This window comes from Ruditapes philippinarum, unplaced genomic scaffold (assembly GCF_026571515.1).
Source record: "Ruditapes philippinarum isolate M1 unplaced genomic scaffold, ASM2657151v2 ctg565_1_1_1_1, whole genome shotgun sequence".
Classification (NCBI taxonomy): Eukaryota; Metazoa; Mollusca; class Bivalvia; order Venerida; family Veneridae; genus Ruditapes; species Ruditapes philippinarum.
This window is the reverse complement of record NW_026854120.1, coordinates 2,033-74,121: the sequence shown is the minus strand read 5'-3', so window position 1 is coordinate 74,121 and position 72,089 is coordinate 2,033. Positions and strand designations below refer to the sequence as shown.

The 72,089-nt window shown below is 31.1% G+C and overlaps 4 protein-coding genes and 1 long non-coding RNA gene across 5 annotated transcripts in view; all 5 read right to left on the bottom strand.

The window, feature by feature from the left end:
• LOC132738997 (homeobox protein Hox-A1a-like) overlaps positions 1–3,946 on the bottom strand; it is a 12,259-nt gene extending 8,313 nt beyond the window's left edge. Inside the window, exon 1 of the mRNA XM_060726635.1 lies at positions 2,990–3,946. Coding sequence (XP_060582618.1) covers positions 2,990–3,713 — 724 coding nt within the window. The 5' untranslated portion in view covers positions 3,714–3,946. The remainder of the gene's footprint in view (positions 1–2,989) is intronic.
• Positions 3,947–14,485: 10,539 nt separating this feature from the next.
• Positions 14,486–18,723, bottom strand: LOC132739005 (uncharacterized). Its single transcript, XM_060726644.1, has 8 exons — positions 18,627–18,723; positions 18,269–18,406; positions 17,902–18,120; positions 17,503–17,550; positions 17,053–17,248; positions 16,117–16,292; positions 15,741–15,830; positions 14,486–15,494 (listed from the first exon to the last, which is right to left on the bottom strand). The coding sequence occupies exons 1-8, from the start codon at positions 18,721–18,723 to the stop codon at positions 15,391–15,393; spliced, it is 1,068 nt and encodes a 355-aa protein (XP_060582627.1). The 3' UTR covers positions 14,486–15,390.
• A 604-nt stretch (positions 18,724–19,327) lies between these two features.
• Positions 19,328–32,610, bottom strand: LOC132738998 (uncharacterized). Its single transcript, XM_060726636.1, has 15 exons — positions 32,206–32,610; positions 31,107–31,181; positions 30,352–30,450; positions 29,902–29,997; positions 28,163–28,185; positions 27,307–27,580; positions 26,779–27,024; positions 25,639–26,001; positions 24,458–24,766; positions 23,813–24,121; positions 23,034–23,300; positions 22,759–22,852; positions 22,062–22,251; positions 21,099–21,213; positions 19,328–19,659 (listed from the first exon to the last, which is right to left on the bottom strand). Exons 1-15 carry the CDS (start codon positions 32,387–32,389, stop codon positions 19,328–19,330), a joined length of 2,976 nt encoding a protein of 991 aa, XP_060582619.1. The 5' UTR covers positions 32,390–32,610.
• A 771-nt stretch (positions 32,611–33,381) lies between these two features.
• On the bottom strand, positions 33,382–66,565 carry LOC132739000 (uncharacterized). The gene is made up of 11 exons (XM_060726639.1): positions 66,526–66,565; positions 45,174–45,518; positions 44,860–44,985; positions 42,873–43,088; positions 42,635–42,697; positions 40,652–40,838; positions 40,091–40,281; positions 39,668–39,754; positions 35,655–35,720; positions 35,311–35,340; positions 33,382–35,063 (listed from the first exon to the last, which is right to left on the bottom strand). Exons 2-11 carry the CDS (start codon positions 45,478–45,480, stop codon positions 34,984–34,986), a joined length of 1,353 nt encoding a protein of 450 aa, XP_060582622.1. The 5' UTR covers positions 45,481–45,518; positions 66,526–66,565; the 3' UTR covers positions 33,382–34,983.
• LOC132738999 (uncharacterized) lies at positions 52,833–60,796 on the bottom strand. The gene is made up of 3 exons (XR_009626942.1): positions 60,410–60,796; positions 57,068–57,164; positions 52,833–54,352 (listed from the first exon to the last, which is right to left on the bottom strand). It is a non-coding gene; the product is annotated as an uncharacterized LOC132738999 (long non-coding RNA).
• Positions 66,566–72,089: the final 5,524 nt, after the last annotated feature.

Below are 72,089 nucleotides of genomic sequence, written 5' to 3'. Positions count from 1 at the left end.
TCTAAAAACAACATCAAAACAGTTACACATTGAGATTGATAATAAAACATGAGCTATATTTTTTGATATTATAACATGATTTTAATAAATGTAGGTTGAGTTTTGCTTGATAACTTCAATATATATATATATATATATATATATATATATATATATATATATATATATATATATATATATATATATATATATATATATATATATATATTATAAAATATGTATATAAATAAATAAATTTAGCGACTTCTTAAAGTTGTTAGACGCATATAACATTTTAATATTTTCCTGGTCTTGTAATTTATTTTGTCTCTATAGTTCGCCAGATTGATACATTTAATTCATGTAAATTCAGCATTGATTGATGTACTTCGTAAACATTTTCCTATTTACGTTGTTGAAAATTTCATTTTTACCTCTATTGCTTATTATCCAAATGAACATGTTCAATCAAAATTGCCTTTTTGTTACCCAACAAACCGATTGCTTGAAAAAATCGGTAACAATTTATGAAAAAAAATTGGTTTAAAGAGTTTGATATGCACATTATTTTCCTGTTACTTAAAAAAATCCAACAGAATCAAGTATGCAGGAAATGGTAAAAAATACTCCATATATTATAGTAAAATACCGAGTTATGTCGATCCTATAATTTAAAAGCCAACCAAAAGAACACCAGCAACAACAAGCAAAAAAATAACGAGAGAAATAAATATTTTAGAAAAGGAGTCCTTCTTAACTATACAAGACACAATATACACATTTCTCTGAAAACGTTTTTTTGTTAGACTAAATGAGACTGGTAAGGTTTATTGCCTAGGCTGACAAATTTATGAAGAGTCTGACTCAATTTCTTTGCTATTTTATTGACCATAATTGTTGACACATTGTCTAATCTGTAAACATATGTTAATATCATGCACTATTTGCTTATGATGGGCAAACATCATCAATAGAAATGATAACAATAACAAACAATTTTCAGTTGGTTATAACATCTTAATATTAATTTATAAATTTCAAATAAAATTTTTTCGAAGACCTTTAAGATATACCAACATGCAAATTTATTATAACTATTTTTATTCTTTTAGGAATTGTTTGTTATTTTATTTTGAAATGTGAAGACTTAATATAAAATTATTTTGATTTTTAGAAAAAATGTTGTCAAGAAAAGAAGTTCTATTGTTTGAAAATCCAGAAATTAAAAAAAATACCTATTATTAAATAATAACAATAATAATAAAAAAAAAAAAAAAATGAATGCTATTTTTATTTCCATTGCATATTTTTCAAAAACCATGGTTCACGAAACTGATCAAAATTTTGCAAAAAATGTTATTTGGGAACATTTAATTGTTTACCACTAATGATACAGTTAAGAAAACAGACAATATAATCCTTTGTAAAGTTTAGTTTAACAACATGTTTTATTATATGTGTTTTTAATCATCCATTTAGATGCAAACAATAAAAGAAACTTTTTCAAATGAATTTCGCCATTAGTTCTAAAAACATCAACAAAAGGCCTGTTCCATATGAAGTCACAGAAATGTAAATAAATGACAACATATATACATGTATGTCTAAAACTTTATAGATAGATAGATTATTAAAAAAAAGGTTAAACTCAGGAGTTTATAGGTACAATCTTCTTATACAATATGTAAATCAATAAGCTAATGGTGGCTGTTCAAACATCAAATAATCTTACAATTTAATAATAAATACAACCATATAGAAAATAAACAACCAGAGGAAAAATACGTGTATATTTATTTAATTATAAAACAAAAAAGTATTTATAGTTTATAATACAGAATGCAAAATATTTGAAGAAGTAAGAGAAGTACTTGTTTGATAGGCATGCACTTTGGGAATACAGTAAAAACTGAAAGAGAAAAAATGATAATGTTTAAACTGTACATTAAATGGCTACCCATACTAGTACCGATTAATTTGGAACGGACTTATCTTCCAATGTGAGTTTTATTTATGGAAATATTTTGACAATCATTGTTTGGTGGTAAATTCATGTATTTTATAGCGTTCCCTTTGATTTTTCTTTGTTTTACACTTTATCTTAAACTCAAAAATTCAGTTGTCCTTTCAGATTTTATAGAATTATGTACTATATTTCTCAAGAAAGTTTTGCATCATTTTTTTTTAATTTTATTGAAAGAGAGGATACTTAGGATAAAGTGCAGTTTTAAGGATAATATAGTCAACCAGTTTGTCATATATTCAATATTTTTTCTTGTTTTGAACACACAGTTCTTCTACAATATGTTCATTTTTTTAGAAACGTAAATGATAATAATTAATATTTTGATGGTTATAATACTGTAATAATTGTTATGAATTATCTGACAATGGTTAATTTAACAGTATTTCAGTACTTCAAATTAGGATTAATTAACCATACATATATAATCAAAGTTTCACAATTTTCCACCTTATTTGGAACACGATAGCCCATTAGCGTCACTAGCACGCAAACCCCTTCCTACTACCACGATTTATGACCTTTTCTGTAAACAATACTGAATTATATTTTATAGCAAAAATACGTATCTGATTAAATAAATCCAAATAAAGCACTCTCTATTTTGTTAAAAGCTGATATGTTTCTAGTGTTTTGTTTTTTAAATGTTAACGTTTTAGTTTATAAATGTATAGTTTGAAATTAAATTAAATAGGGCACAAAATGATTACTCGCCTATAATATTTTGCTGAAGTTGTTAAATTACGTTTCCTACAAATAAAAGAGTTTGTTAAGAAAGTAAATTTTAAAATTTTAATACTTTTGAAAAAAATGCAAATGGTTGTGTGTTGTTTGTTTTCTTTTCTGAAACCCTGTTTGTAAAAAAAAGGAAATTGATAAATTCATTATCATAATAAAGCTTGCATTAATATAAAGTTTATACACATGATGATACAGTCTTAACTTATTAAAAAGTCATGTACATTTACTCTGCAAATATTTACTTACCCGAACAACGAGGGGTTAGAAACCCTGCCCCTCGGGTCGATGGCCACGTGAAGGCGGATCCAGCGACCCCGTGATCCAATCTGGTGGGAACCACTTGAGATGCAAGCTGGTTTTGACCCATCGGCGAATAAAGGTTTGTAAAAGGGGAATAGTTATTAGCAATACTGGCCATGTTTTGAATGTTTGAAAGATTAGATATGTTGTCCAATTGCATCAAACTGTTATGAAACTTTAAACCAAAGTTGCCAAGATTATGGTGAGAACGTAAATCATGTGTTTGTATGTTTGGCGTGGATGGTTCAATGAAAGACCACGGATGGGTCGAAAGACCCGCAGATCTTATTAGACTTCCACTGTTCACATTATTTATATTAGATATATTTTGTGTTGACATTTCATATGGTCTCATACTGTGTAACAAATTATCGTGAATTTGAGAAGGCGATGAGTCAAAACATTGCGCACAATAATCACTATCCCTATGACCATGATGTGCTGAGGTATTTGTGTTGCTTCCAGCGTTCACGTTATATCCATTCGCAGTATGTAGTGGTGGGTCATTACCATTTGAGTCTTTTGAGGCACTTTTTAAACTTTTAAAAGCTGACTCAGTGTTGTGTTGAAAATCAGTTCCCAAGACTGACATTTTTGATTTATTCTCAAGTAAATTATCTATATTAAAACCAGCATGTATTCCTCCGCTTTGAAAAAGAACTGACACCATTTTACTTCATAAAAAAGAATTTATCACTTGTTTATCCATGTTAATCAAATTTTGATTTATTAACTCTTTCTCAACATCAACCTTATTTAAATTCCATGTTCGTTGCAGCCTCTGTTACGTAAGAATTCACATTATCGTTCTTTAAATGTCATACAAAAGATCTATTTAACATTGAAACTTCGACAAGGCATGTCAATCAAACAGCTATTTTTAAAAAACTTCAATAGCTAACATAGACGCAACAGTTTGATTGGGTAATGAACAAAAACAAGAGATTGACGTTTAAATTTTATTCGCTGCCAATTTCAACTGCTTTTGAATCGGCCATATTGACTTACGCATGGATACCCGACGATCAAAACAGCTTTTGTTACTTACAAAACGCGTAGTTAATTTGTCTTTAACACGATATTGTTTATGGCAATTGGGACCAAAGCAAGCATTCATCTTCGCATACCCTTTTGTTCGTGATCTTGACAACTTTACTTTGTCTCAATTTCATTGAATGAAAACTAATCTACTACAGTCTACAAAATGTCACTTGCGCTAACAAGCGGTTTAATGAAAGACATTCCACTACTCCCAATTTTCCCGGACGTCTAGGATTTAAGCAACACGGTACAAATATATCAATTTCTCATTTAGGGTTTCGTTACTGAATTCCTTAAACCGTCATCTTAAAAGAAACATTGTACGTTAATGAATTAGCAGAGGTAAAAGTCATTAAGGCCAATTGGTAAGGAGAAATAGTCTTTAATGGGATATAATTTCCACAGGTGCTGGGTAGCATACATATCCTTGTTCATAACAATTCATGGTAAAGTAATAAGACATATGTATCATTTAGGCGTTACCAAGGTTTTCCTTTCCATTTTCAAGCGTATAACTATAGGATATAAAAGTTTCAGTTACAATGATGTAAAAGATTACATCAGTAAAATATGTGTACACAGTTTTTCTGTTAATTAGATTGTTTTGTTAAGTTCAGATGGTTTATAACATTTGATATTTTAATCAGAAAATCTGTGAAATTCATGGTAATCATTAGACGATAATTTTCTTTTGTTTCTATTTTTGTGACCTGATGTGAAAATATTTTGATATACATCTCGAAAGAAACCTTTTATGACGGTTGATGTAAAACACACTTTAAAATAAACACAGTGTTTACTTCTTGAATTGTGGCACTGGGTCATTGATTCAAATTTTGAAATAGGAAGGGTTTCAGGAAATTAAATATTATATCATTATATAATAAAAGTAGGGGGCGGGATTTGAAATCCTTTCAAAAATTCACTGGATACAAATTTGGTCAATGTCTGAATGAGAAGCAAAGCTTGTTTTATAATCGCTTTAATATAATCTAATTTATAAGTTCCAGTTTGTCATTTCATTTGAAACAAGAAATGTACTGTTTCTCTAGTAGGTTAAGTATGGACAATTTTAATAAGAAAGATGACGTTTATCTAATACCTTATAATTGAAATTTCTAAATGTTTTGAAACACTTTTTCAAATGCACAAATCATAAATTCCGTCTTATCATATGTTATAAAATGTGTAAAATAATAATAAATATTTTTAATTTTTCTAGAGTTGTTTCTATTATTCGACATTATTTTCAAATCATAAATACTTAATATTTAGTTCAATTAACAACAAAAACAACAACAACAACAACAACATCATCTTCAACATCATCATCATCATTCAACAACAACAACAACAACAACAACAACAATTATCATGATAATCATAGAAATCATAATATTAATATTGTTAATAAAAATAAAAAGCAATAACAGCCGCAGCAGCGACAACAAAGACATTTATGATAATAAAAAGCACTGTATATAATGATAGATAAGAATATAACAAACGGCTATACATACAGAATATGTGCGGTTGCACTAAAATTTGTGCTTACTCATGATATATCTTATTTCAGAATTTTTTCGTGTGCATTAAATGCTAATATATCTGATGTTATTATGCAATGATATTTGTTTTCAGCATACCAACCACATTATGTTCATAGCGTTGTTTCTTTATCTGTATTCTTTATGGCCAATATTGACACATTTTTAATGTTGTTTTGTCGATTTGACAGTTTCAATTGTCATTTACATGAACATTTGTATATGTATCATTCATATATATATAATATATATCATTCATATATATATATATATCATTAAATAATGAAATATATTAAGCATACTATATATTTTGTAAATGTTGCACGTGGTTCTTTGACCAGGGTTTTGTATATGCTGCGCATGCCGGTAAATTACAAATGTCTTAAAACAAATAAAAAGCGTTAAACGAAGCAAAGTGACAGTTCTGTTACAAATGAAATATGCTTAAATTTTGATGTGAAAGAATTCTTACCAGACCGGTGGGAAATCAGCGCAAATGAGCTGCCCTGATTTGTACAAAACACCCGGAGATCATTGAATCGACCCATATAATATTCATATGGCAGTCTAGCAGTGCACATGTACAGCATTTTATTTGCATCGTCAGTTTTCTCACGTATACAGGGTATTAGAATTCTGGCCACCAAAACAAATATGATATTATGCATTTTTCTCCTAAGCATCTCATAATGCTGTGTTTTAGTATGATTAACCCCATTTCCGTTTTTTAATGTCTGTATTTGGTACATTTGAAGCAATGCATTTCAATAATAACAAAACATAATGCATATATCTTAGATATGCTAAGAAAGCACCGAAAGCGCTACCAAATAGATTGAAAATATGGAGTTTGTTATTTCTTTAATATTACTATATTATCTATTTCAACACTGCACAAGGAACATTCATCACGTTTTGATACATATGTGTAGAATGTAAAAATAAAATAATAATAATTTTTAAATTATTGGTCTGTTTGGTGGTTGGCATCTCCATTAAAAACCTCTTGACTTCCTTTTTTCCGCACGACTTGATAAAACGGTCACGTATATTAAATTGGAGATACAATTTTCACCTCTTTTTTGGCTGTCACTTGCCTTTTAAAATTCAAACATAGATTAACAACATTTCATTTAAATCTAAAACCATATTACGATTTACAATATAAAATTCTCTTTTTGATAGAAAATATTAGTAACAAACGTTTAACAGCAATACTTACTTTAAAGCATGAAACAATAGAAATTATGGTTTTGTTTTTTACAAAAGTAATGTCTGTCTCAACATACATTAATTCAATGTCTAACAAGGTGAATATAGGTAAAATCAGCCTTTAGTTAAGCATTAAGTTTTGAAAACTGAATACTGCTATAACCGATGCCAGGGCAAGAGATAATTTATTTACTCTTACTAATTACTAACAGATTCCTGCAATTGTAACTTCTTAATTTTATTACCATTGCTTCTGAGGAATCCATCTTTTGCGAAAAACATTGTATTCACAAAAGCAGGTACAACATGCTGTTATTTATAAAAGAAATGTTGTATTCCTGGTGCTAATGGATTATTGGTAAAAGAATTTTCAGTGTTTAAGGGTTGAAATAATGCATGTGCTATGTGGCGTGAGAAATATTGCTCTTTCCAAAACCCGGGACAATATATAATCATAATAGACTAGCTAATGCGCAAAGCCTTATATACATAGAAATACACTAGCTGTAGTGCAACACTATACATACAATACTAACAATGTCAGTACTTCATTTGAATGATTATATAATTGTTTTAGATTTAACCGTCCTTGAGTGATTAATTTTTTACACATTAATAATAACAACAACAACAACAATAATAATAATAATAATAATAATAATAATAATAATAATAATAATTATAATAATGATGATGATAATAATAATAATAATAATGATAAATAAATAAATGTATAACAAAAATAATAATAACAATAATATTAATATAAAAATAATAATATGAAATTTTCACACACATGCAAAAATAAGGTTATAAAAGTTATATATCAAATTATCAATGATATTAGTTTTTGTCAATCATTTATAACGCCCATATTGGTAAGATATTTACTTTCCATTAAAAGTCGTTTATATAAGAATGATTATGTACATATAACTGTAAGTAAAGAATGCCATGAATTTAACTCGTGAACCCCGAATCAATTTAAGAAATCCTGCAATGGTCATATTTTCGCAAAATTGTTGTTGATTTTAAAGGATCAAAAAGCCCCCCCCCCCAAAAAAAAGAAGAAATTTTAACATATATCGAGTGAAGCACTTAAAATGGGAAATTCTGCAGAAAAACTTTTAAGAGATATTCAACGTATTCGGAATGAAATTTAAAATCAATTGGCGGTGTAATTCATAACCCGAACTAAAACGTTGTAACGTTTTTTATTTTTGGTTCATTTTGCACAATGCAAACGAGTCTTATTGACATACGTATGTGGGGGGAATGATCTGAAAAATCTGCGCACAAGTTATTGGTTCACACCTTCATCAAATGGTATACAAGTCCCGAAAAACAGAAAAAGAAATATTCCAGTTTCGTCACGTCAAATATCCTCATTTGAGTCCCTTTACAGTAAATGCTGAAAAAAAAACAACAAAAAAAAACAACAACAACATATATTAGAATAACAGGTTTTAGATAGTTAATTAATATTAGCCCTGTAAAGTTTAACTGTCTTTTTACGCTACATTTAAACGAAAATTAAATTAATCATTTGCAAAGGTGACCGTTTTAGCTATCTTTCGTTCTTTTACAATCATGAAATGTCACACGAAGACACAAAGATGTACCTAAGGTCTGCAAAAAATTGCAAATTTGACAAAAAGCCTAATCAGTAACATGTCGATAATATGAATATAAAGCGGTGTCGCCATGCAAAATATTATTTAATTAATGACGTTATGGTGTGCGAAGAAATCTCATCTGCCTTGATAAATCTATAGATAAAACAAAATGTCATGTTCTATCAGTGATATGAATGGAACATTTTGCTTGCTTTTGTTTCTTGCGGCTCATTAGGGCTTAATTAGGTTCGTTTATAATGCCAAGTCACCGAATAGGCGTTGATCAGGATAAAAACTGATTTACCGCGTTTCATGTTTGGGTGGTCTTGACTGAAGCTTTTGTTTTGGTTTTGAAAGATTAAATCTTAACTTTGTTGTGCTCTATTTACCCATAAAACCTTTTCAAACTACACGTCTTATATGTTACAAAAATTGTAATAGTTTATAAAATTTCAGCTTTAAAAAACAACAACATATTTCACACATTTTATGGACTCTTTGTAACGTATTTTTCCTTACAGTACAATTTCAAAAGGATTACACTGGCAATAATTTGACCCGATGGGACTGGAAATAAATTTTCGAGATTAATTTTCAATTTGATGTAGATCTAGACAAATAGCTTGTGTGCAAAATTTCAGATCATAAGATTAATTCGTTTTTCTCGAATAATTAATTATTCTATTTGAGACAAATGACCCAAAATTGAAAAGCGTTGCAATGCGTCTAACTCAAAGACAGGCACATTAATACGATTTTCGATATATTTTTATGTATATTTTCATTATCTTTGCACATCTGACACAGGTGATCTATGTAATAAATTCATATTTATGTTTTTATGTTTTTGAACCACAATATTGAGTTCCTTTAAAGAACATTATTCAATTATCGGTAAAAATGAATGTACAGCATGTATAGTGCAATTTAAGAGATAGACTATATAGACTTTTTTACTGCTTAAAATATGATAATAAGATGTTACAGAGTACTACGTAGATTGCCTTTTTGTATTTATTAAAATGACATTATGCTTATTTCACTTTTTTTGCTGTCATGTTTAGTTGAATAAGTAATATATATATATCAAAAGATTGTATATTTTAATGGTGATTGTCCATAAATTAATAATGAAATATATGTATGATTCATTATAAAAACGAAATAAATTATGAAAAAAATTGCCCACACTTATCTTTAAAAATGTTATTATTACGTAAATCTTACGGTAGAAACAACTTTAGGTTTCTCACAGACATTGAGGAAAAGAAAGAAACGCCATTTTGTTTAAACACATTATTAATTTATTTATACAACATATATATTATTGTTAATCGAAATCGTTGTTTTCTTCTCCTTGCTAGAAATTATTCTAGGCATGCATTTTAACATGTAAGTAAATGAATTAATGCCATACTAACTTACGATCAGATTAAAAAATGTTAAAAAATGTTGCGACAGCTTTAAACCTTTTAACAAAGTTGAAACAATTAATGTGCATTTCCATTTTCCTTAAATCTTAATCGAAATGTATTAAAAAATAACGCAAACAATTTTAATACGATACTGAAAATTTATTAAGCATGATAAACGGTTATAAAAACCTTTCAGGCAGGGTAAATGTTACTATCATAGTATGTCGATCATGCAAGAGTAATGTCCCTGTTGTTCGTATAAATAAACTCCATATTTGTTTTAAGTAAATCTTCAAAAATGTGTGTAATTATCGGAGTTAAATAGTGGGGCGGGAAATTGAGAAAATAGTGCAAATTGTGATACAAGCATGAAACTTTCAGGAAATCATCTTTAGACCATGTAGATTTCAAAAGTGAAGTGGGCCCAAAAATATCTCTGCACATTCAAGATGGCCGCCATTTTCAAAATGGCCGCCATATACAGTTGACGTACTAACTAACTCATTCATTCCAATTTTTGGTAGAGACCTTTAACTAACTTCAAAAGCATGCATATAGTTTGTCCTTTTCAAAAATTTAAATCTTACAAAATTTCTCTTTCATGCCTCTTCCAAATCCAAGATGGCGTCCAATATGGCCGTCGATTTTGTGCAAAACTGTTATATCATTTTTATAGAATAATTTGTTGCACAAATTATGTTTATTATGATAAAAAGTGTTTAAACATATCAGAGATAATCAAATTATATGTTAATCTCAATAAAAGTAAACATTTTAAAAGTTTTTGTCTTAGAAATATCTTTTAGAAAGATCAAGAAAAAAATCCATTTTTTTCATATTTTTCAAATTTGATTTCCTTAATTAATGTACAAAGTTAAAAAAGTTACTTTATATCTTAAACTGTATTTGACATTCCATTAATATCATGTGTTTATTGTAAAAAATGTAAGAAAAACATTAAATCTGTAGGATTTATATTTTGTGAAAGTGGGTGGGGTAATTTTATACGGTAATTATTGTAAAAGAAAAAACAACAGAAAATAAACATAGCTAAGTTCATTCTATTTCTTTGCCTTTTTGCTTTTCTATGAATTCTAATGCAAATGTTCCAACTTAAAAAGTAGTTTTTATTGGATGAAAGTATTTTTGTCTTCCTTCGGGCCAAGTGGCTAAGCAAGAAATGCACATACAAACATGTGTATACATTCAGTTATTAAATTTGGTTGCATGATAATTTTTGTTTCAATATATTTGATATCATATATTAATTGTTAATTGTAAAGACATATAAGAAGACAATAAATCAACTAAACGTGCTTAAAATAGCAAGCATGTACATGAATGTAAGGTATAAAGGTAGTCCATAAACGCATATTTTTGACTCCTTCACAATTTTATATTTATAATATAAACATGGCTTAAAAGCCAACAAAATGTATATGATGTGAAACAGATATATCAATGATATGGCCTGGCCTGCATGCAGTTTTTTGAAAAGTTAAGATACAAAGTAAGTGTATTTCCTAAAGTAATCATATCTCATTTTTTTCTTTCAATAAGAGGGCAATGATGACCCTGGATCACTCACCTAAGATCATTGTTGGAAAAAAGGTAACAAGATCATTTTGGGAGTGTCAATTATGTCATAACACACATGATTTGTGTCATAATTGAATCCGGTTGCGTTTAAAGAAACATGCTCAATATCTAGTTTCAATTTTTTTCACACGAGAGGACTTTAATAACCATATTCATATATGAGTCCATATAAACTTAGTAAATTTTGACCATGTTGACCATGATATATCAAATATAGCCTAGTTATTGGGCATGTTTCTTTTCAAATAGTATATAAATTCATGACTGTATTTGGTGAAAAAAGATACTCCTTATATGATTTTAGCATTCTTCAGTATTAAAGAATTATAGACCTTAAAATTCCAGCCAACTATCAACTATTCTCTATTGTTTAATGGGGAAAATAAAGTATGAATACATTTAGTTTATATTCCAAATCATAAGCTATGTTATGTGGGTCAAGCGGTTTTATTGATACCCATTTTAGCACACATAGATAATATGATGTATCAGTCGCCTTAATTTTTGTTTCTTTTGAAAATATCATGTCTACATAAGTTATTAGAAATGGACAGTACTAACTCAATTATACTTGGTTACAAAGATGTGCAAGTAAATATAACTTTGAATCATTCTGTTACAAGCATTTAGCAAGACTAAATTGTCCAGGAAATAATTTTATTCATAAATAGACAACATTTCACTCAGGTCCAGGCATGATTTTATCTAACATATGGTTCGTTGATGAATATTCAGTCTTCTTTCTGTACAATTATCAAATTATATTAAGAATATTGAAACAACTTATATCATGCAAACACATTTAATAACTGAATGTATACATATAATTGTATCTGCATTTATTGATATTTTAGTACACCCTCTAGACCTGAAGGAAGACCAAAATACCTTAATACAATAAAATACTTTTACAGTGAATATTTGCATAAGAATTCATAAAAGACGTTATTTTGTACTACAATTGTCTGATAAATTTACCCCACCCACTTTGAATAAGTATAAAACCTTCACATTTTTTGTTTTTGTTACAATTATACAATAAAACATAGTGTTGATTCAATATCAAATACACTTTAAGAAACTATGTAACTTTTGGAATTTTGTACATAGACCTAGAAAACCATGTTAGAGAAAAATGCAAAAAGTGGCACTTTTTCTTTGATATTGTTAAAGATTTTTTTTTTGTACAAAAAACTAAAAACATGACTAACAATGTGGTTAACCTAAAATTTGATTTTGATTTTAATATGTTTAACAATTTTATATGGAAAATAAGCATACCGTGTGCAAAAAATTATACTACAAAAGAGATATATCAGTTTTCATTAAAATTGGCAGCCATATTGGACGCCATCTTGGATTCTGAAGAAATATGCAAGCTAAATTGCTGAAAGATTTAAATATTTGAAAAGGGGAAACTATATGCATGCTTTGGTGTAAGTTTCAAGTCTGTACAAAAAATTGGAATGAATGAGCTATTATGTACGTCAAATTTATATGGCGGCCATCTTGAAAATGGCGGCCATCTTGAATGAGCAGAGATATTTTTGGGCCCACTTCACTTTTGAAATCTACATGGTCTAAAGATAATTTCCTGAAAGTTTCATGCTTGTATCACAATTTGCACTATTTTGACAGCAGAGACCTTATTTTCCGCCCCACTAAAAGTACACAAAATAAAAGGAAAAGAAAACATTATTTGATCACATAAATCAAGTAACAACAATGATGTTAACAACATTAATAAACTACATGATATGCCTTGTTTCAATAATATTCTGTTATTTTGGATACTTAATACATGTATACATGATGAATTACAAATAATTTCAAGAGTAATCCTGACACATTTTAAACATTGTATGTTCAGAAATACATTATAACAACTCAATATTTGTTAATATGTAAATATAGAGATTAACAATATCTGTCATATTTTGCGGTTCATATCGGAATATCCGTCCCGAGGGGACCCGCCAATGGGCCGAACATCAAACATATGTCTGATATTTTTTCTGCATATTCTACCATATTCAACCATATTTTAAATTCTTTACCTTAATAAAAACAATTTGCCACTGACATTTATGCTATTACACGCGTAAGTGTAAACATATTTTCTTTTTATTTTATGCTCTTTTTCGATCTTTTAAAACAACTGAATGATTTTATTCAAATATCAAAATGTGGCTTCCACTCTTGAAGCTTTTATTTTTTACCGCCTGTCTGATGAAATATGAACCTTTACCCATAAAACATAAGTACAAAATAAACATGAAGATGTGGTGATGATAGTATTAAGATTATCAAAAAACAAAATTAAAAATGTTATGACTTAAAGTTTACTTTAAAAGATAAAATAAGCAATTCCGAAATATGAAACATTTAAATTATTTACGATGTACTGGTTTGGTATTAACCAGCTTGGTGACAGGTTGTCCAGAATTCAAATAATTGTTTATTGACAAGATTTGAGTTTCTAAATGCGTTTTTAACAGATATACAATTGGTTTTTATAATTTAAAACCATGATTAAAAAATTGTTGTCACATGTGTATACATTCCAGAAACGGCTAGGACTTCTGAAAACATATATTTTTGCAAAGCTGTATTACGAACACTGGGTTATTTTATTTAGCATTTTTGCTGTAACAAAAAGTGAAATTATATTTTTATATTTTTCACTGTGACGTTATAAAATATATTTTTATTGATATATCCTTATTTCACTTAAAACGTAAGATGAAAGCAATTGATAAGGCATAAATGTCAGAGTAATCACAAAGCAGTATAAAAGTGCAACGAGCATAATAACATATTAACGCAAGTTATTACAAAATTCAAGTTCATACAATAATTAAAAAAAATCAAATATATGAAGCATATCTAATACATACATGTAATAAAATTAATAAAAGGTGATATTGTGCTATTACACCGTTTTTTGAAGATATTTACATGCAAATATAAACTTAAAAATAAGCAAACAGATGTTAAAACCAAGAAAAAACGTAAAAGACCAAGCTTAGACGTTATCGAATATTAAATTCTAATTACCTCCCTTATTTACATGACATGTTTAATTTGGTAATATCTTTACAAATAATATTTTTGAAACTTACAATATTGACAGGTCTTCATTTGAGCGTCAGATTTATAATATAAAACCATGAATAGTTGCGTTACAGCGTCTTTAAGGGCTTTTTTGCATGAGAAGAAGATAATTAGACTTTGAAAAACTTTTACCGAGTCATATAAAAAAATCTAGTGCATAAAGATCTCGATGAATATCCAAGTCTTCGACCTCGGTGAAGATGACCAGGTCTATGGATCTTTTTTCAGTAAAACCTTAACTTTCTGAGCAATTTCACATTACTTTTTAAAATTATTATGTCAGGTAAGCTACCAAAGGACGCATGGACATGACTTTTACCCACTGACTTTTTCTCTCTTCTGTTTTTGTTTGTTGCCCTGCTGGGCTTCTTGCCGAAGGTCCCGTGTTGCTAGTTTTGGGGGGGATGCATTCATTGAATGCCGCCCATTCTTGTTGATTTTTGTTTTCATAGTTGATGTTACATCCAGTTTGTCATCATATGTCTGATGAAACGTTGGCAAAACGCGTAAATAAATACCAAAGTAGTGTATTTTCATTAGCGCCTTTATGTGGTTCCAAAAATATTACCAAAATTAATAATGACCTCGGCCACTGTCTTGGTAAACATTGATCTTTGCGGTACATATCATATTAAAACACTACAAAATCCGCATTCAAAGCATATCATGAAAGATACGTATAAGAATTATAAAAAAAGTAAATTTGGCCATGTTTGGCGTCTTCCAAGGAATCCACAATTTACTATCTGTAGGAATATTTAATGTTTTAAAACAACAGATAAATGATGTAATAACCTTCCCTTTCATTTATTTTCTTCGCTTGTTTTGGCTTTATCACCCTTAGATCTGTTATCTTCTGAAAGTTGCTTCGTACAAGTCTTGCCTCTAGTTTTGGCTTTTTCCTTCTCTGGACAAATGAAACATACATAAAGAAGTTCAACAAAAATGTTAAATATAGTGTTTTATATATAAATTTAAAGTACTTTTTAACAACTGCCATTTACTAAAGTTTGATATATTAATATTTCAGTATTTCACTCGATGCCAGAAGTTCACTGTAAACCTCATTTTTTTATTCTAAATTTATTAAAGTTTTGATCTGCATAATTTTATTACTGATCTTTATCTATCCAAAGGTTAAACCTGTACAAACCTATTATTGCAAAGTTGTAGACTGGGTTTTCAATAGTAGTACAAATAATATCAAACACCCGTTCTTCATCCTTTTTCTGTTCTTCTTTGTCTGAAAAAAATAAAATAAACAGCTTACATTGTTATAAGCTATTTCCTGGATAACGACACTCATAACATTAACATATCATTACCTTGATATGTTATCTCATACACAGTACCCTGATAAAGAACAGGTTGAAAAAAGCTTTTGAATACCTTAATCATACATCTGTTAATAATATTAAGCTTTTTTCATTTTCGTCCTTCGTAAATATATGTATCAAAATAAAAAATGTAACAGTTGTAGTTGAAAAAGATCATTTAACATTGTTACATACAAAACTATAAAAACGTACCTTTATCCTTTACTTCTAATACAAATACGCAAGAGAAAATAATGTCTTTCTCAGGATATTGTAAATTGCTTTTTGAGGGTAGATTGTCAGCTGGTGTCGTTATATCACTGTTGGTTTCCAAATACTTATAGATATACTCATTTTCCGTCTTTACATACTTTTTCAGTACCTTATACCTAAAACAAAATTGTACATACGTTAAAATTACAAAACATAACGTGCTCTCTACGCGTCAGCGTGATAAACAGTCTACAAGAGTCAATATCAAAAAGCCGATTTGAAATTGTGGACAAGATTCTATATAAATATAGTCGGTATGTAATTGCTTACGGACGAACTGAATAGTACGGAGAAGTGTACAAATGATTACAATTTGATTTTTTTCTCAAACACAGGTTAAAGTAACAAACGTTAGGAGTAATAAAAGATTCACCAATCATAAAATGACTAATGCATCGATCAATCAGTAACACCCCAGAGAGGGCCAGGGAATAGCAAGGGTTATGAGCCAAATATATAGCTTTCATCTTTCACTGCACTACCGGGTCAATGCATGCTGTTAGATAGGCGTTTCAAACGCAAAACCGTGATTTAAAGATATAATGTAAAATATCTAACTGTCCCTGGACGTTGGTATTTCAATAATGAGTTAGAAATTCAAAAGTAAAGGTACTTGGTCTTTCTTTGGGGTGACGTGTTGGCAATGGTAACAACACACTAAATAGATCATATGAGCCGCGTCACGACAAAACCAACATAGTGGGTTTGCGATCAGCTTGGATCCAGACCAGCCTGCGCATCCACGCAGTCTGATCAGGATCCATGCTGTTCGCTTACAAACCCTATAAAAAGTAGATGAACTGATAGCAAGAGCATGAATCCTGATCAGACTGTTGGTTGTTTTGTCATGACACGGCTCATATATAATATTTTTACCCTTTGTTTCCATGTGACAAAACTTTATTTAAGACAAAGGCTGTCTTTTGGCTCCGACATCTTAAATTTGACAAGTCTGCCATTATATTTTCGTCCACGATATTCTTCTTCTTCAATAGGTGTAGAAAGTCCTTTGTAATTTCAAGTTCTTCTGTTAGGAAGTCCAGAAGTTGCGATTTTCCCTTCATCTTCTTATCTATATTAATGTTTAGGATAACGTCTTATTTGTTTAATAACAGCTCCATGTGTATTAATTTGCTAATTGTTCTAATACAAATACTGTCAATAGAATTACAAGGTCAACTCGTAAAGAATTTGCATAATTGATGCATGAATATATAACTGACATTTTGCCATTCTTACGATTTACAGGCAAAGAATTCATTTTTTTTCAAGATTATCATAATACCATAACGATAAAGCAAAATAAAATCTTATTATTTAGCTTACCAATATGTTCCTGTTCATTTTCCAAGTGCATAACAAGCTTTTGGGTGTCTGTAATGTGAATATTTAGTTTTTACAGAAAGTATAAAATGTGTACACCTTTTCTTACAAAAAAATATCAATACCGCCAAAAAAAAAAAAAAAAAAAAAAAAACAAAAAAAACACTGCTGCTGCTGATACTACTGCTGCTGCTGCTGCTACTACTAATTCTACTACTACTACTACTACTACTACAATGATAATAATTATTATAATAAGAATAAAATTCATTTTACTCTTTTAATTTGTAATTTAATAATGTAAACCATGTTGTTTCATATCATTGAATGCTTGTAATGACTGAAATATAATTTCATTTAAATCAATTATTTGTTTAAATTCTATCCTACTAATTTTATTACCTTGTTTGTTTGCAGTAGGAATGGAATAGATTGTAAATGCCAATCTGTATTCACCAGCTTCTAAAACACGCCCGACTGCCTTGCCAACAAACAGTTGTGGAATGAAATTCTTAATTTTCCCTGACCGGCAATTCTGTTCGAGTTTTTGAAATGATGAAGGTCCAGTTGGACGCGCCATTATTACAATAGAACCATATTTTATCTTATCAATTTGTATTCCTACAAAAACATGAGAATATAATACTAAAGGAGTAGTAATTATATTGGAAAACAATAAAAAGTTTAATTATATATTTAATTATTTCATTATTTTATGGACAGTATTATCAGTATTTGAATAGCAAGTTTGTTAAGCAAATTAATATACCAATATCCATCAATGAATCTGTTTCGCTCATTGTCGACTCTTGACCGCTATAACTATCTGAGCCGCTGTCGTAAGCTTCATCAGAAAACCCCGATGCATGTCCATAGTCTTTGTAAGTTTCACGAGTGGGTATAGATGCTAAGAAAAAAAATGACTGTTTTCAAAATATATATGATATCACTATAAAAGACCTGAACAAACATCTCACAAAAAACTTTATACTTTGTTCATTACGTCGTATATATTTTATAACATGGAATTAATAAATTTAATGTCATGTTGGTTGAAATGCTTTTTTTATCTAACAAATCAGATTTTTAAGTTAGATGTCGAAATACAAGCATTAAGAAAAATGTACCTTTCTTGGAAAGTATCTCTTGATTTCTTTCCCTGACAACATACCGCTGCAACTTTGCGCTCAATGCTTTCCCTTTAGATTTTTGATCTAAAATCATCACTTAAATTTTAACAAATTGTTTCAAGCAAATGCGTATGGGAATAATTAGTAGTAAATCCAATGATAAAGCGATACAATCTTCGATATACTGTTTTGGTATAAAGTCAAACAAGAACACGCAGAATCAGCAAATTTAATTAACAAAGGAAAATTATTTGTTTGTAACACGTTTCACTTTTCTCAGTGCTGGATACTATGATAAAAGCAAAGTAGAAAAGGGGACACATGTTTGCTTCAGAGCATTGAAGAATTACCTGCCTTTAAAAGTAAACAAGTATTCTAGGTTTGAAGTGAACATCTTTCAATACGTTATGAGAAATAAACTTAAACAGAGCAAATAAATGTTAGTCAAAAAGGGGCATTACTATGAACACAATTATTTCAGGTTCATCTTCTTTTGTGATATTGCGTCAAACCATGATTATGAACAAGCAGAAAATGAACCTTAACTAAAGTGATAACAGACACCGATGCCAATTCCAACGAGTTATGGCAATAGCTCAACATTTTTATTTGAAAACAACAAAGCTTAATATATGCGTAAATATGATGATCCTGCCATATAGAAAGAGTAAGCTTAAATACTACTGATTTATCAGTTGTTATGATAAGGTATGAGGATTATTACCAGTACAATGCTGCATTCGTTGAAGTTTTTCAGTGACGTTATTCTTTTCTAATTCCTCAAGAATCTCCAAAAACGTAGGCAAGACACATTTGGAACAGGTTTCTAAGAATTTTATCAATTTCTGCAATCTTTGTGATCTTTTGAATGAACATCTGACAACATCTGTATGCATCTGAGAGCTAAATATTTGATTGGAGAGCAGTTTGTCGTTTATCTTGTCTATTAAATTTCTTTCATTAAGTTCTCCCATGAGAATGTCATATTCTAAATTTTTAAATTTCAGTTTTTCTTTGCCGGCATTCATACCTAAGTGCAATAAATAAAGTTGAATATGATTACAAAGATCAACAAGAGCACCGCTTGGCGGAGCATTATATGCCCGAAAGTGGTTTTTAGTAAGGATGAAGCATTTGTAAGACATGGGAATAAATACAGTATTACCTCTTTCAAAAAGCAACCCTCCTTTATAGCTGAAGAACCTTCATATATATATACAATTGCTGTTTTCAAAGCACCACCCTCAAGTTATTATCTTGTAAGTAAAAATGTTTCGACGGATGAACGGAAAGACTTCGGGGGTATAAAGCTGTTAATAATATAAAGTGTTACAGCTGTAGGTTGATTAATACTTAAGTTATTGAGTGGAAACTGATTTCAGTTTTAGGGTGAAAGTGACCTTGTCCTTTGACTTTGTGACCTCAAAATCTATCGGGGTCTTCTACCGAATATGAATAATCATCTTATGAAGTTTGAAGACTGTGGGCCAAATGAAACTTAAGTTATGCTCCGGAAATCATTTTCAGTTTTAGGGTGATAATGAACTTGACCTTTGACCTTGTGACCCCAAAATCAATATAGGTCTTCTACCAAATATAGCCCATCATCATATGATGTTTGAATACTGTTGGCCAAATGGAACTTAAGTTATGCTCCGGAAACCATTTTAAGTTTTATGGTAATAGTAACCTTGACCTTTGGTTCTGTGACTCCAAAATCCATAGGGGTATTCTACCCAATATGGACAATCATCCTATGCAGTTGGAATACTGTGGGCCAAATGGAACTTATGTTATGCTCCAGAAACCAAATTGCTAACGGACGGACGGACAGACGGACGCCAGGGGGTATAACATAACATGTCCGAAATTCTTTCGGGCATATAAAAAGGGATTGCGACGATCACGGAGCACAGTCCCTGACAATAACTTGTCCCCATCCCCTTGCTGCAGGTATTGACCGTATCACTTAGGCAACAATGTAATGAGATTTACTTATTGACATTAAAAGTTGATCAATTTGTTCAATGCATCTAGATTTCAATAACATATGATATTCCCTATAACGATTTTGTTTCCTTTTTCAGTTCAATAACAGGGTCTGAAATTATTGAATAATATGAGAAATGGTATAAGTCTAGGTAAAGAAGAATAACTAAACCAATCCTTTTTACAAAGATTACACATTTTGCACAATTTCTCGATAGGAAATCAGATTCATGAAAAGCATAAGTAAAGACGGCCTAGCTTACCTTGATCGAATACAAAATCGCTTAAAAAATATTGCATTTATATTGATTTTATAGTTCATCTATTATTCTGCCCATGTGACTATATGAAAACTGTAGAAAACGACATAAAGTGAAACGTAGTATAAATGTTTGCTGTGTTTAAATAATAGATATTTCACAACTTAACCATATTTTTTTTCTGCGAAATATTTATAAAATAATAATGCTTCTATCATACCTTCACTTACATCTTGAATTGTTTCTGACTGAAGTTTCTCGGACGCGCGTGACAAATTGAACATATTTAAGGCAGTTTTGAACTCCAGATACATTTCATATGTGCCATTCAAAACCTAAAACAAACCAACAACAAAACAATATTATATATAATAAATATAATTAGCCTACGAATTTCACAAATTTACTCCCTGGGTTTGAAAATATGAGCCTAGATATTTTTTGAAATTGTTATCATCAAAGTATACTGATATGGTATATGAAATACACGTTTTGTTGTTTCATTAAATTATTCAGCATGTTTACAGATTTATCAACTATTCTTTTGTTTGCCTATTTGAACAACAAGTAAGAAGTTAAAAACGGACTACCTAAATAACGCCCAAAATATTGCAAAATTCAAAATGTTGCCGGCTCAATTTGATTGAGCATGCTTTTATCCAACGTTCACTAAGATTTAAGGATAAGGATCATGTTTAAAAACACAAATATACAATCTTTATCCTCAAAGATTAAATATGAAATGCAAATTTGCTTACATTGAACTTTAAATTACATGTCCATGAAATTTATGAATTGATAAATTGTTTTTTTTTTAAGATATCAGCATTTGACAGTTGATCCAAACATTGATCTTGATCCTTAAATGATCCTCATTTGGATTTGATAATGTTTGTAGTTGTTGCGATATTCGTAGATTTTATCCCAAAACAGAAATCTTTCCTTGCAAAGCAGCAATATTTAATATTATGATTATGTGCCATTAAATTCTAGCAGAATGTAATCAATATAGTTTATAAAACAACTAACATAATATCAGGACCATTTGATAATGATCCTGATCTTTTCTTATTAACACGAGGTCTCGTAGAGGATATCCCATACTACAGTCCCCGCCCCCTACTGGCAATCAGATTATGCACTGTAACAGATGAAATAGGTGTAACAACAGTTTGGTCCTTACAAGTTTCAATAATTTTTCATCGGCTTTTCTCCGTCTAGAAGATTCTTTAATATCCTGTACATCACCCTCTGTTGCTAGGTTCTTACTATACAAATATTCTGCTATTTCAATTGCTTCAACTTTTGATATTTCATTTTTCATAAACGAGTATTGTTTAATCATACGAAATTGCCAGGTTTCTGCCTCTGCTCTGCAATTGATTCAACATAGCCATTTATATCCATTCAACGCATCCATTTATATCCATTATATCAACATTTCTAAAATCAACTACATCAAGTATTTATAAACTCACCCTATCTAAAACTTTCAAAAAATATTACTAATTAAAAATTACTTTCTTTAACAATATGAATAACTTATTATCTATATAAAAAGCCCAGACTTTACAAAGTCGTTGCCACTTGCACGAGTATCCTGTTGGCAAACACGTTATTGTGAGGAAAGTTATGTTGATAAATAAACGCTTCGGCTCATTACCTTTTTTAATTCTCAAATATGTTTGGTTTTGAAGAATTCAAAGAGCATTTAATTAACTTAATTTATATATACCACTTAATTCATTCATTTATTGTAAAACGTAGACAAAAGAAACATTTTACATGTCACTGAAAAGCTAGGTAAGACTCATTTGCTTAAGTATTTTCTAAATGTAAATGTTTATTCATATACTGAAGCATTGAAAATATGTACAAACCTTTTGCAAATACCATCAGTCAGATTTATAGTCGTACGCAAAATTGACTGTTGAGCATTTATTCTTGGACACTTGTAGTATGTTGATAAGGAACCTGAAAATGAAATATAAAAACAAATATCAACAAGGGAGAGAAGCGTTCACAAAACATAACAATATCGAGTCGTAAAGGGCAAGCAACCAGTGAGACAACATTAGACTTTAGATATTTCAAACAATTATGCAGATCTTTTGAATTATTAAAGAACTCGTTGGTGAATTTATTAATTGCTTACCATTCTGAACAACATCTCTCACTACATTGACCAAACCATTGTAATCATGTCGCATTGCTTCTATCACTTCCGGAATAATTGTACTGTTTTCATCTCTGAGTATAGTGGTCATAAACATCGATGACCTCTTTCTTCTATTTTGTTCTCTTTGCAATACATCAAAAGAAATCCGGTCAAGTAATGATTGAGTCAGATATTTTGCCAACAGCAATGGATCTAGGTCATCTTGGATTACATCGTTCAATCCAAATAATACACGTCTGAACTCTATAATAAGTACACATTATGATGTATGAACAAAAGAATAAACTGAATCAAACAGATATGGTAAGGTATTTCGATCATTTTATGAAACAATTTTATCAAGTTAAAGTAAATTATCTTTTATAATCGAAGTTGTTCCAACTTGACAATTGTTAACTCAATCAAATGTTAGTACTGGATAAAAAAACAAGGACCTCAAATTTGTTTATAAATATAAGAAAAATTAGAAGAAAAGATATTTATTTTTTCAGAAACAATTCTGTTATATTTAAATGGCATATAGCTATAAATCTACTGAAATATTTCGTTAAAATTCAAATGTGATAAAATCATGCTGCATTAATTTTGTTCTTGAGAGAGCTATAACATGGAATGTCTTTGTTATCAAATAAACATGAACACGGGGCGTAAACAGAATTATATGTTCCGGAACAGTTATAATTATTCTTTTCCAAAATAAAAACAAAACTTTATTGATGGCACACAGGGAGAGATTTAGCTTAATATGCCTTAACCTGTGACAACTTCTTTGTTAGTGTTTATTTGCGTCGTCAAAATGTCCGCCAGATAGCTGTAATACCGCTGCAACTCTTCTTGAAACCACGACATATCTTGTTCTGTGGACAAAAACTCAATCAATGCCGTATTCCGATTTTGTCTAGATTCTAATGACATGATTTCCTTTATTAAAAGCTTTGCTCGTTTGCCCACATGTGTTGAAAGTGCAGTTACAAAACATTTTGCTTCAATCTCCTCTTCTAGATATTTGGCGTTCCTTTTTACAACATCTGTTGTGATATCCCGTTTTAGTTCAACGACAAACCCTACATCAGAATAACATTTTCTTATTCTAATTCTTGTGTCATTTTGTCTTCCAATTTTTGGGTTTGTATTTAATTTTTCCTATCTCTATCATACATGCATGATAACTATGATAAACAACTTTTTTGTTAAGACTATATAGATAAATAGTTTTTATCACAGCCCCATGGTTATATTAACTGAACATAAAAACTAGGAAATAGCTACCAAATTAAAAAGAATACTTTAATTAGGTAATATACGTTTAGTGTACAGAACATGTTGATAATTGTATTTGAATTAATTTATTTAAGGCGACTATATCCATTGCACACTTATTAACTAAGTTGCATATTTACCCTCATGAATTTCTCCTTTAAAGAGTTGTTGTACGATGTCTTGTCCCTTCATATCGGTAAGAACTTTTTGAAGAAAACAAAAACAAATTTGAGGCACATCATCTTGCTTTAGAAATTCAATTATCTCCGAGGGAATGTCTGTGGTCTTGCTTGATCTTTTTATATAAACTATGGCATTTGTCATCTTTGAAGTAAGTGATTTACTTCCTATCAAAGTGTCAATAAATGGAATCTCGAATCCGCTGCATTTTTCCGTTATATAGCTCATATTCTCTTTGAAGGTCTCTTTGTTTAGGTAACAAAGGCATGCTGAATGACATATGATATGAAATGGTTTAATAATAAAATTATTCATTGACCGTGGAATAAGGGTTTTAAAATATTTGAAAAAAAAAACAAGTGACCTTTCATTAGAAATGAAATTACTTCTTAAAGATTTGCGATAAGCAAAAAATAATGATACTTAATTAAGCATTTTTATTTGATTTTAATTTCTCTTATTTTTTGCACAAATGGACAAATGGATGCTTATACACATTTTTGAAAAACAAGGTTTGAAAGTCAAAAGCATTAGATAAAAGAATTATTCAAACCAACATTTTCGATAAAACAATCCTTAACAATCCTGAAACGGCAATATTATTAATTTTATAAGCTCATTCTTTAAGCTTGTTTATATACGTAAGTGGTAAATACAGTTTTTCAACAAGCTCCCTTGCATTTTGCACCTGCTTAAATATTTAAAAAGGAAAACAGTGATATTTTGAATTAGGAAAATCCACATGTGTTCATACGGCGTTTTCATTAAACCTTAAATGTGCAATTTTATAAAAAAGGGAATGACCCTTTCTAAAAATTTATGTGACTTAAATGGGCAAACTGATGGGTGTGCTTAAATAAAATGGACTCTTTTTGAAAATGGATCAGAGGAAGTGTAGCCTGAATTTAAAACAAAAAAATGTAAAAAGTAGGTAGCATGTTCAAAGGGTGACATAACAGTATTCACATAGTCTTGACTATTTACTTTTGTTTGATTTTAAGTCACACTGTCAACGTAAAAGTTATACGGCGCTCGTTGAGTAAGACCCTACTTGCCCTTCATACATTTTTCTGGCATAAGCGGGCACCTTATGTCCTGATATTTGGACCTAAATCATCTAGTGAGGTATAGAAACAGTTACCTTGTATCTTGAAACCATTGTACAATGAAACATGAGCAACGATTTGCCCGAGATGGATCAATTTGTTGATAGCCCCCTTATCAATCATCGCAACTAAGAGGGATTCCAACTGACCATCCTCACAAAACTTTCTTATAGTTTTTACATCATTTGGACCGCACTCGACAAAATGAATGTTCAAAGAAGTTTTGGAGAATCCTTCAAATAATTTCCTTAATCTTCTAGTTTCTGCATCAATTTCTTCTAAACTCAAATTTGCCAAATTGTTCCAGATGTCTTCATTTAAAAATGTTTCGTGTCTTTGCGTTTCTTGTGGGACTCGAACTGTTACTACCGGTGTTGAAGTGGTCTCATTATCAGTCTCTGAAAAATTGTGGATTAATCTCACTCAATTTGGAGCAGTACCTCCCGACGCATGCAGAAATCATGATTGTAAAATAGCAAAAATATTCCCTTTTACGCCGATTTTTTCATTTTTGATTTATTATTGTATTTAAATCGATATGAAGAGATAAATCTTAAAGTACATTTAGGTGAACGAAAAGGCGAGATTTTAGCATTTTTAATTCATGCGCCTTTTCCTGTATATACTGGAATACGGCATTTAGTCTAACATTTTTTAGTCTAACTATAGATTATATGAGCCGCGTCACGACAAAACCAACGTAATGCGTTTGCGACCAGCATGGATCCAGGCCAGCCTGCGCATCTGCGCAGTCTGATCAGGATCCGTGCTGTTCGCTATCAGTTTCTCTATTTGTAATAGAGTTTGTAAGCAGGCTGGTCTGGATCCATGCTGGTCGTAAACGCATTACGATGGTTTTGTCGTGACGCGGCTCATATGGACAATGATAGCTAGAACATAAATCGATATTTTTGTCGCTTTCTATGATCCACGAATTAACGTAGGCAATGTCGTACACATATTTCATATAACACTTTCAAATAAGTTGGACACTAAAATTCTCATTAACATGTCTTCGAGTATATCGAATCCGACCAAACGTTTCATAAAATGAGGAAAACTTCATTGACTGCTTTTAAATTATTGAGTAGAACAATTTAAAATCAAATATTCATAAGCAAAACATATTAAGGTAGTGTACAATTAGTATATACAATGTTTATAATCAAATTTACCTTCAAGCAAGTGGTCGTATAAAGGTTTCAAGATTCTCCACTTGTCTCTAGTCTCTAATCTGTTTATCGCCTCGAACAATATATTTACACGCTCTTGTCTAGTTTCCGCTTTAGAAATATTGTAATTGTCCTTGAATTGAACTCCCTCGAACTCTACCGCTGTAGCTATTATATCTATTGGTTCTAAGCTTTGCTTGATATACCAAGTTTGTTGAGAAAATCTTTCCACTAGATTTTCACTAGAATCTGGAATATTCAAAAGATTTTTTTGTAAAAGGGTTTAATGATACATTGTATAAGAATCTAAATTGATTTATTATTATAATTATTTATATATTATATTATATTTATATTATATTTTATTTATTATTATGATTTTTAGTTGTTTACAAAACGATTTACAAAATCTATTAATACGCACGAAACAATTGACTATTGTATGAATGAATATGATACTTGTATGGTGATATCATCACTTTAAAAGGTTTGTTTTGTTTGCAGATGATTTATTAAATTAAACATATTTACCAAATGTTTCAGAAGACGGAGACGAACAAGGTTGTTTCAATTTATCAGCAAGTGGACGGTTTGTTTCGGATTTTCCAAGATTTTGAAAAAAAATTCCTATTAATTCACGGTCTGTCTCCAATTCAGACAACAGTTTATCAATCTTTAATCGTCTCCTTTTTTCAATAAAAAGTAATGATGAGATCTGGCTATTTTCAGTCATCAGATCCTCGATACAGAGTTCACGATGTATTATTTTGAAATTCTTGTGTAAAGCTGACAGGCCTAGTTCAAGCTGAATAAAATACAGCAATAATTTCATTATTTCTAGAAAATAACGGTGTAGTTATCACTTTTCTTCAATTCTGCTATTTTCAATACCATATCAGCAAATAACATCTTCAAAAGTTATGCTTACTTTACGAGTTCACATAAAGTAATGACGTACACGCCCCTGTTTGCCATTCTGATAATAGTTTACACGCATTTCGAAGCTTCGATACTGCCTTTATTTCAGTTGATATCATACAGTAGAAATAAAAAAACAATAGAAAACAAGAAACCTTCATGTACTCATTGCAAAACACTAAATATACTTATGTACACACAAGGAAGACATGATAGGTACAATAAAGGGTGGAAGAAACAAAAAACAAAAAATCAGGTGATCGGAAGAAAGCCTTTACAAATTCTTAAAGAAAAGGCAATCAAAGGTGGCTCTTGAAGAAGTATTCAAGATAGGAAAAGAACTAAATGTACCAAAAAAACCTGAAATATATTTTTAGTTTTAAAAAGTGCACAGCTAGAAACATTTCTATAACAACAAGTTTGAAGATATCAAACATTGGCAACACATGTGTAGGTGTTTTGTACTTACATTTATCTGTGTTTCTGTCTTTTCTGTCAGTCGATGAATGTTATGTTATACAAATAAAGATTAGTTCATATTGATTTTAAAATTGTGGTTGACCTTCATGGCGCCTTTGTAGTCCTATATGACTAGACTTTATTCTTCCATGACATTTACTTCAGCAATAAAGTTACATACACGATGCACGAAGTTTATTGGTATCACTCAACTTATAAACAACATAATTTGGAAAAAAAAATATTTGACTATCTTTCAAAGTTTTATGAATATCATTCAGACGTTGCCATAGATTATTTGAAGTTGTTTCCTTTTTGTATTTTCTGATCGAAGATCAGTAAATACAAAGCGGACATTCAATTTCTGACACAGAAGTTTCACGACAAACCTAACAACAAGTAGTTCTCAAAACAGCTTAAAACTAGCGATTTAAAATAAAGAAATATTTTTATTTTGTTACAAGTATCCAACAAATTACAACGCATTTAAAGTTTAAAAGTAGCGTTGGCTTATAGAATTCTCAATTAATGCACAATCACAAATTACGCGGATGAATATGATTTTAATCAATGAAAATGCTATTTTTAGCGATGTCGATTACCGGATACTACACAAATAAATCTGACTGCCGAGTAGTGGAATATATTGATTCTTGATGTCGGACTGTTTGGGCGAGAAGATTTTCGCTAAACTTTTTATTTCAATTGTAAACAACAGGTTTATCCTTAACAAAATATCTCGAAACTAATAAGATTTCAAACCCGAAATGCCATGGAAGGTCTAAATTTAGAATGACTTGATTTTATTCAGGCATTGTTTGTATAACTTCTCCGTGGTGCAGGGGTAACGCGCTCGTTTCGTGTGTGAGACATCTGGAGTTCAAATCCCAGTAGAGGCAACTTTTTTTTTTAAATTCTTTTTTAAGTGTCTTTGTTAAAGAAGTAGCCATGATATGCAAGGATAAAGTGTGGCTGTCATAAAAATGAACATAAATGATTTTTTGATGCAACTCTAGTTATGTAAAATTCCGTATGTATAAACTAATACAGGAAAATACATACAGATATACAGTACAATTTAGATTACAAAGGTCAGAAAATACCACAGAGCTTGCAGTCCTTTGATTATAAGTATAGCTGCGCATCGTCCTTTCCTTTCCACATACATGTATCGCAAGTACAACTATACATAAATATCAGTGAAACACATGCATTAAAGGCGAGCGGAGGCCTTGTGGTCTGCCTGTCAATGCAGGAATCATGGATTCGAGCTCTACTTGGGTCATGACTATGTTTTCTTATAATTCACTAGTACACAGTATAGTAAGTTAGAGGGAGTGGACTCGAAAGTGATTTAAATAAGTTTCCAGAACTTGTTATGCATTCGGGCTAAAATTAACTTGTTTAAACTATTGAAACTTTCTCGTTCAAAATGGGGACACAAATCTTACAAGAATATTATCTGAAGGAACAGTTTTTGCAAAGAAGAAAATGCCGAGTATTTGAAATTACAAGCTTGACTTCTAAATTCAAAATTTTACTAATTCATGTTTAAATGTTGAATTCTGCTTAAGCCGGTGCTAGGGGGCGTGGACGGTAACTTGCACTTTCCAGTACCGTCCATGAACAGGCTCAATCAAACCGAGCCTGCAACATTTTCAATTTTGCCGTGTTGGGCTTTCTTTAGGGATTCTGTATTTATCTATTTATTGAACAAAAAAAACAACAAATAATAAATAAATTCTTTACCTTTTCGGGACCTTTTGTTGTTTCCATGTACGTGCTCATTCTCAGGTGATAGTGACCGTCTTTTCCTTCTTGAACCTTGTGTCGAAGCCATTCCATCTGAAAAAAGAAGCCAAAACACAAACAACATAACGCCTTTTCCTTTTTTAATAAAAATGTTCATCTTCACATTCTAAAAATGTTCTTGGATTAGTATTTTTTGCATCAAAAAGATAAATCATGACATAATTATCTTTGATTTGTATTTGAAAGAAACATGCGAAAAATAAAACCTATTCGTCATAAACATACTGGGACGAAATATTCTGCATTTGCCTGAAGATAAGTAAAAACATATAGGGCACATTCAGTGAAAATACGTTTCAAATAAAAAGGCATACATTTGTGATACAATTAAAACCCTTTGAGTTTCTCGTCAATCATACCTAAAATTTGAAAAAGTGGCGACCTTACTTTTAAGTTGATCTTCAAAGGTTCTATTGCCCCTTGTTTGCAAGTTTGGTCGCAATTTCTTTTTACCGTTGCTTTCAGAATCTTCCATGGTATCGTTGTCTATAACATACACATATTTTTGTTTGCTTCGATTTTACACCGATACAAATCATCAAAAAAAATTTAGTCTCGCCTGAAGATAGAACTAGCAAACTTTGGAATTCTCCTTATTGAGCTAAACGTGTTGTAGTTTCTAGAAAATTATTTACATTATTTTCATTTTACATATACATGTGTATATTTAAAGTGCAACTCCTGTAAAGTATAGAAAGAAAACAATGGTATTATAACTGATTGGTACAAATATAAAGTTTACTTGGCTTGAGAGATATTTCAGAATTCAAATTGAATTTGTAAGGACTTATATGTAGAAATACATGTATATAGGCTTTTGTGGAGGCAATTGAATTAAGTATTGTAAATGCATACAAAGAATACAAATAGAAAAACATGACCCTGTCTCAATGCTTCTTCTTTAAAACATCAAAAAGCAAAATGTAATTACATAATGAAATTTTAAAGAATCACAAGAAAAAAAAGTCATTTTTAAGAAATAACCTTTTCATCACCATTGTTTTTTCATCATTGCTTATTAATGAAAATAAACAAAAACTAAAGAAAAACGTTAAAACATTTATTGTTAAGCCTTCTAATATTATATCTATGGAGATTTTACATGGATGAAAATTATAAATAATCAGAAAACCCAACGTTACAGTTTTTGACTTCAGTTTCACTAAATCTCCTCTTCCGTCTTGTCACATCTGGCTCGTTTGTTACACGATGTTTATCTGTTGTAAACATTTAGAGTTTCATTGTTTCCAATAAATCGTAATACACATTATTTTGCTAGACAATTACAGATGATCCCCCTACCGTCTCCCAAACCCCGAATAACAACAACAACATATTATCTTAAATACTTTATTTAAAGAATAGTATTCGGAGGAAAACAATCTTAATCGCTATAAATACCATTGTCATTTGGATTTGACATATTGTATATTTATCTGATCAACCTTATTTACTGTTCTGACAATTACTATATTTCACTTGTATATTTCTATCGCGATGATCTACATTTATTCTAATAATAAAATATATCGCAGTTGATGACATCTTATAACTTCCCTTGTAAGATTTTAGAAATAATAATGATATTATAGTTTTTATAGACCAGGACTAAGCGTTATTGATCCAAATGACCTTATTTTACTTTCAAAATAAAATGAAGCTACACTTTAGATAAAATAATATGACCGTGTCGAAAACTACAACATGTAACTTAAGCTACATTTGTCATATTTTGTCTGTTACAAAAAGATTAGAAATAATATTAATGTATAATTTCATAATATTTAACCTTTCTGTTAAACACGTGGTCATAGCGACTTCACAAATAGGTCTTTATATGTAATTCAGATGATTCTACTGTTCGTTAAACAAACTGTATAATGTTGGCATTACGGGTGAACATTCATGCCGAAAATTAAATGCTGCCTGCTTCCCGATTATCAGAAATATTTCAAGAAAGTTGATTTTTATACAAGTTCTCAGATTACAGAAAAGTAAAAATATTCAAAATTCAGAAATAAACTACATGTTATGTGAGGTTAATATTTTTATTGCGTGATATAGGCAGTAAAGGCAATTTTTACATATTTTTTTACATATTTTTGGTTATGTGGATTGTAAGTGCCGTTTTCAATGTGTAAATAACGCTTTTGCTCACTTTAAAATATTTTTTTTGCCTTACAGAAATATAAAATGAAAGAGCAATCCGCTTAATTCTACAAATATGTAATACATGCTTACATTTACTTGTTGTCGTCTTTCTTGTGCTACTGTTCTTTTTCACCCTTTTAGTACCAACAGTGGCATCGCAGTTTTGTTGACAATCTTGGTTTCCATTGTTACTTGAAGTTGACGCGGACTCCGTGTTACATGTAGCATCATTTAAATGTTGGGTCCCACTATCTTCAAAATCATCCTTAGACATTTTATGTCTAACTCCTATTTATCTAAATCTATTAAAGCTTTATACTTTGCTACGTAGGCTATTTTTGTGTGTGCTAATGTCTTTCGGATATTTAGTATTGAGAGCTGAATTCCTATCTCACTTACACTAATCAAAATTACACGATACAAGTATTGCATTGAATAGACTCTTTTCATGCCCAAATGGTGAATGAAAACTTCTTTTATATTCTTTAGATTTCATTTGAAAGTAAATACAATTAATGTTTCGCTTGAAGCAAAGATATCAAAGGCTTTGTTTTAAATCGCTTAGTATTTACCTTAACAATTCACATTTTAATCTGGTGTAAATGCCAGTTGAAATAGTTCATTTCCTAATTTCACCTTTATAATAGAACAAATATAAATGTACTTGATTGTATAAAATAATCATTGTTTAATATGATAATATAGGAATGATCATTTCAAGAAATATCTAGTATAAAATAGTGAAGGTTTTTGCGCTAAGCTTAAACATATGTTCAGGCATTCACTTGATTGAAATCTTTAGGCATTATGGCATTCAGACATTTTGAAGCTATTTATTAACATGTCTGTAAGGGTTAACGTCAATGCTCATTCATATAATACAAACTTTTTAAGTTGCAATGAAAACTAAACAAAGAAGCTTTCAGTGGTCACTTGCAGCACATTAATGTTTGTTGCATGCACATCATTACATGTGACGTTATATGGACGAAGTGATTTTAAACTTGGAGCAATTGATCTTCCACAAGACGTATACCCGGTTTAAAAAGCAGAAAGTATTAATCATTATATTGACCATCCTGCCACACCTATTATAGATTAATGATATTGTCAATTGACTTCCTTGAATCAAAGTTACAGCCAATAAGACATCGGTCCTATTCATTTTAGAGCCACAGTGTACTTGAAAGCAATCACGTTTATACTGATTTTGAAACTTTATTTTTGAAGAAAAATCTAAGACAAGTTTGAAGACGATTTTTTATTTCATTTTAAGACAGGACAATGATTATAAAACAGAAATTTGAAGGATTACCATATTACTTCATGCTCATTAACAAAAGTCATATACAACTACATATTTTATTGAAATGTTTTCAAACACTTTGCATACTTTCTAAAGCGTAATAAATAATAGTTTTCAATGAATTGAAATTGTGCTGACAAGCAAAAGGATTTAGAAAAATATACAATTAAGTTACGAATATGTGTAAATGATACCATAGTACAGTACATAATCAATTATAGATTTACCATGATAAGATTATTCTTTGATGTGTGTTTAGAAGGTCTAGTAAGCATGATTCCATTTATGAGCAAAAGCGTGAAAAATAATGGAAGGGGCATTTTAAATCAAAACAGTTGTTTTGCTGGTCATGAAACACTGTCTAATTTCTTCAATAGATTTATACTTGTGGTATTTTCTGTTTACAATGGAAGATCCTGCGAGGTTTGTTAACATACTTACCCATACCTTATCCGAGTGTTCTTATACTTGTAAGATCCATTTGGATCATTGATCTAAAAATTTAATCTTATGGAAGAATTTATACTGTTTAAGACGATGCTAGGGACATGTGAAACGATTCAACTTTCATTTTCCATATGAAAAGACTAAATGAAACGAAGTCAGCAATGTTCAACTTTTATTCTTATGTCTATTAATTTCGAGGTATTTCCCTTTTCCAGATTTTAACAACTGAAACAAATAAACTTAGGCTTGTTAGAGACACAACAAAAATTAAATGATTTATAGTTACAGTATGTCAACACGCACTTACACATTCCTCTACACTGTTAAAGTTAGTATTAAAATGTTTTAAATTGAAGTGCAATTTGAAAATACTATCGCAATGTTTTCATGAAAAATGTATTTCAATAATTTTAAGGGTTACATTTTATTCATAAGGAATAACTTAATAAACATGTTTTTTCTTGCATGAGTTTGCGCAGTGTGATAAGAGATAAAAGACAATAATTCAAAAATGCAAACAATCTTTTCTTAACATAAAATATATCTAAACGCTCAACAAATTGTACAATCTAAATAACTACCTATCCCAAACTTAACATGTTGAACCTGTAGAGAAATGTGGACTAACTTCATTTAGTGTTTATTAAATAAAAAAGAAAGAAAATGAGAGGGTATTACCTACTTAACTGTTTCAAGCAAGCATAGAAATATATGAAAACATACGGAAAGCAGACGAAATGATTGTAAAATGACGTTAAACACTCTTTAAAAACATTTGAGTACATATAATATTACATAATGATATAAAAGTAATTGTTATAACGATTTGTGTGCAAGCAATTAACAAAGACTGTTATATTCACTTGATGTTGGCTTTATGTCACACAGTTAATATAACCATTGTGATATATAAACATATATAAAGCTCACCAAAGTACCTGAATGTGTAAAATCAAATCAAAACTTAAGTTGAAATAACGTACTGAATAAAGTTCTTGAACAAAACAATCAAACAAACAAAAAATACACCATTTAGGGCTTTTATATTTTGCGTATCCCAATCCATTGTGGAAAAAAATGAACCAAACATAAAATCCAATATTTGATTTTTTTCTCTATGATTTTGATTCCTTCTTCCTTCGTCTTAACGACATCTTTCGTTCCTTTGATTCCCTTTTTCGTCTTTCTTTTTCTTCTGAAATAAAAAGACAATATAGTTACTGTATATTTCAGTACATTATAAATGTAAAAGAAAACGCAGTAAATAGTAAAATAAATGAACATATCCTTGTTAGAGACGCAACAAAAATGAAATGATTTATAGACATGGTTATAACAATATGTCAACATGCTCTTACACATTCCTCTACATAGTTATAGTTGACTTTTAACTTTTTTGAAGATTTTAAATTCGTTTTTTCATTATTTTAACAGATATTCACCTTTGTCCTCGTCTTGTTTTATTTTCTTAGCTGAAAATATAATTAATGTTTGAATGAAATGAAAGAAATTATCAGCAATGAATACACTTTCTGTAAGATAGACATTACTGTACTATATATTTAGACATCCGTTTCCTTGTCTACAAAAGTATTTAGGTACATGATATGAGATATTGATGTATGTTAATAGAATACAGTGATCTTCAAAGTGGTAATCTGTAAAACAACAGACACTATTTTAGTATCGAATATAGCTATATAAAATAACCGTTTAATAGATGTGTTAGTGTTTCATTGTCTGTATTTGATAATAAAGTTTTAATGAAGAATTAATAATAACTTACGCATTATTGGACTCCCTAAATTGATACTCTTTTCTTTTCTCTTGTCATGACCACCGTCTTTGTCACCTACATTATGACAGAATGGAAATAGGAATCTTTTTGCAAGCACTTTCCGACATACCAAATTAAAAAAAAAACACTCATTGTAAAATTTATGAAATTGGATTTCATCATTTCTACATTATATTAAAATAAATAGAGGATATTCAAGTTTTTTCTATAAATACATGATTTATTTTCATCGAGTGGTATGATAATAAATATTTCATGAGTGGCGGTAGCCACGAGTGAAATATGGTAATTTTCATGCCACAAGATGAAAATAAGTCATGTATTTATAGAAACAACTTGAATTTTCTGTTTATTATAAACATTTTTACTTTTTTGACATTAAAATTTGAAAGACTTTCACTTAAATTTTGTGTACTGGCAGAATTTAAAAGAAAGTAGTCCGGCAAGACACCAGTGAAAATACGGAAAATATGTTTCACTGCAGTGAAAAATAAATTTTTACAGTGAAAATACGGAAAATGTTAATACGCATTTTATTTCATCAATATTTCTCAACATTTCATTTACAAGTATATAATAAAATGAATTATAAAAGAAAAAAATAACCATTTACATTAAGATAGATCAATGCCAATAACAATATAATTGTTCGTTCATTTCGAAAAAACAAGTTCTTTCAGTGCTTCCTGAGACTAACCTGTGCTTGTGTCTTATGAAGAAACATGGTCTAGCATCTACAATACCTGGCCAAACAATTTAGCCGCTAGGCCAATGGTTCACTCTGATATATACCGATAAGTGAAATCGATAGATGAAATCGATAGATGAAATGACTTTCTTAAAATACTGAATTGCACTTAACGTGACTAATTTTTCAATATTAAATGGAAGTGTAAAAATAATAGAATATTTTTTTTTATATTTATAAAAAGTATTCAAGTCAAACAAACATAATTTTATGCATATTTGTCAGTTTTATTCAAAATATGTAACGTTGTGAATATTTTAACATTATAAAGTATGTCGGTGCTGTGGCGAATACGATACACTATGGTGGCTGATTTACGCCATGTCGTATTTTCGCTTCTTCGACTCAAAAATACGAAAATGCGAAAACACGAAGGGACGACGTCGTCTCTTCGTGTTTTCGCATTTTTGAGGCAACAAAGCGAAAATACGACAGAAGGAGGGCAAAAATACGACACATAAAATCTGTCGTAAATTCGCATTCCATATGTCGTATTTTCGCTTTTTCGCCTTCAAGATACAAGATTGCAAAAACACAAAGAGACGACAAAGTATAAATTTGTCGTCTCTTCGCATTTTCCCTTTTTCGCATTGTTACATTTTCGCATTGTAACATTTTCGCTTTTTCGCATTGTTACATTTTCGCATTTTGCGTTCCGGTTGTGCATGCCCATGGAGACATCAATTTATTATTATCAATATTATTATTATTATCAAGTTTTGATATATTATTTCATAGTCCTATATAAGATACTTTGTATTCACGTAGATGTATAATTTAAAAGCATTACCCCGCTCCTTACACATGTGAAATAATCATATAATATAACGGTAAGGCTTTCAGACTGTTTTGAATCAGTTAATGCAACAATTATTATAATAAATACAGTTATTTGTTCCTACCATCTTTAGATTATCAGTTTATTTTGCTGACAGGTGTGACATGAGATTTATGATAAAGGAACTGCCCGCGCTCATCTTAAAATAGATATGTCTGTGATTGAGGTGTATTTTCACAGGAAAACATTTTATAATGTCTGTTAATTCTAGTACTAGTTTTGTAAGACATACTTTATTTGATTACGTAGAGAGCATGTCGGATTAAGTTTGAAAAAAAAAAGTTTGATGGTTTAATTTAATAATAAAAAAATAACGAAAACCACATTTGAAAACATTTGGTCGTCATAGTTCCCGATTATTCAGCCTTCTTCAGTGGCTTTTTTAATTTAAAATATATATATATAGTAATATTTAAATCATTTTTATTCATTCTTACATTATACCATGTTGTCAGACGTTCCTTAAGTCTTAAAAACAAAGATCTCGTGATGGTCATTCTGTCTTCCTAATATTGCACGAATATCAATAAAAGGAGAACAATGAAAATTCATAAAAATCAATAAATATGTTGTATTTTGATCATATTGTATTATACTGTGCTTCTCTTAGTTTACGGTACTTAACGCAGGGAAACAATAAACTAATGGTACATGTCATTAGCTGTAACGTTTAGGTATTTTCAGATTGATGTCTCCATGCGCATATGTAACCGAAATGCAAAAATGCGAAAATGTAACAATGCGAAACAAGAGGGCCATGATGGCCCTGAGGTCGCTCACCTGTATATAGGCCCCCCAACCCCCACCCCCCCAAACATTGCAGGGCCAATTTAACCAAAGGGCTTTTATTTGCACAAACTTGGTAGACACCCATAAGAAGATGTTTCATGCTAAACATCTAAGCTCTAGCTCATTGGGCTATTTAAAAGAAGATTTTTTTAAAGTTTTTACTATACACATATAGTTAAAAACAATGACACCCCTGGGGCCGGGCCAGTTATGACCCCAGGGTTTTTATTTGAACAAACTTTGTAGACACTTACTAGAATATGTTTCATGCTTAATATCTAAACTCTAGCTATTTGGGTTTTTTCAAAGAAGATTTTAAGTTTTTGCTATACACATATAAGGAAAATCAATGACCCCGGGGCGGGGCCAATTTTGACCCCAGGTCTTTTATTTGAACAAACTTTGTAGACACTCACTAAAAGATGTTTCATGCTTAATATCTTAACTCTAGCTATTTGGGTTTTTTCAAAAAAGATTTTTTAAGTTTTTGCTATACACATATAAGGAAAATCAATGACCCCGGGGCGGTGCCAATTTTGACCCCAGGGCTTTTATTTGAACAAACTTGGTAGACACCTATTAGAACATGTTTGATGCTAAATATCTTAACCATAGCTCTTTGAGTTCTTTAAAAGAAGATTTTTAAAGTTTTTACTATATGCATATATAGGGAAAATCAATGACCCCCCGGGGCGGGGTCAATTTTGACCCCAGGACTTTTCTTTGAACAAACTTGGTAGACACTTATTAGAACATGTTTCATGCTAAATATCTTAGCACTAACTCTTTTGGTTCTTTAAAAGAAGATTTTTTAAGTTGTTACTATATGCATATAGGGAAAATCAATGAACCCCTGGGGCGGGGCCAATTTTGACCCTAGGGCTTTTCTTTGAACAAACTTGGTAGACACTTATTAGAACATGTTTGATGCTCAATATCTTAGCCATAGCTCTTTGAGTTCTTTAAAAGAAGATTTTTTAAGTTTTTACTATATGCATATCGGGAAAATCAATGACACCCCGGGGCGGGGCCAATTTTGACCCCAGGGCTTTTATTTGAACAAACTTGGTAGACACTCACTAGAAAACGTTTCATGCCAAATATCTAAGCTCTTGCTCTTATGGTTTTTAAAAAAAAGATATTTAAAGTTTTTTTCTTTCGGTTGCCATGGCAACCAGAGTTCTGCATGGAATTAAATTCTTTGCACAATTTTTAAACGTGACCACCAAAGGAACATTCCTGTGAAGTTTGGATGAAATTGGCCTTGTGGTTTATGAGGAGATGTCATTTAAAGTAAAAGTTTACGGACGACGGACGACGGACGACGGACGAAAAGCGATCACAAAAGCTCACCCTGTCACTTTGTGACAGGTGAGCTAAAAATGAAAATGTAACAATGCCAAAAAGCGAAAATACGGCAGATGGAATTCGAATATACGAAAGATTATATGTATCGTATTTTCGCCCTCCTTCCGTCGTATTTCGCTTTGTTGCCTCGAAAATGACAAAACACGAGGAGACGACAAAGTCCAACTTTGTCGTCTCTTCGTGTTTTAGCTTTTTCGCATTTTCGAGGCAACAACGCGAAAATACGACATGGCGTAAATCAGCCACCATAATACACACTTCTTCTGTCATCAAAGAAACATTGTGAATCAGTAGTTCCCAAGCAGGTGATGCTCCTGTTTCCAGGATCCATCTTCCTCGCTGAATCTGAAAATCCAATGCAATTAATTGTTTTAATGACTTATAAAAAACACACCAACATTTGTGAATTGGCCGAATCAAATCCTCAGTGACTATAATTGGCCTTCATACATTCGTAAATCTAAAATGTAATATCTAAAAAAGAAGTAAACTATTTTAATTTGTATGGCCATAATATTTTTCTTCATATATAAATGAGTAAGTGTATGACGAATTCATCTAAGTAATTTGATAATTTTCCGACAGAAACACAAATGAGGTGGATGAACAGGCTGATGTAACTTTATGATTAAAATACTTAAAAGGGGTTAATAAAATTAAACTTAACGATCTAAATCCAACCTTCTGTTTCTATTCCAAATGTAGCAGTACATCGATATAACAGCATCTCAAAGTCTTTTCTCGGATCTTTTGCCATCACCCTACTTTTTTCTAGCCCGGAATGTATTTGGTTTAAGTTATTTTTCTCCATCAAAACCTTGTGCAGATAATCATTATTGCTTTTGATGTATGATTCCGTCAGTATAGTATACCTAGATAAATGAAATTCCCAACAGACATTTATGTGATTTTGTTTAAAAAAATATTGTATTGTATGAAGCGGCAAACAAAAAATATTGATTATATGGACTTCTTTATATATGTCAACGAAAGTCCATATTCCTAGACTGTAACTTAGCTGAAAATTGTAGAAATGTTAGAGCGCATAGATGTTTTCTTTTATTTCACATAAAGTAAATTTAAGTTAAACATGGAGAACATTAGCATACAAAATATATATTCATATTGATATTTATCATAAACACTATCTTAAACTTTCTTTGTGTCTGTATTCGCTGAGGTTCATTTTAAGGAATAAGAGAAATAAATGTGTTTGTCGAATGTATTACATAAAGTATTTACCCATCTTTATCATGTTTTAGAATGTTTTGCAATAGACAATGGACTTTCTGTTTTCTTCCAAGTTCTTTCTTTATTTCATCTTCAATGTTGATGTCAACAAGACATTCCTTTTTCAAAAATTTCAAAAGATCATCTGTTATGTCAAGTTCTTCTAACAAAACTTCAGTTACTGGATCATTGGGTGTATCTAAATGAGTAAATAAGTAAATAAATCATTAAATATAATTATCAACAAAGTTCTATTCTTATGTCTTAAAACAAGTCATTTAAGAGCGTTCCAGATTATTTTTGCTTTCAAAAGCCCCCAGATTGAACCAACTAAATTTCCATATTCTGACATGTTAACTTATCCTTGCTGAATAGGCCATTACAAAAAATATATATTGACTTGTCCACGGTGCATATCCATATCGGTACCCTCTTTGCGAAATCTGCTGAAACGGTACCCTATTTGCACATGCACAGGTCATTCTCTGCTAAAAACAAACCAGCGATGGATAACAATCCAGTAAAATTTCATTGTAATAAGGAAAGGAGGGATGACACTTAGAAAACATGTATACCACGGAACACTAGAATGTTTTATTTATGTGCTGATTTGTCATGTGCCCGTTTTTCATGTACTGCAACTTCACAATAAGCTACAAAAAATCGACATGTCTTGCCTCGTCCATCACCTCGACATACTTTTCGGGCTGCAATGAACCTGTGGCTTGATTATATATGCATTATACATATTTAATATGTTCATTTACATATCATCTTCGGACAAATGGCAGTATATTGTCAAAAATAAATGTAAAATTCATAAAAACACCCTACTTTCGGTTTTGCAGCGGCACGGGCTACCTCTCTTCATTTGAATTTTTATATCACAGGTACCCTCTCATTTTTTAACACATAGGTACCCTCAAGGCATGACATATGCTTTTATTTGCGTTAATGGTTAAGTATGTTATATTTCTTACTTTTATGTAGATATAACATACTTAACGATTAACGCAAATAAAAGCATATGTCATGCCTTGAGGGTACCTATATGTTAAAAAATGAGAGGGTACCTGTGATATAAAAATTCAAATGAAGAGAGGTAGCCCGTGCCGCTGCAAAACCGAAAGTAGGGTGTTTTTATGAATTGTACATTTATTTTTGACAATATACTGTCATTTGTCCGAAGATAATATGTAAATGAACATATTAAATATGTATGATGCATATATAATCAAGCCACAGGTTCATTGCAGCCCGAAAAGTATGTCGAGGTGATGGACGAGGCAAGACTTGTCGATTTTTTGAAGCTTATTGTGAAGTTGCAGTGCATGAAAAACGGGCACATGACAAATCAACACATAAATAAAACATTCTAGTGTTCCGTGGTATACATGTTTTCTAAGTGTCATCCCTCCTTTCCTTATTACAATGAAATTTTACTGGATTGCTATCCATCGCTGATTTGTTTTTAGCAGAGAATGACCTGTGCATGTGCAAATAGGGTACCGTTTCAGCAGATTTCGCAAAGAGGGTACCGATATGGATATACACCGTGTTGTCACTAGAAATAAAAGAAAACCTACAGAACCTTATTGTATATCTTGTATCAAGTATGATAAGCTCAAATATATTTTACTTTAGATCGATTATGTAGGAAAGTAGAAGCATAAATAACACACTCATCAGGTCCCTTTATAAATCAGCACTATTAAAGGGTATGCAGTTTTCTGCTCAAGGAACAAACTGTTTGTTCCAGAAGTGATTTGAACTCACGTTACGGCAATCCTTAAGATTATTTGTCAACTTCACCACGCCGTCATTGATGTATTTGTTTATTTGTCCTTGTTCATTTACATTGACACTCAACAAACTTCATAAATAATTTGACTGTGTTTTACAACAACTTACTTACGTAATTGTTTAAAAAAATACCCGAAAAGCAAACAAACGAATGTGCTCACATGATTTTAAAAGAGCGAAATAAAGACATACCTATTTTACTTGTTTCGGATGTTTCGTCATATGTTTCCAAAACCAAAATTCCATTTTTCTGATCTGAAATACACTTTCCATGTATTTTCCAGCTTATATAATTGATAACATGACTTAAATGATTCAAGGTTTTTTAAGACATATATCCTTTCAGTATCATTGTTTATATTTATACAAATTTCACAAGTTATTTGTAAAAACGAATATTACAGTCACCATAAAAAGTTTTTAAATTTACCTGATGTACTTTCTTTGGATTCATATATCGACAATTTCATGTTGAACTTTCCATCTTCAAGTTTCTCTGGTATACCTTCATGATTAAATATATCCTTCACTAGACGATCTATATTACCTCGCTTACAATACTGTTTTAACCTCTCCCATGCCAATGTGTCTTTTGCACTAAAGGTGACGATTATTGATCCATTTTCAAAATTCTCAATGCTAAGGCCTGAAAATGCATTCAACGCAAAATAATGAAATACGATTCTGATTTATTATATAATTAGAATTAATATTAGTTATTTGACAATTCATACCAAAATATTTTAGCATTTATGTCAGATGCAAAACAGAAAAAACAGAATTCCTTAAGAAAAACCCAAAACGACAAAATTGAAAATGTTGCAGTCTCGATTGGATTGAGCATGTTCATGGACGGTACTGGGAAGTGCAAGTTATCCCCGAGCCCCTAGCACCATGCAATATGTACACATGAACATTGAGAAATTTTGTGAATTTAAAAACAACCGAAAATTTGTTCACACAGCATTTATTATGGAACCATCAACGCGGCAAATTATTGTCCATTAAATTAGTCGTATGGCCCCCAAATAAAAAACCGAGTTTGTCCAGTGGGCGGAACTAAATAAAATGAAATTTTGAAAGCGGACAAAAGGTAATGAAGCCTGCATATTCAGACAAATGTCATGAGATAACTTTGTAAACAGGTATCATATCATAAGAATGATTATGCAGTATTAAAGGAAGAAATACTTGGGCCACCCAAAATGAAAATAGAAGGATCTAAAATTCAAAAAAATGTACACACAACAATAATGTCGTGCTGGAAAATATTCTTTATGTTTTGTCATATGTAAAATTTGCTATAATATTGCATTTCTACGTCATATTATCAACAAAGTGGACGACAATTGGAATAAAAAAGTCCCTTTCGTGCCATGCTGATTGTTTACGTCCTAACCCGGGTGCGTCATGTCAGGTTTTTGGGAGATTTTACTGCGTAAAACTTTCCGCTCATGACTTTCTCCATTCATATATATGTTTCATTTATGTGCACTTATGGAACATATTTATAAAAAGAAAACCTAGACTGATTCAGTCAGCGACAGCGGTGAGTCGGCGACAGTAGCTATTCTAGAAAAAAATGACTGGGCAGACATCCCAGAGATCCGTTGTTCGAATCCAGACTGAGGTGTGCTAATTTGTTATGTGATGTGTGTAATATCCCGCTCATGACTTTCACATATGCTTATTTATGGCCGGTCATGGCAAAGTACCGGTGTTTATCTGTTGTTGAAGTGTAAAAGTCTGTCACTAAAATGCCATTCTGAATCATCGTAATGATTACCCATGACGCCATTTCAGCGATTCAGAATATTGTTTTAGCTACTGACCTTTACACTTAACCAACAGATAAAAATCTATATTTGCACAAAGACTATTCTCAGCTAGAAACGACAAAAATGAATATCTTATGGTCTTGTCCCCCCTGTGCTAAGCGAATATATACTAATCTGCATATAAGTTACATAAAAAAAAACAGTAACGGAAGCGAGTCTATGAAAACCGTCACAAAGCGGAAGAAGGCACAGTACACCACGGCGAGCGTTATTCAATGACGTTACGTCACTTCCCTTGTTTCGCCTTAATATATATGACTTGTCCGATTCTTTCTGCGTAAAGACTAAAGAGAAATATATATATTGATTATTACTTTCTGTGTTAAGAGTAATAAAAATTAGGACCCGTTAATTTTAAAGAACTACAAGAACGAAAATGTCAATTCTATATTCGAAATTGTACTTTCAAACTCAACTTAACGTCGTTCTTTACATACTTTACATAAGATTTAAATGACAATACACAGTATAAACAGACTGTCCCTTTATTATTTCATCAATCATGGATGAATGCTTACTGAATCATATATTAAACAAATTGTTTAAGGTCAGTTTCTGAAAATATATATTACAACTTACCTATTTGTTCAAATTCAGTTTTAACTTTCTCATCCTTTCTGTTGTAACTTACAACAGCATATTCAACATTTTTATCTAGTTTCTTCTTCTTCACTATATGTCTACAGTCAATGTCGGACTCACTTCCTATAAAAGTCCAGATTATCATATATAAAGAAATATATTACAGCGTTTCAAAATTCCAATGAATAGATTTTTTGTGAAATGATGTTTTCAGAAACTGTGAAAACTTTCTAGAAATTTGGTAGTTTACATTAGTTTTACTTATGCTACTTATGTTCAGTTAGAAAACTATAAATAATTGAAAAACTAACCTGACATGTGTTCACGTTTTCCAAGTGTCCTTTTCTGTTTCTCGTACTCAAGATTTTGTAAGACACCCTCGATATCTAAAGATACGAGTACTTTTTTGAAACATTTATAAACTTTCTCGCCACATTTTTGCATCTCATCAATAAGTGTTGAAACTTTCATGTGGCTCTGTAACTCCTCGTTTGTTATACATGAATGCTGGTCAACGGTAAATAAAAATTTAGACAGAAATTGGTCATTTATTCTGTCAATGTAATCTTCGTTGTTCAGCAAATCTTTCAACGCTTCAGAGTCATTACTTGAAAACATCTTTGTCTCGTAGTGAACATTATGTACCTGTCGATACTCTAAAATATACAAAAATACTTGATATGAACGACCTTGCAATATCATAGTGTAAACTATTATTATACGATTTACTGATTAAGATTATTCTTAAAACATACTTACCAGTCAAAATGTTTTCCGTTGAATTAAAAGCTATGGAACATTGATAAATCAAGGATAATCATTTGTATTGAAGCACGAACTGTGTAATACATAGAGGATATAAAATGAGTGTAGGTTTAATACTATATTTATTGAACGAGTTGAATAAAATCATATTATGCGACTCTCTATATTGAATATACACGAATGTAATATTCTATTTATCACATATTTAATAAAAATGATAAACTGTTAAAAAGAGTCATTTTTCATTGACGCGCCTATTGTGCAACGCTTATATTAGCGCGCTTTTACGCTCTGTATGTATATAACGCAAATGACGTCACGTCAAAGTGTTATTTCAATTGCTTTATCTTGGTTTATCTGATTATATTTATTTTCATTTAAGCATTTAAATCACAGCGTTAATTTTATTTTTGCCTACAGTTAAGGGTTGTTCTTCAAAGGATTCTTTTATCTCTATTTTACAAATGCCATTATGAAAAATATAGCGTGTTACAGCAAAACATTTACAGTGAGGAAAATGTTTCTCAAATAATACTTATAATCAGTGGTTTAGCTTAATAACAATACACTCCAAATCAGTTATACTACAAATTCAACTTTTATAAATAATGATAAAATATATCCCGAAACAACCATTTTTCAATCACAACCTGACTTCAAACATAACCTTTATTTCGCGAGCTTTGGTGTCATCCATTACTAATTTGCATAATGTCACGCGCTGTTTTGACTTCAACTCCCGCTGAAACGTCAAATTTGACACATTTTCAAAAATGATCAGAAATATGGTAAGTAAAAGTTAATATTAACTTTATGAATGCCAAATTGACAATTTTTACTAATACTAAATATAAACTTGTTTGAAATAACTTTTTTCCAAGTAATTAAAACAACTTTTTATGTATTGGCTGTCGAGCTTTATCATTAACCAAGTCCTAGGTATACGGAAATTATTAGTTTATGTTGAACGCCATTAAATATTTATCAACCACAATATAGGGGTCTTATGATCGAAATCTGGTTTTTGTGCAAAATTTATTTTTATTTTTATCAGACTTAATATAGGGGTCCTTAATAATAAAATTGATGCTTTCTTTTATTTTCTATGAATTAAAAGTGACATTATGCTCATATTTTCACAGTGAAGTTGAGCTGAATTGAATTATATTACAAAAGATTGACTGTCAATATGGTTTTTGGCCAACAGTTGATATTGGAAAATGTTCAGGATAAAATTATGAATCTGCCTAAAATTAAAAAGACTGCCCAACTCTTTTTTATAAACTCAGCGTTATAGGTAAATTCTAATGGATATTTACAAAAATTTCGTTTGGATCTGTGCGTTATTTACTATTTATGCGAACCTTAATTATTAAATTAAAAGGATTTATGGCAAAATGAAAACTTATTTTGATCTTAACCCGTTCACTCACTATATACCCTTGGATGGGCATAATGTCACTTGAAATTTTATTTCAGGTGCAGTCCAAAACAGTGGGTCCATACATTCATATAGTGCTAACAGTGTGACTGAAGCATATAATGCTATCAGAGATTGTAAGATATCAATTAGAGGTGCATCAAGGCATTATGGAGTGCCCGTTACTACCATACAAGATCTAGACAGTGGAAAAAAATGATATTGATACTGTTAAGTCTAGCAAATTACCTCTCTTTTCTTTGGAACAAGAGTCCTTACTTGCACAGCACCTTAAAGTACTGGCAGAGGTAGTATATGGTTATAGCAGAACTGAAACCATCAATCTTGCAACTGACTGCTATTCATCTTGGCATTCGTGACAAAGATCAGCTGGCTCTATAACTTCCTTGGGCGCTGGTCAGAACTAAATGTGAAAGTTCCCAGGAGTCTTGAGATATCCAGAGCAAAATGAGCAACCCGTCAAGCAATTGACAAATATTTTATTGCGCTTGGTAATAAAGTGACCAAATACAACCTTCATGACTAACCCCATCTGATTTACAACATAGATAAGAAAGTTTTGAAAAGTAGTTGCAGGTACTTTTAATAAAACTCAACAAAGCCTGCAACATTTTCAATTTTGCCGTGTTGGGCTTTCTTGGAGGATTCTTATTTCTCTCTATTTTATCGCCAAATCAGCGTTGTTTGTGCCGTGTGGAGGCTGTAAAATGTCGCCCCACACAATCAATCAGGGATGTTATATTGCCGATCCTTAAAGATCGTTCAGCGCGACATTATTGTTGTGCTTGTGGTATTTTAGTTCTTTCCATTAGGCTATTTTCTTGTTGGCTGGTTCCAGTATTCCTCACTTGAGTACTATTATATCACCCTTGGGATATGTGGCCTGCTTTTGAATTTGTCTTTTGACGTCAAATTTGTGATATGCAGGCGTTCATTTAACGCCGCCTTATCTTGTGTATCATATATTTCATAACCTCAGAGCCCCTTTCAAAATTCCATTTTATTTAGTTCCGCTCATTATTTTCTCGTTTACGACACACGAATTTTATTACTTTGGAGCCATATGCCGCTAATAATGAAATGGCACTCACGTGTCACATTGAAGGTTCCATAATCACTGCGGATGATCCCGTGATCAAAATCGTACAATGGGCTCATAAAATGGCGGCCTACCCGCTCGGTTAAAGCAGTGAAATTGAGGTAAGCATACCGTTAACGTTAAATTTATATATAAAACTAGGCCGCACGGAATCCCTGTATAAAAACCACGTACTGTTCTGTTATTGGTTACTTTGTAGCTCTCTCTGCTTAGGCCTGAAAGTCTTGCTTAGGCCTGAAAGTCGAAAAAGTTGTTTTGGGTGATGAGTACAATGGCCGAACAGATACTAAAATACGTTGTTTTCAGTAAAAGAAACACATTTTGAGCAAAATTAGCAATGACATCTTGTGCACTATCGGAAGTTTGTCCGTCCAGAACAATTTCCATCCTTTATAAAATTGCATAACGAAGTTGTGCATCTTTTTATAAACGAGTACAATTGCAGAACCAAATTTAATGAGTACAATGGCCGAACGATTTTATTGCCTATCCTATTTTGACAAATTTTTCATTGAATTATGCTTGTTTCTCGCTTCCTGTCTTTGAAATCATACAAATATGATATTTGAAAGTGAAAAGTAGGAGGAAGTATTAAATTAAATAAATTCAGTTTGCTTGATATAAATTCTCATCTTAATAGTCTTTTGCTTTGATAACACACGTGTACATCAGCGTAAAAGTATTTAAAATACAAAAAAATACAAACATGTACATCAAATAGAATTTATTTCACCAGCAAAATATATGTTTCAATGACATATATCTTGGAAATAAAGTCAGGTTTTTTTTTTTTTTTTTTTATTTCAGACTCAGAAAAAGTGGTTCCTTTAAATGAAAAGCATGTTTACGTATATCTATGGAATATACACATGTAATGTATATATTAGATTTTAAAATTGTGCTTATATTATCGGTAAATATTTCATCACACCATATTAAGTACTTCAATATCTTAAGAGGAATTGGAAATTTCTTATGTGTTTATTTACCGGCATTATGACAAATCGTATAGAAGACGATCAGCTTCATGTCGTCACGAGCAGGTTCACAAGGGGAAGGCACATTGTGGGACATTGTTTCTAAGTTTCGGCAAATTGCAAAAACATAAGTCTGTAAATTGCATATCATACCAGAAGTACATAGCTGTCTGATATCTCTACATCTTTGTGTGGCAAAGATGAAAGAATACAAAGAAATGGTTACATAAAAAGTATTAAGAAAACGAAATAATGTAATCCTGGAGCAATATATTACCCTATTATTTGCAGTGGCATACAATGTACCTTGTGTGTTGAGAAATGAACGCATTACATATGTTCCTAAAAAGATTCAGCTGAAGTATAAAATTTCTTTTGAGATCAAATATTATGAAAGCCGGTTATAATAGCTCCAACATCGTTAAACATAACATGGAAGCCATATTTACATCAGTAATCTGATAGTGTTTCTAAAATTCGAATGTGTTTCAGTTGTTTCAGAGCAAACAACCATGGCGGATCAACACCGTTTCAGGCAATCAGTTGGCGACAAAATCTGACTAAGCAACACAAGTTATTCACTCAATAAACTTTATTGACGTTTCTGCACGTGACAAAAATATCATTATATGGCCAAAACAAAGTTTGATGACCTTATAAGAGGCACTTTTGTGACAATGACCAGAACAAACAAAGTTTCACTGAGTTTGCTTTGATATTACACATTTTGATCAGTGATTACTCAAACCCTGACATTATACGTGACTATATACGTAGGCTCTTCCATATGTAAATTTGTGTTTCTATTTGCCGGAATGGGAAGAAAGGTGATCAATCAGCATTGCTCTAGTTCGAAAAGCTTTGGGCAGATGCTGCAAGTTAGAGTGGGTTAGCATGGAATAACTTGTGTTGCTCAAGTTCAAGCAAACGAACTGCCACATTCTTCGCACTGATGCAGTTTCGGTCCTATTTGTTTTTGCACTGAAACAACTGAAACAAATTAGAATTTAGAAATACTATCAGTTTATTGATGTAAATATCGCTCCCATGTTGTGTTTAACGGTGTTGGAGCTAAAATAACCTGGATTCATAATATTTGTCCTCATAAGAAATTTTGTACTTTAATTGTACCTATTTAGAAACATGGGAACCAATAAACAGCCGCCTGATACGAGCACGGTTCTACTCCAAGTTTGTAAAAACAACTGTCATCCAATGTTATGCCCCAACTGAACGTGATTCTGATGAAGTCAAGAACAACTTCTATACCAACTTACAGGATCAAATAGACAAAACACCACAGCATGATATTCTCATTGTGATGGGGGACTTTAATGCCAAGGTTGGTTCTGATAACATCGGATATGAAACCTGCATGGGTTGTGAAGGACTTGGCGACCGAAATGACAATGGTCAACGTTTTTCTGACTTATGCCTGGAAAATGGACTGGTTATTGGAGGTACAGTGTTCCAACATAAGGACATACACAAGTCAACCTGGCTTTCGCCAGATGGCAGGACCAGCAACCAGATTGACCATATCGCCATCAGCAGGAAATGGAGAAGATCCATGACAGATGTAAGAGCCATCAGGGGTGCAGACGCAGGCAGTGACCACAACCTTGTGCTATGTAAGCTACAACTGAAATTGAGGAGTAGCGGAAAAAAGAATAAGCAACAGCTATTTGACTCCAACAAACTTAAGGACCTGAATGTGAAAACCCAGCTCAACTTGACACTGAAAAACCAATTTTACATCCTAGAAAGCACGCCAGCGGATGACATCAACTCCCTATGCACAAAGATCCAGAACATCTATCTGGATACCAGCCAGGAGGTTCTAGGCCACAAGAAACGAGACAGAAAAAAATGGATCTCCACTGACACTTGGAACCTTATAAGGGAGAGGAAGGTCGGTCATTAAGCAACAGATGCTAACAGGAAGTCCCGAAGAGAGATTAACAGGCCAGACCCGGAGGAGGAAGCTTCTGTTGAAGACATGGGATTCCATATAGAGATGAAGCGTGGCAGTATCACCCAGCACGAAATCATAGAGGCCATCAAGCAGACCAAAGGAAACAAAGCTCCCGGAGAAGACAAAATCACTTCAGACATGTTGAAAGCTGACCCCCGAGAGAGTGCAAAGCACCTTGTGGAACTATTCAACAAGGTTTGGGAAGAAGAAAGAGTCCCTGACTCATGGAAGAAGGGTGTCATCGTGAAACTGCCGAAGAAGGGAGACCTGACTCAGTGCGGCAACTGGAGGGGTATCAACTTGTTATCCGTTCCTGGAAAGATATTCTGCAGAGTTCTTCTATCACGGATGAAGCAGTCTATTGAGAGAGTCCTCAGAGAGGAGCAAGCAGGGTTTCGGAGCGGAAGAAGCTGCACAGACCAGATCTTCATTCTTCGGACAATAGTGGAGCAATCCCTTGAATGGAACTCTTCATTGTACATCAATTACATAGACTATGAAAAGGCGTTCGACAGCATACACCACCCTTCAGTGTGGAAGATACTCCTAGCATATGGATTTCCGCCAAAAGTTGTCAACATCCTTAAGGACATGTACGCCAACAACCAGTGCTGTGTACGTCATGATGGACAGCAAAGCGAATGGTTCCACGTAAAAACTGGTGTACGCCAAGGCTGTGTTATTTCACCAACGCTGTTCCTTGTTGTAATTGACTGGGTGATGCGGAAAGCAACTGAAGATAGACACAGAGGTCTAGTATGGGGACTGACTGCCCGCTTGGAAGACTGTGATTTTGCTGACGACATCGCATTGCTCTCCCATGTACAAAATGATATGCAGGAGAAGACAGATCGTGTCAGCAAAACTGCCAAAGGTGTAGGACTAAAAAACACGCTGGGAAAACAAAGCTGATGAAGGTGAAGACCAAAAGCAGCCAGAAAATCAGCATCAACAACACTGAGTTGGAAGAGGTGAAAGACTTCAAGTACCTTGGGAGTTACATCTCAGCTGATAGTAACATTGAGAAAGAGATCTCAACCAGGATTGGACTTGCAGCCCAGGCATTCAAGAGACTACAGAACATATGGAAGTCTAGAGCCCTGCATACCAAAACAAAACTAAAGATCTACACATCCAATGTCCGCTCAGTTCTTCTGTACGTGTCTGAGACCTGGAGAACCAACACCAAGGTTGAGAGTAGGCTAAGAGGCTTCGAGAGTCGCTGTCTACGCCACATTCTCAAGATCCGCTGGCAACAACATGTCACTAACGTAGAGGTCAACAGACGCTCCGGGATCACCAACATTGTTCAAGAGGTCAAGTCCAGACGATGGAGATGGCTGGGTCATGTTCTGAGGATGAACAAGCAGAGACATCCTCACAAAGAACTGAGATGGACACCACAAGGCCAGAGGAAGAGAGGTCGTCCACTAGGCACCTGGAGGAGAACCATCGAGGAAGAGATGAAGGCAGCAGGCAAGACCTGGAACGAGCTGAACTGGTTAGCTCAGGACAGGGATGGCTGGAAGAGATTTGTTGGTGCCTTATGCTCCACCTGGAGCGAAGAGGATTAGTAGTAGTAGTAATTTAGAAACATATATAATGCGTTCATTTCTCAACACAGAGTACATTGTATGCCGCTGCTTATAGCAGATATTGGGGCAATATATTGCTCCATGTTTATCTAATTTCTTTTTTCTTAATAGCTTTTCTTTCACTGCGAAAAATATACTGATATACGGGAATATACGGCCCCGTATTTTTGACAAATACGGGCGTGTACGGGATGTATTTGTCGAATATACGGACCAAGTATACGAGTCCGTATAGGGAACACCGGGTATACGGGAAGTCCGTATATGCATCAGGCATATACGGAATTCCGTATTTGCCCCATATACATGTACGTATATTTGTTCGTACTTTTGAAGTATACGGAGAATAAAATCCCGTATACGGAATTTATCAAGGTTGTTATCCCTAGTATACAATAAATATACCAGGGATATACGGGACCGTATTTTCTACATATACAGAGGATATACGGACTCGTATTTTCTACGTATACAGAGGATATACGGAACCGTATATTCTACATATACAGAGGATATACGGAATCGTATTTTCCACATATACAGATGATATACGGAATCGTATATTCTGCATATACAGAAGATATACGGAATCGTATTTTCTACATATACAGGGAATATACGGAATCGTATTTTCTACATATACAGAAGATATACGGAATCGTATTTTCTACATATACAGGGAATATACGGAATCGTATTTTCAATATATACTTGGGATATATGGAATTGCATTTTTTAGTTTTACACAGGGTATACAGAACTGTATTTTCGAGATAAAAGAAGGTACAGATAATATCAAAAGCATGCATTAACATATAAGTGACACTTATACATGACCGAAATGCAGGCTTGTACAATAGAACATGTTTGATTACACATTGTGAATGGGAACTGTAAAGTCATATGCTTAAGAACTTTATCTTCACAATTGGAGTATTTCAAATAATAAAGTAAAAACCAAATCGAGTCACTCTTAAATATTTATTATTTCTTAAACATATATTCAATATGTATACATATATTAAACAAAATAAACATGTCTTCAACAGTCATATATTGTTGTAAGCCTTATATTCTAGAGGGACACATTAATGTAGCGTTGCAACGGAATAGCGATATACCGGTATGTTGCGATACAGAGTCATGTAATACGTATCACAGTGCAGAACATCCTCACCGCGATATTTTCTTCAAAGATCGAATTATACATGTACATGTTTCGATATTTTCAAGCCGTAACCTTTATGAATTGCATGTTGTTTAAATCTAGAACAAACTATACCAACTTGAAGTTCTTTTCTTTTTATCTTAACAATGATTTTTATGAGCCACTTATATTACACCCATAAAACATTTTAAAGATATTAATATCATTTTGTTCGTGTTAACATTCACATATTATTTTAGGAAAATGAGTCCATAGCACAAATTGATTATAACAGAAAGTTTTAATAATAACCATTAAAACTAAAAATCCGTATTCACAGAAATTCGACATTCAAACACTATTCTTAAAAGCACTTAAATATATCAATCATCTATAACAGGAATGTTACGTTGACCAGTGTAACGGTGTCTATTTCTTGACGAAGGAAATGTTTTCTCCAGATATTACAATCTTCTTCGGCATGTGTGTATCTGAAAATAGAGAGTTTAAAATCCTGTTTAAACAGTGTCATGAAATAGTTATCACAACTTTCAAAAAGACTATACACAAGCATTTTATTTAAGCGTATACATATATACATTTTTTTCTTACGCAAATTTCAAAATTATTTCATATTATTAGGATAAAGATGTCATTTATAAGCAACAATTTACACAGGATTTAAATGAAATGATTAATCTATGACGGATGATAAGTTATATTTTTTGTTATAAAACCTTTTCGAATATATATATTTCACACATGTAATATAATGGTATCTTTGTTCTATGTAAAGAGTATTTTATTGATTAAAACTACCTTGTATATTAGTACAAAATAACATTGTATTGGAGAAAAGTGCTGACATAATATTTTTGATCGTTTTATAATGTATATTAACATCGTTAGGAGAAATCAATTCGTTCTGAAAAAAGGTTTAAAATGTACAGATATGCGAAAGTACAACTTTATTTGCTACTTAGATGTAGATCCGTGTTTGCACAATGATATCAAGTTAAGTAAAATGCGGAATACCCAGTTATACCTTTCATTAATATAAAAACGTAAATCTTAACAAATTTGGATTATTGTTTGTTTCAGTTTCAATTATTTCAAAAACTATCTCATCACAACTTCACAGCAACGAATGAATACCTTCAATATACAATAGTGTAGATTAATATGTTTATTGTTAAGACTGTTTAACTAGGTTAGTTGACAATAAAATCTCTTACAGTGTACCATCACTAAAAATAAAGTGATAATTCTCACAAAAATAATCAAAATATCCTCCCTTGCCTGTAGCGTTAATCTGATAGTATGAAATCAAATTCAGATAATAAAATATACGTATCATATGTGACAATCGCATAAAATAAAATAGGAAATATTTTGATTAATACATGCCAATGCGACAGTAGCACGTGCGCACGTGAACATTTACGTATCAACGCAATATGTTTCACGTGCGCACAAATATTGTGCGTTTAGTATAATAATTAAGTGACGAGGTGGTCAAGTCCACTATCCAGGTGTAAAACAGCTATCATATTGTGTTTATTATATTCAATCAGGCTAGCTATATAAATTAAATTATCAACAAATTTACCAACTCTCAGCGTAATGCAGGTAAGGTTGTGGTAAATATCAATACAAGGCAGCTAGATTCGGATTGCACATTTTTCCCAAAAATATTGCTTTATAATTATCAATCAAGTAAGAAAATTTTGTATTATTTATTGTAAAGATTATAAATACTGTGCTATTTTCTATTAACTTCTCATTTTGTTTTAAATGTAGCTATATTTAGCCTTATTTAATAATTTGGTGCAAACTTATACGGAATGCATGATACTGTGCACAGACTGTTTCAACTATAGTTTAAGTTTGCACGAAAAACTCTTGCACTGCAAAAGTACTGTGACTACTTCATACTAAATGGTTCGAAATTTCGCTGTTTCACTCCGTAGCGAGAATTAATCTTGTTTTTTTTCTATTCCCCATTTACGTTCAAGAAACTCTTCCCTGGCTGTTATCGCTTAAATGAAAGGGTCTATACAGGGTTAAAATCACTATCATCTGTACATGTATATCTAAATTATCAAATACCATAACAAAACTGCCTTTATATCCCAATTCATTTTTCTAATGTAAAAATAAAAAAAATATATGGAAAGAAAATCGCAAAAAAGTGAGCTCGAAGTTGTGATAAAATTTAATGTGTATGACATTCTAATGACTTTACTAACTTTGCCATCAAGACATTTCAAATTCTGTTTCTAATCTTACATTATATTCGCTTCTGAAAACCCTGTTATACATATTCAGACAAAGGTTGTTAACTTAACTGTACATGTACAAAAGAAAATGTAACGTCACTCTCACATTATCAAAGCGGCGTAATTATCGCTTACGCACATAGTAAAATAAAAAAAGTACTATCATTAAAATATAATTGAGCTGCGTCACGACAAAACCAACATAATGGGTTTGCGACCAACATGGATCCAGACCAACCTGCTCATCCGCGCAGTCTGATAAGGATCCATGCTGTTCGCTTACAGACCCTATAACAAGTAAATAAACTGATAGCGAACAGCATGGATCCTGACCAGACTGCGCGGGTGCGCAGGCTGGTCTGGATCCATGCTGGTCGCGAACCCATTATGTTGGTTTTGTCATGACGCAGCTCATATAAAAGTGATTAAACTGTAAAGAAGTACATATCTTTTTGATACAGTAATATGTTTTAGAAAAGAAAACTAATTCAATAAAATAAAATGGCATGCACAGTGCATCTATATTAAACCATTGTGTGCGTTGGAATTGTTTCTTATATTTTATATACTTGATTTTTGCATATTAAAAGTATGGATGTTTAAGCATTTTCAAATGCGCAGCAAAATGCTTAAATGCCTTAATTGACGCCATTGATGAAGTGTGACATCATTCCACCTAAGAATTGATTCTAATAAGATATAAAAGAGAACCAATGTATTTATAATTAACCCAATTTATTCATGTCAAAATAAATGCGTGTAATTAAGGAAATTTGACTTTGCCTTTGCCTGGAGAAAGAATAAAACACATGCTGTCAGTACGGATGGAAATATATGAGTATGGGTAACTCTTCTTTACAGACAGTACCTCCGTGTTATTGTCTTATTTTATTCACAAAGTACAACAATGAATATACGTGAACTTACATCTATATAACTTGCTACCATACTTTGCTCCATCTATAATTGCTGTAAAGAGGGCACAGTTGCATTTCTGGAAGATTTAAACACGCTTTACACTGTCCTGAAAAAATCATAATATTACTTAAATATAATAAATATAAAGAGCACATTGAAAATAATTCATAAGTGATCACATGTGCGAAAGTGTTAATACTGTAGAAACGTGTTCACTTTTTTGTGCATGTGTAGTTATGTATTTTTGTTTGTTCGTGCGTGCGTGCGTGTGTTACAATATCGCTTTATGTGAAATATAAGTCAAAATATGGAATGTCGAAAATTTTGTGATGTACAAAGGCTCAATACAGTTTAAATTTATGTGTAACGAAATATTAAATAACTGTCTCCTCAAACAGGCGCTTGTTTGTGACTGACTCATGCGATATCACCTTATGCGTAATGTTTATCTTAAAAAACTAAACAAAGAGTTTTAATTATAATAAGAAAAATATATTCAAATTTTAATATGTCCAATAAAAAATCAAATGTAAATGTTAAAAACTCAGTTCATGTATATGCAATTTAAAATCTGGGTTATCCTGAACAACGTAGATAAATAAGCAAGAATATCGAATGAAAACCAAGAGTTGTCTTTCCTGAATTGCGAGTAAACGCCATCTTGCTAATGCTAAAACAATACAAACAAACCCGTTTTAAAACTTCTAGTTCGTTGCGATATTTTATATTCACGAGTTTTAAAATTCTTACACCGACAACAGGCTCGTGATCTAAGCGTAGTATCAATGTAAAAATTAAACATATCTTTTGTACGGAAACGTATAGCGACCACCCCTATATGTTACTTAAACATAATTTTTGACAATTTATTTAATACATATTATATGCCTGACCAATTTTAACAAACTTACTTGATCTGAAATAAGTATCTAGTAATATCTACAGACCCTGCATGTTGCTAAAAACAGAATTTAAGACAATTTATTTAACACACGATATATATTTTGACCAATATTTACATTGTTATTTGATTTTGAATATATATCATTTACTCAATCTGCTGTTAATATGGCTGGATTCAAATTTATGTGACATTTTTCTGTTCATTTATATGTATTAGTTATTTATAGTGAGGTTTTTTATTCGCATACCTCTATCATTATAAAATATAATATAACATATTTTTCAATTTATATTTGATAATGAGGACAGAAAAATATCGCACAGTAGAAAGCCTTTTTAAAGATTATATATGAAACATTTGATTGAGGCTTTTTGTATTCCAAAGATGAAGAAATGTTTAAATAATTGTGCTTCAGATAGTGTTACAAGATAAAGATTATATAAAAGGACAAACTCCGTTAGTTGTTGATAAGCATAAGATATGCTAGTGAAGTAGTACCTGATGTAAATTAGTTACCATAGAAACCATTATATTCTTGTAAGATATATAATATATAGCTTAAAACTACAACTTCTGACAAATTTACCATTTTAAATGTATGTACAGAGGATATGTTACATTATATTTTATAATGATAGAGGTATGCGAATAAAAAACCTCAATGTATATAACTAATACATATAAATGAACAGAAAAATGTCACATAAATTTGAATCCAGCAATAGGTACAGCAGATTGAGTAAATGATATATATTCAAGATCAAATAACAATGTAAATATTGGTCAAATATATATCGTGTGTTAAATAAAGTGTCTTAAATTCTGTTTTTACCAACATGCAGGGGCTGTATATATTACTAGAAAAACATTCAGATCAAGTAAGTTTATAAAAATTGGTTAGGTATATAATATGTATTAAATAAATTGTCAACAAGTCTCTTTTAACTAACATATAGGGGTGGTCGCTATACGTTTCCGTAATTAAAGACCACTTGATGTTATTATAGGAACATAGATCCCAAAGCTTAAGCGATATTTGTCTTATACGATGTGTGACACGAGAAAAGTCAAGACATTTGTATTTAATAAAGGAAGCAATTGAATCGAGTAATATTGTAAATCATATATAATACGTATTTTTTTGTAATCTATCGTACGTTTTTATCTTATAATGCAAGATAAACTACTTTTAACTTTTTGACAAAATGGAACAATAAAACACTTACATCTTTTTAAATATGTAATTCTTTCCTCAAATCATATTTGCATATAACAAACATACTATAAAAAAGTCATTTGATATATATCATATAGGGATGGTCGCTATACGTGTCCGTACTTTTGACACCAAGGGTAAGTGAATTAACAGTTAACTGATAAACTTACCACCTGTCGGCTATATTACATGCAATTATACAGATATATATCTGTCATTCTTTGTATTAATGTAAATAACACATTCTGACAAATATTTTCAAGATTTTTATTCATCTTATTGTATAATGATTAAAATGAAAAAGAAATATTTGTTTGCTTTTTTCAGATTTTTATTCATTTAAGATTAAGAAATATATAACAACATGTGTACAGAAACTTTAAAACAAGTGAAAAAAAATGAAAAGAGCGGAGTCTTTAAATTGACTTATGTTTGCATCAAATAATGGGGATTTGTATATTTGCGAATATAAAACAAGTATTCTGCACGTTAAATTATCAAGACTGAGAAAGACAATTTTATCTAAAAATTTATAAACATATTTTTTAGAAGTACTAAGCAATTTTCTTTTAAAATATGTTAATCTGTCAAATCTGATAATTTTTGTTATTATAATTGTTATTATTATAAAATAAATTAAAAAAATAACCTATTTTTCGGTATCAATTTCATACATAAAATAAATAAAATTTGAGTGTGTCTTGTCGATATGATCTTTCGCACCCCTGATTTTAAGTGATAATTGAGATCGCTCAAGATTATAAAGTCCAATCAGTTGACCAATCAAGCATACATAGGTCGTGTCACACACACTGATTAATCCTTTAGTACGACCATGTCCAGGGGCTGTATTATACCTTGACATCTTCGATGTTTAAATGTCGTTATTTTAACGTGGTGTCTTTTTTACCCTAAAGGGAAGTTATGATTAACAAATTTAAGAAATGCCCTTTTCATTTTTTTTTTCATTTTTCAAACAAATTATTAATTAAACAAGATACAGTTTAGAAATCAAAATCAAACTCGTAAGCTCCCAGTCTAAATTTAGGGATATATCCCTGCTTTAATTATCTAATCCGGCGGCCATATTGGATAGCGAAACAGATTAAACAGTGTACAAATTTTCTAAAAACAAATCAGTTTAACCCTGAAATAAGCTGTTGTTCACAAAATTCAACTATTCTATTGATCGCATTTTGATATTACAACGATAAAAAACCTTTTAACCTACCTTGTTTTGCAATATTCTGAATTTTATCTCTTATCCATTTCCAATCGTGTTTTTTTCTTTTTTCATTTCGCCCGCGCTATTTCTGATTGGTTGATATGATTCACGTGATACAAAACCAACGCTTTAATCTCATTGGTTGTTTTGAAAACGCGTGATATGCCTAGATACCGTTTGTGTAATAAAGCATTTAGCATTAATAATGCCACGGATTTAAATTAAGGTCCGTGCTAATGCGGAAGAAACTAGCATACTAAGACCTTAATTTAATTAAAAAATAATGCAATATTTAATTGAAAATATCATGTATCCATAAATGATAACTTTGCATATATGTATAATATAACCATTGATACTTTTTCATAGGCAAAACTTTGATTCTAATGCTTAATCGGTTATTTATTCTTTTAATAATAATAATAATAATAATAATAATAATAATAATAATAATAATAATAATAATAATAATAATAATAATAATAATAATAATATTTATGATGATGATGATGATGAAGATGATGATGAAGATGATGATGATGGTGATGATGATGATGATGGTGATGATGATGATGATAATAATAATAATAATAATAATAATAATAATAATAATAATAATAATAATAAAAGACGTTTAAGAAGCGCATAAATAAAGACGTTTAAGAAGCGTTGAGAAATATTCATAAATTACACAAATTTTTGAAACAACAACAATAAGCGGGTAAAACATGAAAATAAAAATAAAAAATAACTTCTCTAGAGAATGTACTTTTTATATTTCTTTATTTTTTTAGTCGAATTGTCAAAATTCTAAAATATTAAATTGTTTTAATAAAGGATTGATAATTAATAGTAAAATTTATCATATATTTTAGTTTGACAACTGTAATTAAATAAATGTATGTGTGTTGAAAGCTCAGTACTTATATTAGAAAAACTTTTTATTCATTATCTGCTCTTATGGAATAACTGTTCTGTTTGGGACTTTATTCATATTATGTCCTAGTTTCTATTATGCAGTAGACACTTAATTTCATTCAAATATGCTTTAAAGCCAATGAGGACACTTATTACTTTATGTAAATATTTTATGTTTATTGGAGGTGACTTATAGGCCCATTGGGCCGGGTGTATTTAATACGTTGTAAAATTAGATATGTAAAATATGTTTACACACGTCACTAAAATAAATAAATTACTAACTTACTTATTCACAGAATAAAAAAATAAAGATCCCTTCACATTATCTGCGGATTTCATAATTGAAATAAAATTTTACCAGTATAAGAATATGTGGAATATCGGTTACAATTCAAAAGTCCAATTTGAAAAATGATTTTACTATCAATATATAATTTATTATGTTCTTAACTTGATTTTTTTACAACAAATTGCGACAATCTTTAATATTTAAACAAAAAATTACAAAAAAAAACATGGCTATATCTGTTTCATTTTAATATGTCAGGTTAGAGTCTTTATAATATCTGGAATAAAATTACATAGATACTTTGTTAAAATATCCCAATTTAATTCCATTCTTTCTTACAAGAAATTAACAGCGAAAATTACCGTTATGACATTAAACACCAATTGCGCGAACTTACATAATTGGAGAAAACCGACACTCGTGATACCCTGCTGCGTTTATGATCAATATCCGGATCAATATCCGGCTGAATCAGTATTGGCTTCGATTATCGCAATACAGCACGTGGCTGTTACGCAATATTATGTCAGAAATGAGACCGCGCGAAAATAATTAAAATTGGGGAATTCGGAACTTCATAAGATTTCTATTCCAAACTTGTGTATAAAAATGCAAGTCTTTATGTTTCCTGAAATAAATGATTAAATAAATAAATGATTAATAAATAAATAAATAAATAAATAAATAAATAAATAAATAAATAAATAAATAAATAAATAAATAAATAAATAAATAAATAAATGAGTGGTGATGAATGAATGAATGATTGTTTGATTGGTGGTTGATTGATTGATTGATTGATTGAATGAATGAATGAATAAAAGAATGAATGAATGAATGTGAATTAATGAATTAATGAGATATCATGCACATTGTTGTTGTTTTTTACATATGCAAGTACATGTATTAAATTATTATAGGATATATATAAACGTAAAATTTAAATACTGTGTATGGACAATCCCGATTTCACATCTACGTGATTACATAATTTTTACCTTTCACGATTTCAACTTCACAGATCCACGATTTTAATATAATTAATTTATGTTTAGAACATCACAATTTTAACTTTATCATTTTCTCATGTTTGGCTTATCATTTTAAAAAAATATAATGATAATAATAAAAAAAAATACAAAATAACATGATTCTCACCATAAATGCAGAATACAAAAAGTACTATCTAATCGTCAATCGCAATTGTAAAGTATTCGCTATTTATCTGCGGCTGTATGCTAAAACGCAAACCATGCGGTATTGACCTAGAATTACGCGTTGCTTTGTATACAAAAGAAGATATTTCAATGTACGTTGTCGTTCTTTGTCTGCATGCTACAGGTGGATGTTTTACACGTTCTGTGCACTGACGATATTATAAGTATGCAAGTAACGTGTTAATACTTCCAGAAAAATATTACATCGTGTAAAAGCGTTCCTGTTTATGTTAGTTTGTCAAATGTCTGACAAATATTAGATCAGACTATTTCTTTCCTCTTATAGGTAATAGGCGATTTAGAAGTAAATCTTCATTCGCTATTCTTATATACAGAAATTCCGTATTTGCACGAATACGGAATTTCGTATTTTAGTAATATACGGACTTGTTATAAAAATTCCGTATATCATTAAAATACGGACTTCGTATATCAAAGTTCCCGTATATTACGAGTGTACGGATCACCGTATATTGGTCATATACGGACTGACATAATATACGCGTCCCGTACATCTCCGTATTTCCAGTTTCCCGTATTCTTACCCGTATATTGATGATATACGGAATTCCGTACACTTCCGTATATCCATACCTTTTTCGCAGTGTTTATTTACATGTAACCACTTCTTTTGTGTTCTTTCCATCTTAGACACTCAAGCAGTATGTAAAAATATCAGACAGCTATGTACTTCATGTACAATATGTAATTTTACAAACCAATGTCTTTCTAAGTTAGCCGAAACTTAGGAACCATGTCCCACAGCATGTATGGGATACCTTCCCCTTGTGTACCTGCTCGTGACGACAAGAAGCTGATCGTCTTCTATACGATTTGCCATAATGCCGGAAAATAAACACATAAGAAATTTCCATTTCCTCTTAAGATATTGAATTAATATGGTGTGATGAAGTATTTAACGATAATATAAACACAATTTTTAAAATCTAATATATACATGTAAATATTCCAAAGATATACGTAAACATGCTTTTCATTTAAAGGAACCACTTATTCTGCGTCTGAAATTAAAAAAACAACAACAACAAATACAAAAACAAAAAAACCTGACTTTATTTCAAAAAAAGAATTGACAATTTTATGTATGTAATTGAAACATATATTTTTGCTGGTGAAATAAATTCTATATAATGTACATGTTTGTATTTTATTTTTTGTATTTTAAATACTTTTACACTGATGTACACGTGTGTTATCAAAGCAAAATACTATTTAGATGAGAATTTATAGCAAGCAAACTGAATTTATTTAATTAATACTTTTTTCCCTACTTTTTACTTTCAAATATCATTTTCGTATGATTTTAAAGACAGGAAGCGAGAAACAAGCATAATTCAATGAAAAATTTAACGAAGTAGGATAGGCAATAAAATCGCTCGGCCATTGTACTCATTAAATTTGGTTCGGCCATTGTACTCGTTTTAAAAAAATGTACATCTTCGTTATGCAACTTTACAAAAGGATGGAAATTGTTCTGGACGAACAAACATCCGGATTGTGCACAAGATGTCATTGCTAATTTTGCTCAAAATGTGTTTCATCTACTTGAAAAACAACGTATTTTAGTACCTGTTCGGCCATTGTACTAATCACCCAAAACAACTTTTACGACTTCAGGCCTAAAACAGAGAGAGCTACAAAGTAACCAACAAAGCAGAACAGAATGTGGTTTTTTACAGGGATTCCGTGCGGCCTAGTTTAACATATAAATTTAACGTTAACTGTATGCTTACCTCATTTTCACTGCTTTTTACCGCGAGCGTTTAGGCCGCCATTTTTATGAGCCTATTGTACGATTTTGGTCACGTGATCATCCGCAGTGATCAATGATCGCAGTATGAACACATCTGCGGATGTTTTCAATTTTCTAAATTTTACCAGTTCATGTTAAATGTTGAATTCTGCTTAAGCCGGTGCTAGGGGCATGGGTGTTGGTAACTTGTAACTTACCATAACCGTCCATGAACAGGCTCAAACAAACCGAGCCTGCAACATTTTCAGTTTTGCCGTGTTGGGCTTTTTTGAGGATTCTTTATTTATCTCTTTATTTATAACATCAGGCAAGTCAAAAACTTAAACACTTACTGGTGTAGGACAACAAGTTCCACCTATATTGTGTTGCCTGGTAAAATAATGCTACCAAAACTGATTGAGGGTCTTTTGCATGTGCTGATGGTACTGTTTCTACCTCTGGGTGGTCTAATTCAGAAGTTTATTTCAGATTACATGAAAAAAATTTTGTCAAAATACTTACCAGTAAGAGACACAGACACATATATACTTGTTCTTTGTGATGGACACAAAAGTCACGTTTCCCTCAGTTTGATAGAGTGGGCTAAGTTGAATAACAATGTTTTATTTTGTATTACCACCCCACTGCTCAGTCGCCCTCTTCAGCCCCTTGATGCAGGATGCTTCGGTCCATTTCAAATGGCATGGCGGCTGTGTCTTTAAAGATTTGATGTTTGTCGTTTAATGCCAAAAAATTCTGGAAACAAAGTGATCCCTCGGAAGCATTAATCACAACAATGATGTACCCACATCTTATTATTGTAAAGTGGGGAAGATGTGATAGTTGTGATGGCTGGGTGCACTTATCATTTTTGCACCCCGATAAGGGGTACTAAGAAGAGGGGACAGTTTCTACTGCCCCTCTTTAGAAACATGGGCCAGTAAGCAGGACATACTATTACTGTAAATATGCTATAATTGTTATTTTTTCACCATAAATCTACTGCGTGACGACAGTAAGGGTTATTTCTGCATATTTTCGGCTCTTTTTTACCGTGTATTGTGAGTGTTATTTGCTTTCTTTGTCCATTTCACAAAAATATACATGTTTTCTTTCAAAAGCATATTCAAACATTTTTCGTTGAAAATGGGCCATTAAATCTAGAACGCATGCTGCTTTTTAACCATTTCCATGTGCAAGCTACATTCTTGTTACTTCATTATTATCCCGGAACTACGATAATTCGAACACGTAAATTTAGAGAAAAACAAATCCCTAAAGAAAGCCCAACACGGCAAAATTGTAAAATGTTGCAGGCTCGGTTTGATTGAGCCTCTTCATGGACGGTACTGGAAAGTGCAAGTTACCGCCCACGCCCCCTAGCAACGGCTTAAGCAGAATTCAACATTTAAACACAAAAATGGTGAATTTTGAATTTAGAAACATCCGAAGATGTGTTCATACGGCGGTTACCATGGAACCTTCAATGTGACACAGTAGTGTCATTTCATGAAAAGCGGCATATGGTCCCCAAGTACAAAAATGCGTGTGCCCTAAACGAGAAAACAATGAGCGTAACTAAATAAAATGGAATTTTTAAAGGGGATCAGATGTTACGAAGCCTGCATATCACATATTTGACGTCAAAAGACAAATTTAATAAGCAAGGTTGATTCAACAGTATTCAAGTGAGGAATACTGGAACCACCCAACGAGAAAGATGCCAAATAGAAAGAACTAAAATGCTACAAGCAGATCAATAATATCGTGCTGAACGATCTTTAAGAGTCGAAAATATAACATCCCCGATTAAAATGTTTATAAAGTTTGTAAAGATTGTAAAGTTTCTGCCCTACGCAAATTAGCATGTGCGAGAAAATACAGTCTTGCACAACAGAGGACCGCGTCGTAAAAATGTCTATATATTCCAAAAAAAAAATACTTGTTAAATCCTCTTCGGTGACTTCTTTGGTATCAACAAGAAGTTTTGTCTGCATTTGGACAGTCCTTAATTCTCCAATAAACTGCGATTTCTTTTCGTTTGAAACATGCTAAAATCTATAAGAAGAAAAGAATCATTATCCAACAAATTATCTCGAAATTCCTGGAATAAAAAAACCTAATTTCTTAATGCTGCCGGTGGCAATAAAATACGCATCGACCGAAGCAGTAACCCTTGATTACTTATAATCTGATTCTTTTCCTTATAAGCTAAGTGGACAAAATTTGCAACTTTTTCCGCCATTTTCGAAAGTCTTTGAATAAGAACCTTCCCCGGACTAAATATAGATTTGATCACCGTGATAAAATGAGCCCGTCAAAAAAATTGTACCCTTATGTGATAAATTATGATTTATATTTGTACAACCCCCCTGATGAAGGCTACTAAATAGCTTAAACGTTAGCCATTAATAAATAAAACTGAAACCTGATCCGCTTTTTTTTTGGTTTCACATCCTGAATTCTTTAGTCAAGAGTTAATACAATCATAAATGAACGATGTTACCATTTGTTGTATTTAGATTGAATTAAAACTCAATATTTGTTTTCTTTATTTTAAAAATATTGAAAAAAAGAAAAGGTTCAATGAGTTTAAAAAAAAAATCCGGTAATCAAAAAATTTTCCCCCTTTTTAAAAAAATATCTACAACCCGTCCCTTTTTTTGCGGATTCAATCTCCAAATTTTAGCTCTCTGTCTTCAGGGAAAAAGTTTTTTAGATATCCCAATTTACATCAGGTCCTGTAGCTCCTCTTTCAGCAACTTTTAGGGCTGACAATTTCCCCCTGATGACGATTGGACTCCACTAAATTTTTTTTCAAAATTTTAAATTTTTACATTACAAAAGGAGGGGGTTTAACACCAAGGGCCTTGTTGCCTTGTCGCCATCGTTTTGGGGACATGGTGATACATGATATAGTAAAACGAAGTGCATGCCATTTTTTTTCCACTTCTAAGGACTTTTACTAGGAAAGTGATAATGTAAACATTAAAAACAACATTTTTGCCGCTTTTTTAATAAAAAGTAATATATATTTAACACAAGTAACCTAAAACAATGGCTTGTATTGAATCTTCTTTCTTTTATACTTTTCATGTTTTTTCGTAAAAATGATAAAATTTTGGTAAACATTCGTCAATAAACGACATGTGAATCGTTATGACTCACTGTTTATATCGTTATTCACTTAGCTTTACAAAAAATAAATATTGAGGTATCTTTTGGTAAAATCTTAATAAAAAGTATTTTTGGACCAATAAATAAACTTCAGAGATTTTTGAAAATATTTTCCAATTTATACTTTGTGTAAACTTCTTTACCTATTCAATGATTTCTTGGTAATTAATAATAAAAGCTATCCTGGATATTTGTGAGGATACATTACAAGTGGATATTCAATCATTCACAATGACAAGACATGATAAGTATTTATCCAGGACTGTTCGAAATCAATTTTTGTTAGGAATTGTAAACATTTGAATAATTTGTTAATTAATTATTTTAATTTGTTTTTAAGAATTAATTTGTTATATTGATTTTAAAATTTGTAACTTTTTAATTTTTTGCTTACTGTCTGGACCGTAGTAATTTATGAGAACCAATTACAGCATTAAAACTGCATACGCATGTTATTTAATTACTAGATAAATATCGCACAACCTGCACCGTTTTGTTGCACTGTTTATAAAATTGTGACTAAAGGCCGCCATGTAAAAAAGCTAACTGAAAATAAAGACAGTGCCTGTTGTTTAATTCTCAAGACGAACAAAATAATTACTGTATTTCCTAAAATAATGACATATTTTTATGTAAGCTGCAGGCTAGGGCTTTGAATACGATCCCGTAGTTTGCAGATGATTTTGCACGAAAAAGGTACATTAATCCTCTATAATTATCTATATACTTGTTTATGGCCATGATAAAATGCCAATATAATCTAACAGCTATCTGTTTACTAGAAATCTTACTTTCCCCCGTTCATTGCTTGGCTGTCTTGATTTAAACATTTCCGGGCCTCCGTAACCCCGCTTTATAATGTTTTGCTCTTTGAGGCATGTTGAAATATGCTTGATTCTCTTTCCTCCTTCCTGTAGTCAAAACGGATTTTGAAGTAGTTTGTTGGTTTTCATGTTCAGTATTAAGACCTAAAAAAATTGTTTGTAGAAGTCAACAGCTAATAAAAATTATAATAAGACGACATATTCTAAAAGACAAATAAATGACCTTTAAATGTAATTAAAATTTAAAACAAGCAGTAAATATTTCCACATTTTTTTTTTTGTGGAAAATATTAAGTTACAATAATGCATAGGTTAAACTTCTGTTTTTTTTTTAAAAAAAACTTAAAACATTTGAAAATACTCAATTTTTGACCATATCTGAATTTGTTGTTGCAATTTCTTGACAATTCACGTGCTTTTTTGGAACATTCTGCATCGTCTGTACTTGATGGGGAAAGCCTGATTGTATAATTTCGCATTTTTAAAACCTTGTAAATTTGCAATAATTGTTCAAGATTTAGTTTAATCATAAGAACATAAAGAAATTTGCTTGTTAAAGAATGTCAGTGTTAAAACAGTTATATTTTAAAACATATATTATTCAAAATGGAACGGACCTATTTCCTGACTTAAAACCAAGCGTTAAACCAAAAATTAACAGACAAATAATCTATGTTAAACATGGACACAAAAATATGGGGGAAAATTGCCAGAGAGGCCAATAAAATAAACCCTTTTTAAATACACACATTTTTACACTTTTTAATCAAATAATTTAAAAGAAGACTCCCGGCAAAAAACTCAGGTTATATCATTTAATAATTATGAAAAATATTAAATTACAAACGGAATAGCCATTTTCTTTAGGTAAAAAAAAACAATGTACCTAGATTTTATTCTTCACAAAATTTATTAAATGAAATAATTATTGTTATTTACCTAATGAATTTCGCTGTGTTTCTTTGTTGATTTTTTTGTCGATACCTTATTCACAAAAGGTGCTTATTTCAGCCTTTAAAACAGAGTTTTAAATAGTGTTTATCACCAGTATAAGAAAAATGGTATTAAAACCTATCGACCTGCTTTTGTTTAATTTGCAGACGTGCATCTATGTAAATTAATATTTTTAATGCATTTTCCCCTAACAATCTATAAAAACTAAGATGAAAAAATTCATAAGAAAAAAAATAAAACAAGTTACAAACTAGATATTTTATTTGAAATTATTTTAAAACCATGGGTTTATTTTACTTGCAAAATAAGAAAAAGATAGTTTACTTTACTTACTTGAAATGGAACTTTTCATGTCAGTCAGAGATGTTTTGTATAATGTTGTCTTTAACAAATAAACTACTTATATGTTTTAAAACAATAAGAAAATCCAATCAGTTTAGACATAACTTTCATACAAAGTGGCATAATCTGAACGGTGTTAGCTTTTTTAAAAAAATGACATTCAAAGTACGATGTTAATGGTTTTACGCCCGATGAATTATTAATACAAAATATATTTTAGGATTTCAGGGAGAGTATTGTGAAAGTCATTTTGAATTTAAATTACAAAATACATTTTTAAGTAAAAATACTAAGGTTCATTTAGACAAGAAATAAGATCGCTGGACCCCGCTCTTTTGTTATTTGTAAAATCACTAGTATTGAATGAAAAATTTATACGAGACTTGTAAACAATTTCTAAGAAAATGTCATAAATAAAATTGCCTTTTTCAAAATGTTACAACAGAAAGAAAAAAAAAAAAAAAAAAACAACAAAAATTTAAATTTTGAAAAATTTATCTAGACTTTTTTTTAGATTTTTAGTCGAAAGGAAGATTTTTACGCAGAAAAATTATCTTTTGCCAGACATCTTGCTGTCGCCAAAATAAATAAAGAAATTAGGCTTATTCTTTTTGTCCTCAAACAAAACCTACCTAATATTTTAGTTGAAATATTTTATATCTTAGTCATCATATGATTTTAAGAGCTTATTTTGAGAAACTGTGCAAGTAAAGGACAGGAAAGAGGAAAAACCGATAGGAAATAAGAAATAAATCCACACAGGGGAAGAAGTGAGCTGTTGTAACTATTTTTAGTGAATATTTTAATTGTTTTCAATAACAAAATGATAATGAGTAATAAATTTTTTGTTATTTTTCTAATACAAAAAAAAAAAAAAAAAAAAAAAAAAAACACGAAAAAGCATGAAAAAACACCTATTTTGCCGTTTTTGATATCATTTTGTTTGAACTGTTTCACAAATAATGGGTATTTAATGAGGGTAGATTAATACTAAATTTTTAACAAGTGCAAAATTTTCGTAATGAATTACCGAACATAAAAAATTCTATTATCATATACCCAAAATAAATATTTTTACGTGACAAAAAATCCCTTTCCATGACGCTTATTCAGTTTTTGCTAACATTTAGCGCGTATTTAGCTACGTTTGTATAACACAAATGACGTCACGCAAAAATACCATTTTTTCGAAAATCACCAAAGCGGCACGGATGTTTTTTATAAAATTTTTTTTCACATTTCTACAGTTTAGAAAAATTTTTAACCTAGCAAGAAAGGCAAAATTCATGCTGAATTCAAAAATAAAAAAAAAAAATATATTGGAAACAATGGATTCTTTTTTTATTAAAAAAGTCAATTTCCATATTAACTAATATTTTAAACTGTCATACTGAACATATTTTTTCTAAAAATAAGTTTTTTTTGTTTCTTTACTCAAGAAAAACCCAAAAAAAGTAAACTTTAGTTATGCAAAAAAAAAGATATCGAAAATTTCATAGAATTTTTTAAAATTTATGATTTTTTAAAAAAAAAATCAATTTTTTAAAATTTAAAATAAAAAATTTTTGTTTTCGTTTACTAATTTTAACGGGCAGTTTCCATGGTTATCGCATATTCCAACTTCAAAAAACCCGATTTTTTACTTATAATAGGTTGTATCCTGCATTGTTATCTATCGAAAAAAAACAAATAAAAACATAAATGACTACGTCTTTTTTATGCAATAAAGACGTAAGTAGTACTTATCATTTTTAAATATAAGTCACCCGTTTTTTCTTCAAACAACAAACAAACGGAACAATAAGTAAGTTTTCTACAATTAAAATTTAAAATTTGAACTTTTTTTTTATAGATTTAATTTTTTTAAAATTTAACAGTCTCTATAGATTTTATGTACTACAAACAAAATGGAGACGCACTTTCGTCACTGTCACTATGGTGGGGGAACGCGCGTAGATTTATCACCATGTTGTTCATACTCATGCTTACAAGAATCGGATTATCCGCTGTCTTGGTGAGCCGGGTATTGCGTTAACAAGCTGTTTTTTATATTTTTTGCTGACCAGTTTTCTTTTTTTACTCTTTAGCAAAATGTATTCTTTATTGTTTGCTCTATATTTGTTTTGTATTTTTTAAAGTAATCGTCCGAGTACTATTCACCTATATTCTCTATCATTGATTTTATTTCGTGGAAGCGGATTACAATGCA

What these genes read in the sequence shown, in the direction of transcription:
- LOC132739005 (XM_060726644.1), bottom strand. Translation starts at nt 18,723, where the DNA reads ATGATTTTAGATCAAAAATCTAAAGGGAAAGCATTGAGCGCAAAGTTG. An exon ending in AGAGATACTTTCCAAGAAAG is followed by an intron (nt 18,407 to 18,626) that starts GTACATTTTTCT and finishes TTTTTTTCTTAG; the next exon opens with CATCTATACCCACTCGTGAA. An exon ending in CTACAACTTTGCAATAATAG is followed by an intron (nt 15,495 to 15,740) that starts GTTTGTACAGGT and finishes TCATTTGTCCAG; the next exon opens with AGAAGGAAAAAGCCAAAACT.
- LOC132738998 (XM_060726636.1), bottom strand. Translation starts at nt 32,389, where the DNA reads ATGTCTAAGGATGATTTTGAAGATAGTGGGACCCAACATTTAAATGAT. An exon ending in TGAAACTGAAGTCAAAAACT is followed by an intron (nt 30,451 to 31,106) that starts GTAACGTTGGGT and finishes TGTATGTTATAG; the next exon opens with ACAACGATACCATGGAAGAT. An exon ending in AATTCAAGATGTAAGTGAAG is followed by an intron (nt 19,660 to 21,098) that starts GTATGATAGAAG and finishes TATTGCACTTAG; the next exon opens with GTATGAATGCCGGCAAAGAA.
- LOC132739000 (XM_060726639.1), bottom strand. Translation starts at nt 45,480, where the DNA reads ATGTTTTCAAGTAATGACTCTGAAGCGTTGAAAGATTTGCTGAACAAC. An exon ending in ATCCGAAACAAGTAAAATAG is followed by an intron (nt 40,839 to 42,634) that starts GTATGTCTTTAT and finishes TTACTCATTTAG; the next exon opens with ATACACCCAATGATCCAGTA. An exon ending in TTTAGGGAGTCCAATAATGC is followed by an intron (nt 35,341 to 35,654) that starts GTAAGTTATTAT and finishes TTATATTTTCAG; the next exon opens with CTAAGAAAATAAAACAAGAC.